This window comes from Amblyraja radiata, chromosome 11 (assembly GCF_010909765.2).
Source record: "Amblyraja radiata isolate CabotCenter1 chromosome 11, sAmbRad1.1.pri, whole genome shotgun sequence".
In the NCBI taxonomy this organism is placed as follows: Eukaryota; Metazoa; Chordata; class Chondrichthyes; order Rajiformes; family Rajidae; genus Amblyraja; species Amblyraja radiata.
In genome coordinates, this window is record NC_045966.1 from 47,826,594 (window position 1) to 47,898,682 (window position 72,089).

The 72,089-nt window shown below is 42.5% G+C and overlaps 2 protein-coding genes across 2 annotated transcripts; one reads left to right on the forward strand and one right to left on the reverse strand.

Moving 5' to 3' along the window:
- The first annotated feature begins 393 nt into the window (after window positions 1-393).
- On the forward strand, window positions 394-35,874 carry LOC116978408. The gene is made up of 15 exons (XM_033029528.1): window positions 394-745; window positions 2,720-2,989; window positions 5,315-5,656; window positions 9,331-9,579; window positions 15,625-15,969; window positions 18,197-18,469; window positions 18,574-18,912; window positions 20,924-21,190; window positions 23,303-23,410; window positions 25,332-25,430; window positions 28,279-28,356; window positions 29,075-29,149; window positions 31,904-31,960; window positions 35,232-35,275; window positions 35,660-35,874. The coding sequence occupies exons 1-15, from the start codon at window positions 394-396 to the stop codon at window positions 35,726-35,728; spliced, it is 2,967 nt and encodes a 988-aa protein (XP_032885419.1). The 3' UTR covers window positions 35,729-35,874.
- A 5,746-nt stretch (window positions 35,875-41,620) lies between these two features.
- Window positions 41,621-59,120, reverse strand: LOC116978605. The gene is made up of 8 exons (XM_033029871.1): window positions 58,876-59,120; window positions 54,880-55,209; window positions 53,307-53,579; window positions 50,345-50,455; window positions 47,549-47,653; window positions 42,335-42,442; window positions 42,209-42,252; window positions 41,621-42,115 (listed from the first exon to the last, which is right to left on the reverse strand). The coding sequence occupies exons 1-8, from the start codon at window positions 58,961-58,963 to the stop codon at window positions 42,056-42,058; spliced, it is 1,119 nt and encodes a 372-aa protein (XP_032885762.1). The 5' UTR covers window positions 58,964-59,120; the 3' UTR covers window positions 41,621-42,055.
- Window positions 59,121-72,089: the final 12,969 nt, after the last annotated feature.

Sequence of the window (72,089 nt, forward strand, 5' to 3'; positions counted from 1 at the left end):
CACCAGAGATAATTTACAGTGGCCAAATAACCTACAAACGCTCGCGTTCTGGGACATTGGAGGAAATCAAAGGCTATACGCAGGAAATAACCAATACTCTACATGGCCAGCACCTGAGGTTAGGATTGAACCCAGGTCTCTGGCCCTGTGAGGCAGCAGCTCCACCACCTGCACCACAATGCCACCCTGATGACTCTGTATATCACAAGTAGTGGCAGCAATGAAGGCAAGATGATCAGCTGATGATAAATAGTTGATTACCTAAAGAATTCCAATACTATTAGTTTAGTTCAATCAGTGAAAAGCATTTGTTTTATGCTAATCAGTCATTCTTTGTGGGTGTGGGGTTGTCGGGCTTCATTTGAAATATTAAATATTTTAATGTTAGATCTAATGTTGTTGACAGGTGGTCCAGACCATATTTACTTTTCAAATCGTGCTGCTGAAATTGATCTGAAAGGACCAGAGAGACCAGATAATAGTGAGCATGTGTTGAAATGGAAGCCACACTCAGGACAACATACCCAGAAACTGGCGACTATCAAAAGAAGTTGGGGCAACTGGAAATTAGAATTGAATCGGCCCAGGGAAAACAACGGCTTGTACAGGGACATACTACTTTTCCATGGTATCCAATATATAAAGATAAGACAACCTGCATTTAACTTTGCAGGATTGTTCACATTGATTCAAAAACAACCAGTGAAGCAAATCGTGAAACAATATGAAATATTTGGACTTAAAGGTAAGTAGGATGGTATCGGAGAGAGTTACAGTAATGTGATACAATGCAATTAAGTAATGTAGAGAGATTGTGTGGGAAGGAACTGCAGATACTGGTTTATAGCATATTTGTTATGTCCAAACATGGACATAGAGAGCTGGAGTAACTCAGCAGACAGGCAGCATCTCAGGAGAAAAGGAATAAGTGACGTTACGGGTCAAGACCCTTTTTCAGACTGATTCAGGGGAGAGGGAAATCTCGAGTTTCCCTCTCCCCTGGCTCTCAGTCTGTAGAAGGGCCTTGACCCAAAGCATCATCTATTCCTTTTCTCCAGAGATGGTGCCTGACCCATTGAGTTGCCCCAGCTTTTTGTGTCTATTTTCAATTATCAATGGTTGATATGATAATTACATCACCTGATGTTGAGTGAAAATCTCAATTTATCAACCATCGCAAAGATTTTTTTTGATCAGATAAAAAAACAGTTTGCCAGAACATCGGGATCTATCATATGCTGACAGCTGCCCTGTATGTAAAGTGGATATGACTATGTTACTGTTGTGAAAGATAACATGATGATAAAAATTCAGTACTTTGGGGGAAGTCAAGAGTCAAGTCAAGTCAAGAGAGTTTATTGTCATGTGTCCCAGATGGGACAATGAAATTATTGCTTGCTGCAGGACAACAGAATATTGTAAGCATAAACACAGAACAGTTCAGTGTATCTATATAGCATAGTCCATATATATATATATACATAAATAAACAGATAAAGTGCAATAGGCTGTTATAGTTCAGAGTTTGTTTGATGGCGAGTTTAATAGGCTGAAGGCTGTGGGGAACAAGCTGTTCCTGAACCTCGATGTTGCAGATTTCAGGCTCCTGTACCTTCTACCTGATGGCGGTGGAGAAATGTATAAATGTACCATTTCATATGGCCCCTGGTCCTAGATTCGCCCACTAGTGGAAACATCCTCCCCATATTCACTCTTTCAGTAGAATTGAATCAAATATGTCACAACCATAAAACTCTGATAACTCATAATGCCACTGAAGAGTAAAAGGAAGAGGCTGGGTAATAGCTAACACCAGAATGTGTTATACAGAATAACACCATACTGTCAAACTGTTTATCATTTTAACTCCCCATTCACTCCCACCCAAATTATTTGCCATCAGCCTTCTCCGCCTCAATAGAGAAATTGGAAGAACAATATTTCAACATCTCTGGTTCAGCTTGTGCAACCAAGCCAATTGTATGAACATTGAATTTTCCAATTTCATGCAAACCACAGCTCCCCTCCTCCCACTTGGTTCCATCTGCCCCCCCCCACCCCATCCACATCTGTTTAATCTATCCTCCACCAGCCTCAATCTCACCCCCCCCCCCCCCCCGCTACTGTGGCAGAAGTGTCCAAAAGCAAGGGCCATGGGTTTGAAATGGGAAAGATCATAAAGGATGTGAGGAAGAGGTTTTTCACCCAGAAAGTGATTGGAATCTGGAACACACTGTCTGAGAAGGAGGTGGAGGCAGATCCTCACATAACATTTCAGAAGATGCAGACAAGTGCTTCAATAGTTAATATAGGCTACAGACATCCACTGTAAAGTTGATCAATGGGATTCCTCCACATGGGTCCTTGATGGTTAGCAAGGGAATAATGGGCCAAAGGGCCTGCTTCTGTTCTCTAGGAGTCTGTAAATGGCATCCAAACCATGCAACCTAATTTTGAACCCCAATTCTCCAATAAGTTCAAGTGCAAGGCCATAAGCTCAGGTCTGCTTACCTGACCCTGGTGGGGCAAGACGGAGACTTTTCAGGTCAATTTAACATTCCATGTCATGGGTGTTCTTATGCCAAAGCTAGCCTGATTCTCATGCAGAAAGATACATGCTGATAATTGATACATCCTGTGGTCACTTTGAACCCAGTCATTGGACTGTACACACCACTGCTCACTTACCGATGGATCTCACCGATGTGTTTTTCCACAGTTGAATTTAGCCCACAGCGGCCTGTGGTGGGCAGTGACGTCACACTCAGCTGCACCATCTCCAGACTCTCAGATACAGTCAGTCTTCACTTGAGACCAATGGGCTCATCCCAGCAGAACACGAGCAACACTGATCAGATCCGCTTGGATAACACAGTCTATCTGATGATCCGACATGTTACAGTGGAGGATGGGAAGTTGTATGTGTGTGAAGTGCAGGAAAAAGGAAAAATCGTTTATACTACGAAAGCAGATTTTTCTGTGAATCGTGGTAAGTACTCATAACTTACATTAAATGTTAAAGAGTCTGAAGAAGGGTCACAATCCAAAACGTCATCTAACCTGTTGAGTTCCTTGAGCAATTTGTCTTGGGGTGGGAGATTGCAACCTTCACGTGGTCCACCCTGTTTCGACGAATGCAATCAGCCTGGTATGCACAATCAAATAAGATCAAATAGAACACCTTGTCCTACAACTTTTGCCTGTGCACGCCATACGTAAGAAGAAGAAGAAGCAATTTGTCTCATTGCTCAAGATTCCGGCGTCTGGAGTCTCTTGTATCTCTCTAAGCTTAGTTTTAAGTTTTAAAGATACATCATGGAAACTGGTCCTTCTGTGGTAGGGTTCCTCGATGATAGATGTCACCCTCTGGTGAGAGTTGATCATGGCGTACAAAATGATGTGAGGACCTGACAGGGGAACAGGGAGTAGGATATCTTTCACTCAATAGTGATTGCAATAAATTGTGAATAGATCTGAGGAGATTAGTGGAAGAAATAGAGGAGAGTTCTTCACCAGGAGTGATATGTGTGTGAAACTCATTTTCCCAGGGTTGTTGAAGGCAAGAGCTTTCCATCTCATTGGAAAGTACCTGGATGAGCAGATGGATCTAACTCATAATGCTTTAGAGCAGGACCTGGGCAATGGGATCAATAGAAGGAGCTTCTCTTTGCCGGTAGCAAGATGATGGGCTGAATGGCCTCCTTCAGTGCTCCAAGTCTCAGTTATTCAATGGAATAGAGAAAGTGTAAATAGAAAGAGAGAAAGGAGAGAAGGCAAAGTGTAAAGATTTGCAGAAGTTGAGATAGACATAATGATAAAACCCAGAACTTGTAGCCAACTGTGACCTGGATTGATGGAAACCCACGAAAATGATCACTTCACGTCAGACCCATCTTCAGGGCAGCACAGTGGTGCAGCAGTGGAGCTGTTGCCTCGCAGTACCAGATACCCAGGTTCAACCCTGTCTATGGGTGCAGTTTGTGCGGAGTTTGTACATTCTCACTGTGATCATATGGGTTTCCTCCGGGTGTTCTGGCTTCCTCCCACATCCCAAGATCATATGGTTTTGTAGGCTAAGAGGCCTTCGTAAAATTGCTCCAAATGTGTCGAGATGAATGAGAAAATGGATAATGTAGAACTAGTGTGAATGGATGATCGATGGTCAGTGTGGACCATTTTTTTCTGTAGCTGTAGCACTATTTTCTTCATTCTGTTTCTCTATAACATTACCTGATGTACTAATGTATGGCATGTTTGGCCTAGACACACAATTTTTTTCACTGTATTTCAGTACCTATGGTGATATGAAATAATAACAGATGCTGCTTAATCCGCTGAGTTCATCCAGCAATTAGCTTTTTACTCAAGTTTCCAGCATCTACAGTCTCTTCTGCACACGTTACATGGCTTAGATGACTTCTGGCAGCAACATTTTGCTAATACAAGTAAAATATTGGTTGGGACCTTAATTGAGGAATTATTTCTGATAAATGCAGATTCCAACTGCTTGTAGCAAACCTTATTTGAATCACCAGAAATGTTAGCCCAAATGGCAATGGCCACCAATTGGACTTTCTGGTGCTCGCTGAGTCCCAGATTACCCAACATATATCACACCAAAAAAAAAATCAGATATGATCAAAAACAGAAAATATTTTATTATCACTTACTCGAGGAACTTTTATTTGTTAATTTCACTTCTGTATATATTATATAAATGGTTCATAGCCTGAACTGAAAATCACTTGATGAAGTTCTTCAAAACATAAATATTTTTATAAAGTTCTGATCAATACTATATATATTTTTTATTTACTCTTTACTTGATAAAGTGGGAAATTGTCCAGAAATCAAACAGACAGCATTGATGGAGTTCCATCATCATATATGGTCATTTATTAGATATATCATAGAAGGTTGTTAGAGAGTCATAGTCATAGAATGAAACAGCATAGAAACTGGCCCTACAGCCCAACTTGCCCACACCTGCCAACATGTCCCAGTTACACTAGTCCCAGCTGCCCGTTTGGCCCGTATTCTTCCAAACCTGTCCTAAATATGTACCTGTTTAACTGTTTCGTAATTGTTGGGAAAGTGCCTTTCAACGACCCCCTCTGGCAGCTTGTTCCCCAACACCCTTTGTGTGAAAAAAGGTACCCCTTAGATTCCTATTAAATCTTTCCCCTTCACCTAAAACCTAGGTCATCTTGTCCTCGATTCGCCTTCTCTGGGCAAGAGACTCTGTGCATCTAAACATCTGTGGATCTGTGCATCCATTGTTCTAACATAGTATTATTATTCATGTGTATTGCAGAGATATACCTCAGCAGTATCACCCTATATCGTGGGGCCACAGATCACAGTGAACTCCACCTGAACTGTTATCTTCGAAATGAACACTTCACTTATGCTGAATGGACCTGGAGCTCACCTCTGCATCAAATTCAGGAGAAAGAAATAGCAACTGCATCAAGATATCAGCTAGTCCATCTTAACAGCACTTACTTTAAGAATCGAATGGCGACTACAAAGACCTGGTTTGATGGATATGATTTCACTGCAAAGATTGTCCCTGTATTGTTTGAAGATGCAGGAGTTTATAAGTGTTCCATGGATTCCATCAGGATTGTGACTTTTGAACTAATCACAATGAAAGGTAGGAGAATTCCTGTGCAATCAATTTCTGACCTTAAAACATTGGAATTAACATTCATCAAAAAAAAGTAATGCGTCAGAGCTGCCTTCAAAGGCAATGCTGTGGCTTCCTCATTTAACTGTGCTCTGTTTCAGTAATAAAGGATATTGATGGGCAGACTTCTCATTTGAGTAGGGTGTTTCCAAACAGTTCTGAGCTCAGGAAGCAGAGCAGAAAGGGTTAGAGCCACCACTGTTTCAGCAAGCGGAAAATGCTGTTAGAAAATGTGTGCATGCTCCTGTGACAGGAAGTGTGTGGATGAGTCCTCTCAGGGAACCAAAGAAACTGCATATGCTTCTGATCACTTGCAGCCAGGAGGCTGAAAAGGTTGAACACATAGAGGAGATCTATCTATCTGTCTGTCTGTCTGTCTGTCTGTCTGTCTGTCTGTCTGTCTGTCTGTCTGTCTGTCTGTCTGTCTGTCTATCTATCTATCTATCTATCTATCTATCTATCCAGAAAAACTGGACTGGTCAACGCTTACAAAGGAAGACATCCTAGCCTATTATACCCATACAGATAAATCCTTAAGCAATATTCATCTACCTAAAGATGCAATAATATGTAGCAATGTTAATTGTAAAGATATGAAGCATAGGAGAGATATCTGCTCCATGTATAATGATATAGTAAGCGCCTTATATGTAGGCAGTAAGCCCAACTGCAAGCATAAAAATAAGACACATAACATCAGACCTGGCTGGAATAAGTATGTAGCTGAGTATCATACTGAAGCCCGTGAAGCCACCAAATCATGGGCTATGGCAGGTAGACCCAGACAGGGGCCTGTGTTTGAGCACAAGAAGCTCACTAATGCAAGGTATAAGTATGCTGTTCGCTTCATCTGTAAAATGAGCACGCTATGAGGACTGATTCCATGGCTAAGAAGCTGCTAAGTAACCATGCTACAGATTTTTGGAAGGAAGTGAGAGCTCTTAGCAGTTGCAAAACATCTCTACTGGCGACAACATTATAGCACTTTATTCAACTGTGTCCAAGGTGACTTGTATAGGGTGGAAAATATTGAGAGTAATGACTCGATGGTGATTATGTCACATGAGGTGTATCATGCCATGAACAAGCTGTCCAACAACAAAGCAAGTGGCTTGGATCATATTTCTGCTGAACATCTTAAGTATGCGAGTATGAGGATAGCTCCTCTCCTAGCTATTTGTTTTACTGGCTTTATGATTCATGGCTTGTTACCAGACACAATGTTGTCTGTCCTGTTAGTGCCAGTCATTAAGGACAAAGCTGGTAAAGTAGGCAGCCTAAATAATTACAGGCCCATAGTTTTAGCCAGCATATTGTCAAAAGTCTTAGAAAGAGTTCTGCTGGATAGAATAAATGAGTTTGTTAACTCCACAGATAACCAGTTTGGCTTTAAAGCTAAACATGGCATTGATACACCTCATGTGACATAATCACCATCGACTCATTACTCTCAATATTTTCCACCCTATATATGGCACTGACATGCATATATGCCCTAAAGGAGATTGTAAACAAATATAGAGGCAAAAACTCTTCAATCCTTATGTGCTTTATTGATGCTTCCAAAGCCTTTGACCGTGTTAATCACAGAAAGCTGTTTGGTAAAATGAGTCAAAGAGGGGTGCCTGAATACATTGTTAGAATTCTGGCCTACTGGTATGCCCACCAGACTATGCAAATAAAAGGGGGCAATAGGGTCTCAGCCCCAATTTGGGGTTTGCAATGGTGTTAGACAAGGGGGAATTTTGTCCCCAGTCCTTTTTAATCTATATATTGATGATCTGTCTAAACAATTGAAAGCCTGTAACACTGGGTGCGTGATTGGTAATATTTTAGTGAACCATATTATGTATGCAGATGATCTTGTGGTCTTTAGTCCATCTAGCGCTGGTCTCCAGCAGCTCCTTACTAAATGTTCCGTGTATGGTGTGGAACATGACATTAAATATATTGCTAGTAAGAGTGCTGTTGTGGTCTGTAGAACCAAAGAGGATAAATGCCTAAAATATCCTGTTTTTAAATTGTCTGACAACAATCTTAGTGTCTGTAATAAGATAAAATATCTAGGGCATATTATTACAGAACAAATGGCAGATGATGAGGATATTTATAGGCAACGACGCATGCTGTATGTACAGGCAAATATCCTCTTGCGTAAATTTGGTGCGTGTGCAGATGTGGTGAAGATGTCGCTATTTAGAGCATATTGCACACCACTCTACACTGCACACCTGTCGTCGAACTATTTAAAGACAAGTATGCAGAGACTAAAGGTGGCATATAACGATGCCATGAGAACACTGCTAAGGAAACCTAGATGGTGTAGTGCCAGTAATATGTTTGTGGCTGCAGGAGTCAGTACTTTAGAAGCTATCCTAAGACACCACATGTATAAATTCATTTGCAGGATAAATGACTCTAAAAATGTGCTTATTGTGGCCTTGACAAACATAAGGGTTAGCACTACACGCTACGAATCCCAGTTGTGGAGACACTGGTATCGTTGTCTCATTGTAGGACATTGATCATCTTTTAATCTGGATTTTTAACTTAAGTATTGTGGGTTTTTGTTAAATATAAATTATGATGTTTTTATGTGATATACCATGATTTTATATATATTTATGATATTTGATATGCAATGCATTTTTAATGTAATGTTGCCCCTTGTCTGGACCTTGAGTCCGTAATAAAGTTTATTATTATTATTATTATTATTATTAGTGCATGCGATGATATTAACAGCAAATTTGTAGGATCTTTCACCTGGAATTGATTTTAAGATTGCAAGTTTATCAACGTAACTTCGAATTTTGAAAAAGTTGCTGGAAATACTGTTAGGCCGGTTTAGGCCCTATAAGCAGAAATAGAAACAGAATTAATCTATACAAAGGATCACAGAGCTGAAATTTTATTTCTGCTCCTCTTTCAAAGATGTTGTTTGGCCTAGAGAGAGCTTCGGTTATTTTCAGTTTTTATTTCAGATTTCCAACATTTTCAGCTTCTTGGATTTTGGTATAGATCGTTCACCTTGGACAGCAGAGAAAGATATCAGGACATATACATTTCTCGCCCCCAAAATATCCCTTTTAATAACTGGTATTGCCTTCCATTGAATGGTGCAATTTTTCTTTCTTCCATGTTATACAGGTCCACAACTGACTTTCTGGCATCTCCTTTATTCCATTCAAATCGCTAGAGCACACTTGAAAACCCTCCCGGAAATCTTCTCAAAAATGTGACACCTAGGCTGGGTGAGGCGGCCGATCTCATCATCATCAGGGCTTCTGCGGCTGATCAGTGGGTCTAATTTCCCCCCCCTGCGGCCAGGGCTCTGGAACTTTGGCCTGGCCATAGCTGGCAGATCTGTTCCCATAGTCAACTTCCAAGGCCAATTGGGCGGGCTAGAATCTCGCCCCTCTGGCGGCCTAAGCAGACCCTTCCGGTATCGTTTGACTCCTGTTGGGGATCGTGACCTCTGTTGGTCTGGCAAAATGGAAAATCCATAAAGGCTCTGGATCCAATTGTGCTGGAAAATCGGTAGTGGACTGTTTTTCAGATTATAGGCCCAGAATGGTGGTGATGTATCAAATGATAAAATTCATATTAAAAATCTAAAAATTATTTTCTTCTTTCCAAAGTTACAGCTGAAGAGACTGAGGGAGACACCATTACCTTGACCTGCTCTGTGTCTCATGTCACTGCATCAATGAAACTGGTGTGGATTAATGGCAATGACAGATATGTTGGAGAAAAGACTCTGACTGGGGATGAGAAATCAGTGAGGCTGACAATTCAGAAAGCTGATGAAGACCAATGGGACTGGAAGTGTGGTGTGTTTTATCTAGACAGGCCTCAGCTATTCATCCCATTTTATCTGGAGCCCAGTGGTAAGTGACTTGGTAAGGTGTTTGCTTTTTAACAGTATATTTCTATGATTGTACATGGGTTGCGTTCCTAGAAAACCATCCATGTCATGATAGGGCGGCACTGTGGCGCAGCGGTAGAGTTGCTGCCTTTCAGCGCCAGAGAACCTGATTTGATCCTGACTACAGATGCTGTCTGTATGGAGTTTGTGTTTTTTCCCTGTGACTGCATGGGTTTTCTCTGGGTGCTCTGGTTCCTTCTCACATTCCAAAGGTTTGCGGTTTAAATGGCTTCTGTAAATTGTAAATGTCCTTGGTGTGTAGGATAATAGTAAGATTAAACGAAGACTTACCAGTTTGAAGTTTGATCTGTATTTTATGAGGAGTTACGGTGAGGGATTACGTGAAGAAGCCCGCCAGGACGCATGCGTGTCATTCTTCAAAGCAGCGGTGTGAAATCACAGATAACTGTAATGACTAAACATAGTAAGATTAGAGAAGAGGCACCAGTTAAGTATATGATCAGGGTGGGAGCGGAGGGCACGTAATCCCTCATCGTAACTCCTCATAAAATACAGATCAAACTTCAAACTGGTAAGTTCGCGTTTAATCTTACTATTTTACTTCGGAGTCACGTGAGTGACTACGTGAAGATTTTGAAAGCTCTGTGATTTCATGCCGTGGAACGAGTCCATGCATCACGTCTGCCTTGACTGTGGGAGGAATTGTGTTAACATAATTTGGACATGAATTCGACATTGAAATCATAAAAATGTTTAACACAAGTTTATAACCCCTTTTATGGGTTTAAATTAATTTACAGAACTTAAATTGTTTCTGCAAACGTTCTAGGTTTCATTACTGGTTTATTACAAAATAATTGGAATGTTTCCCCTCCAGACCATCCTGCTGCCTTGAGGATTTGGTCCATTGGTACATCCAACTGTATGCTGCCGATGTAGCTGCAGCCCTGGTGGAAAAAGATTTTAAAAATTTAGTATCCACCCCAGCCTGTGTTAGCAACGGTTTCAGCCATCTTGAGATGGTCTGGATCGTCACTCCTGGTGTGGTTGCTAGTGGCTGACCAAAATGTGCCTTTTCATTGCCTTTTAGGATATTAGTTTTCTTCATGTATAACGACAGATGTCTTGTTGTACACAGACGGTCATCTGTTAGGTATGACCTAATTGTATTGAGGCCTGCTGATCCCTTTTCTGTTCTGCTTACTATCTCATTAATATGAAACTTAATATTTTCTGTTGAGAAAATCATGTTGTCCAGTCTAGTGTTTGCAGTGACTGTATCCTTTGTGCCGTGACCAATACCATTAGCATGACTGTTTAATGTCAGTCTGTGTAGGGACAGAACTGTTGCTGGAGACCAATTCCTGAGCATCTTCAGGATTATTCTCACATCCCATATTAGGGAGTATCTGGTACCCCTCATGGGTTTTGTACCAGTGGGTGAGTCCCAACAGTGTAATGGTCTGTCCCCTGCCATAGGTAAGTCGATAGGGCACTTCTGGCGCAGTTGATGGCACTATAACTGAGCCCCTCATCATAGTGGAGGCCTGCCAGATATTCCAGAACAGATTGGATGTTCATGTCTCTGATTCCGTGTTTGATACCACTGGGAACCATGGTTGTGTGTTGTTCATTAAATTTGCGTGACCTGGATTTAGTCTTCCTGGTAGGTAAGTGGCTGGTATCCAAATATCTCTCTGGATACACCATTGCCGATTTGTATAGCCAGATTGTCACATGACGTCGATTTGTTTCCACCCTGTGGTTAATGTATGCTACCACGGTGGTATGGTATTGGTGGCTCCGCACCCTAGTGTACTGGCATCAGTTTGTAGTACCATGGAAAGGTTACTGACAATGCTTGGATAGGAACAAGGCCAGGTGTTGTCTATCCACCATTTTAGTTCCATTTCAGCTTGATTGGTAGTTTCACAGATCTGTCAAAGTGACCTGCATAATTTAGAGTGCTTGTATTTTGCTCTCTGTATGTTTTGGTAATGTAGAGGTCCAAATTGTGTGGCTGGAAAGGCAGCCATCATTATGCCAATTACTTTAGCTACCAATCTGATGCATGGTTTGCTGATGTCAGTGAGGTTATTGCAAGCCTCTATTAAATCTGTAGCCTTTCCCTTAGGCAGAGTCACCGACATGTGAACTGAGTCAATGGTGAAACCCCAGGTAGTCCATAGTAGTGGAAGACGTTAGTTTAGATTTAACTGGATGAAAAATGAATCCCAGTTTTCCAAATAACTTTTTTTGTGGCTGTTACAGTTTGTTTGGCCAATTCCAAAGTTATGCCCATAATGAGTATGTCATCTAAATATGCCATGACCATGTGTATACGTTTCCGTAGAAACGCTTGGGCTGGTTTCAATTTTTTTGTGAACAGCCTGGGCTGATGATAACCCATTTGGCAATATTTTATACTGTCTGAGTTGTCCCATCCAGTTAAATTTTGAGTAATATCTGTGGTCACCTCGTATAGGCACTGAATGGTAAGCATCTTTTAAATCGGTGCTGGCCATTGAAGTAACCTTAGGGAATTAATTGTTAAGCAGTAACAAAGGTATCTATTTTGTCAGATCTATGATGATGCAATGACCATCATCTTTTTTGTTCTGATAAATATATTGGACACGAATTCTAATGGTTCGTGTTGAGTTTTCTCAATTACACCTTTTATGTGAAGCCGCTTCAGTTCAGCTTGCGCTTTTGATATCCCTTTATCAAAAAGCACGAATATTCGGTTCAGTATATGTTGAACTGGAGGGCTGTACTTGTGTATAAACTCTGTTGTATATCCCTGGATACTGCTTAATCATGCTTCATGCATTCAGAAAAGAGTGTAATCTCCACCCAGCTCCGTGCCCACTGTATATTGTAGGGGACCAGACCCACCTACCTCTATAGTTACCAGTGGCAGGTTTACTTTTCGTAGGTCTGGATTTTCGGTTTGGTTGGCATTGGAGGTCCCGCATCTACCGAGAAGGCCGGTCTGGGCAGTGGCCTAAAAGACTCATGTTTTTGAGTACCGGTTCTTCGAGCTTTCGCCAGTTTTGCTGGTGGGTGCGTGGGGTGCTAGGTTCCAGTAGGTTCTCTTGTTCCTGCACCCCCTGCACACTTTCTTCTGCGGAACCCTCTTCCAGGTCAGCCCAGAACTGACCCGCAGTGCTTCCCTCTGATGAGGTAGATGCACTGTGCAGCCCTCAAAGAGGTATTGCTGTGGGTTTATCATAGGGCCCACAGTGACCCGACTCCATGTCCCGGAGTCTGTCACGTTGGAGCAAAGCTCCATACACCGCTTCTTTCCGCTCCAGCGCTCTGGGGCCTGGCCGCCGGCGGTGATTCAAAGTCGGACTCCTCTGAGTCCACGACCTTGTTTGTTTTGTGTCTAGCCTTACTGCCCGGCCGTGTGGATCTGGCCGGTGCGGAGGCGGCATCAGGCACAGCTGATCCCACTACGGGTGATCCAAGTGCTGCCGGCTGCCGGCATGCTAGATGGAATCAGCTGTGCCAGATGTCCTCCACACCGGCCATATCCACTCCATGGAAGGACAGTAAGGACAAAGCTGGAGAAGGAGGACCGTGGAGCAGCCGGCAGCCGGCTGCTCCACGGTCCTCCTTCTCCAGCTTTGTCCTTACTGTCCTTCCATGGAGTGGATATGGCCGGTGTGGAGGACATCTGGCACAGCTGATTCCATCTAGCCCACCAGCTTTGTCGCAGCCCGTTGTTTCTGCACCTGCAATCAGCATGGAAATACAGAAAAGACCGCAGCTCTTACCTGCAGGTCCAAGTTAAATCATTGCTACGGGTGAGCGTCGTTCCACCCCGTCTGCTGCCGTTATTGACTGGTCAAAAGTCAACGGCCCCATTTGAATGGTCTCCCGCCCAGCCGTGGTGTTCTGGCCGGCGCGGGACCAAAGTCGGCACTGCTCTTCCCATTACGGGAGATAAACGTGTCTTCAGCTGCTGCTGCCGGCTGCCTGCGACACCGCTGTCTGCCCCAGCCAGCTTCACTAGCAGCACTTGTGGACACTCCTTAGTCCAGCTTTCCCTCCTGTACAGACCCAGCGCGGGGAAAACATTAGTTTTGCTCCCTCTCCCGCCCGGTGCGGGAGCGAGTCGGGAGAGAAAGTCGGGCACAGCTATTCCCATTACGGGAGATAAACGTGCCTTAAGCTGCTGCCGGCTGCCTGCGACTCCGCTGTCTGCCCCAGCCTCTTGCAGCAGCTTTTCTCCTTTTGTCCCCTGATTTTAAACGGGGGACAAAACACAAATACAACCCACTGTCTTTGTGGGTTGTTGGCTCCGATTTCCACCACCCGTTTGGGGTGAAGTTTGGCACTCGCTTCCGTTATGGGAGATAGTGGTGCCGACGTCCGTTGCTGGCTGCCTGCTGCTGTTCAGCGGCAGCTCGGCAGCCTTTCTTCAATCAAGAAAAAAGGTAAGGAAAATCATCTTACCTGTTGTTGCTGGTTGTCAACCTGCCGTTCGGGAGGAACGTCCTTCCTCCCGCTGTGATTTCCACAGCCCCACGGACCCATGTAGCGTAGGTCCTTGGGGCTGTTGTCCGAGTTTGTCGGACTGACTGCTCCGGAGTACTCCCTTGTCGGTTTCCCGGAGCTAAAGTCGCACAATCTCCCGATAAGGGAGACTGTCGTGCCACCGGCCATTGCTGGCTGCCTGCTGCTTGCAGACTCCTCCCCCGCCAGCTTTCAACAGCCTTCTGTAGAAAAAAGGTAAGTAAGAAAACGACGTTCCCTTACCTACTGTTGCAGGTTCAAAAAACACACTTGGCAAAATATATATTTTTTTATATAATGAGCTAAATGAATAGAATGGTATCTTGTAAAAGTTTAAATTTGAGAAATTCCATTCCATTATAAATCGTAATCATAATCATATTTTATTAGCCAAGTATGTTTTGCAACATATGAGGAATTTTATTTTCCATACCAATAAAAAGCAGCAGAACACACAAAATACATTTTAAAATAAAATCCACAGCAGTGACTCCTCCACATACCTCACTGTGATGGAAGGTGAAAAAAAGTTTAATCACTTCCCTTCTTTGTTCTCCCACGGCCGGGGGCCTTGAGCCTTCCATTTACGGGACGATCTTGGCTCCTGTAGCCAGTGGTATTTGGGCCCTCGCGTCGGGGTGATCAAGTTCATGCATTGAGGGGATCTCAGCCCTGGGTCGGGGCTGGTCAAAACCTTCTGCGTCACTTGGAGCTCCCAATCTACAATCTCTACCCGAGACTGCAAGCTCGTCGATGGTGAAATCCGCAGGCCGCAGTTGGAGCATCGATCGCAGGCAAGGGATCGGCTCCGCTGGTAACTCCACATCCCCGCGGTGGGCTCAAAGTCAGTCCCGAGCAAGGCCGCCAGCTCCATGATGTTAGGCTGCAGAGCGACCGGAGATACGATCCAGAAAACAATCGCATCTCTGGCAAGGGAAGAGATTGAAAAAAAGTTTCCCCCGACCCCCTCCCCACCCCCCCACATAAAACAAACCTGATAACATTAAAGGGCCTGTCCCACTTTCACAACCTAATTCACAACCTTTTTTACTCATGGACATTTTTCATCATGTTGAAAAAATTACAATTTTTCATCACGACCTACTTGATGCCACGAATACCTACGACTAGCATCACGACCTACGTACGACCTCCTACGACCTCGTGATGACCATGTTGTGTATGAGTCAAGGGCAAGCTCGGCAGAGGTCGTGGATTAGATCGTGAAAGTGGGACAGGCCCTTAACACATACTTTTAAAACACACTAAAAATAACAAAAAAAAAGACAGTCTGTTGGCGAGGCTGCAATCATGCGGCGCCCCCTATTGATGATAAACAGAGTTTCTGTGAGAAATGGACTGTCCCTTTTCCAGCAGGACAGTAGTGAACTCTGATGTGAATGTGCTTTGTCACTTCTGTACATACCTGCAAATTTACCAAAGACAAATTCTCTATCGTACTAATAATTACAGAGTTGAATTGAGGTCCAATTTTACAACTTCTATTCGCTTTTCCTTGCAGGAAGCGGGAATTCCATTTACTTTTTCCACCAGGAAGGCAAATTTGTATTGAAAGGACCAGACAGTCCTGGAAATGGCCCCATTGACTGGGAATGGAGACCACACTCAGGGCAACAAACCACAAAGCGATTGGCCACTTTTCACAGAGATGATCAGCGGTGGGCCGTCCAATTGAGTGATGAGTACAATCAAATACCAGGCATTTCCCAGAGGATGCATGCGGACTGGGGTACCCTTAATCTGAGGATCAGGAAGCCCATCTTTGAACATGCTGGACTTTTCACCTGGACTCAGACACAGCCCGGAGGGAAAATCCTGATTCAGTGGGAACTATTTGGAATCAAAGGTAAGTCCAGAAATGAATGAAGAAACAACACAAATATTTCAAATATGTAGTTTCCTCCTTGTCCCAATTGTTAAGTTAGAAAACCCACCACAGAATAAATGGGTTGTATTGTGCTTGATCCAACTGACTGCCTGACCTCGCCTACCTCCTTGTCCCAAGGTTACATGAATAATTTGTGGCGCTGCAGTTCTTGACCAGCTTTGAGCTCCTGGTTCCACAATCGGAAATGCAGCTTGTGAGTAGTAACCAACTTTCTGCATGATGCTTCCTGAGCCCACTTCCAACACCACCCTGACTCCCTTTTACAACTATTTTTTACTGCATTCAACTGCCTCAGACGATCCTAGGATTTCTAAAAGATTTGAAGTCAGTTTAAGGCACTCGCAGTGCCAGAGACCTGTGTTCAATCCTGACCTCTGGTGCTGTCTGCGTGGAGTTTGCACATTCTCCCTACATTCTCTTGGGTTTCCACTGGGTGCTCCAGTTTCCTCCCACATCCCAAAGATGTACGGGTTTGCAGATTAATTAGCCTCTGTAAATTGACCCTAAAGTGCAGCGAGGGATGAGAAAGAGGGATAACAGAACTAATGTGTTCAGGTGGTCGAAGGTCAAAGTGGACAGTGGGATGAAGGACCTGTTTTCATGCTACATTTTTCATTCATTTCAATCAAATAATTGTAGATTTTTAAAAATAGTTTCACAAGATACAAATAATGATTTTATTTAAAAACACGTTAAATGACAAGGTGATATAAAATATCAACATACTATGAAATATGGAAAAATAAAATAAAACCTTAGCCATGCCTGCCCTATAATAATGGTGGCCCACAATACAGATGGGTTGCACCATGCTGGATAGATGAAACTGAGAGGTCGGGTATGAAACGTGTTGGGCCCTTAAATTCTGTGACAATTCACTGAAACCTCCTGGACACAGACACAGAGAGAGTGGGCAGTTCCACCTGCTATCAACAAAGCATATTTCACACCATTAGGTTGTAGATGCAGAGACCTGCAATGTGCTGACGTTACATTACCACCAGCTGATGGTTCTAGGTGGACCCATTGACTTCCACCCAACCTCTCATTAACAATCAGTCCCTATCACCCCCCATCAGTCTGAAGAAGGGTTTCGGCCCGAAACGTTGCCTATTTCCTTCGCTCCATAGATGCTGCTGCACCCGCTGAGTTTTTCCAGCATTTTTGTCTACCCTCTCATTAACAAAGTCAGCCTGCTAAAAGTTATTTCATGAAAATATCGTAAGGTGGCTGCTTAGTTTGAGTTAAACAGATGGCCTGCAGTGGGACAATAACCTTTTTTGTTAAGCATATACAGTTACAGTACATGCAATGCAAAGGACTAATGTCTTTCCTTCACTTGAGTACAAAAAGAAAATCAGGATAGCTGTGGGGTGTGGTTGGTCTGAGTGCTCATGTGAGGTTTAAAGTCCCATGACATGAGGCAAATTAATAACAGGGATGAGAAACACTGGTTTGCAGTGTCAAGCTCTTGATTACCCTACCCGAGGAAAAAGTCTTTGTGCATCCACCTATCTAATCCACTCCTGATTTTATACACCTTTATAAGATTATCTCTCGGCCTCCAGATTTCCAAAGAATAAAGTCCTTGCCTGCCTAATCTCTGTAAATAACTCAGGTCCTTGCAATATCCTTGTAACTTGACGGGCCAGGATTTGTTGGCACAGAGAATGGTGGGTGAGAGTGGTGTGTAATCAGGTGAAGTGGAGTCCTGGCTGGCAGATTGGCATCCAGGGAGTTGGGTCAAGGGGCACTGGTTGGGATGGGATGAGAGTCACTGGGTGGTGGTGGAGTTCACTCAAGAGGGTGTGGTAGATCCTGGCGGTGGAAAGCATGAGGGAGAGCTAGTGAATTATATTACATGAAGGGGGTTGACTTGAGAGGGTGGGGTTTCCAGCCCACGAGCCCACAGACTGGGACAAGCCTAAACTGTGAAGGTGCATGAGTGGCCGACAGACAATCCGGGGAAAAGTTGACCCAATTCCATGGAGGAGCAGGTAGACGAAATGAGGGATGGGACCTAGGGGGACAGGTGGTCACTACCTGGAAATGTTGATGCCATCACTGAGCACGGCTGCTCGTCATTCGGCCGACTGTCTGTTTGCAAGAAAAATATAATTTTGCCCGCAGTCGTTCAGAAAGCTGGTGGGGAACTGAACCACACGTCATGTGTCTGTTTCCACAGTTGAGGCAGACTCACCGAAGCCAGTAATGGGCAGTGACATCACCCTCAGCTGTACCATCTCCAGACTCCCAGATACCGTTAGTCTTCACTGGAAACCAAGAGGCTCATCTCAGCAGAACTGGAGGAACAACACTGATCAGATCCGTCTGAATAACACCGTCTATCTGATGGTCCAACACGTTGGAGCAGGAAATCCCAATCTGTACACATGTGAAGCGCGGAGAAATTGCTCCATTGTTCTCACTGCAAACACGAATATTAAAGTGGATCATGGTGAGTCCAAAGCTGCCTTGCAGCAGGTATTAAATAGTTCCAGAACATCTGTATCTCAGCATCTGTAGAAATCTAATTCTTTGTTCCCCAACCCTCTCTTGCAGATTTACATAACAAGATGTACACAGTTTATCGTTCAGTCACAGATCACAATAAACTCGACCTGATTTGTGAAGCTTCTCCAGATCTCAGTGAAACTAAATGGACTTGGAGATCACAACATTTCCAGAATCAAGAGAAGGAAATAGCTTCAACTCGCAGGTCTGAGCCGATCCATATCAAGAGGAACTACTTTGAGGATCGACTGGAAATCATAAAGGGAAATTTAACCAGCAAGAATTTCAGTGTGAGGATTGTGCCTGTACGGTTTGAAGATGCCGGAGTTTATACATGTTCTTCGAGTTCATATGAATATGTGACCATTGAACTAATCACAGTTACAGGTTGGTCATAGAATGTTGCCACCACTTTCAATGATAAAGTAATTGTGATGCAGAATATGACTTCTGTTCAAAACTTTCCCAAATATTTAGGGTGGCACAATGGTGCAGCGGTAGAGCTGCAGCCTCAGAGAGTTGGGTTCAATCCTGTGCTCAGGTGCTGTCTGTGTGGAGCTTGCATGTTCTCCCTGTGATCATGTGGGTTTCCTCCCAGTGTTTCAGTTTAGTCCCACACCCCAAAGATGTGCTGGATTGTAGGTTAATTAGTCTCTGTAAATTGTTCCTGGTGTGTAGTGGTATAACTAGCGTGAACGGGTGATCAAATCAAAGGTATTCGCATTTTATTGAGTACAAAATTTGCCCTAATATGATATCACAAGGCTGCATGTTGAATGATAATATTAATAATAAGGTGGAAATTTTTGATTCCCACAGTTAGTAATGTGTTTGTCACAAAAGTAAATATTTTAAATCCCATAGCCCATTAATGCCCTGAATCTGAAGCACAAGTACGAAGTGTGAGGACATAAGGAACTGCAGGCGCTGGAATCATGAGCAAAGCATAAAGCACTGGAGGCACTTGGTGGGTCTGGCAGCATCTGTGGAGGGAATGGACTGACGACATTACAAGTAGTCTGAAAAAGGCTCCCACCTGAAACAGCATCTGTGCACTCCCTCCTCAGATGCTGCCTGACCTGCTGAGTGTGGGGGTCGGACTGTGGATGCAAGGTCTTCTTGGGGTGAGGGTCTGCTACCAGCTATTTGGGTGGGAACAAGTTTAGAGATGTGATGGGATGGAAAAGGGGTTTCCTCACTAAGTAAACAATGGAAACCTACCTGCACCTGGTTCACATCACTGATCTGACACATGATCAGGTAGGGGCCCTTCAAGATGTACACAAGCTAAGCCAGTTGGAAACTTGCCCCAGCAGAACCGAGTTGTGCCCTCAATGACTCCCAACACCAATGAAAATCGATGAAACCCATATCTGAGATCCTCCATGTGCTGATTCACGAGAGGAACCAGGAACACAAATTGTGCAGCTCATGAGCCATGCTGTCTATCCATGATTTATATTCACAACTTCACTTTCACCAACAATGGTTTATTAACACATGTCAACATGGCTTTAACCTAAACAATCTTTAAACATTAGCTTCGAGGTGACACTGGTAATTAATTTCATTCAAATCCTTTTATAACATGCCCAACATTTTATTGAACCCATAAGTTCCAGCTTCATTTTTGAACTTACTGATCTTGCCTCCCATATCCATTTTCAGGTCATTCATGTAGATTACATACAGCACATCATTGTAGGACTCATTAGTCACAGGCATCCAGGTGCAAAACAACCCTCTATCATCATCTTCTGTCTCCTGTTGCCATATATGATGGACACTGCTGTTGGCTGTTTGCAAATAAACCTTCCCCTCCTCTGCCCCATCTTCACTGGTCCTCGGTGACATCATACAGAGGTCCAACCAGTGCCCATGTATTGGCACACTCAACCCACTCTCCACTTTTCTCATCAAAGGCTTGATTATAGTGGGAGTGTCTGAAATTTCCATGGTATCTCCCATCTCTTCATTTATCTGAGAGCGGTATTGATATTGGTTTATTATTGTCACGTGTACCAAGATACAGTGAAAAACTTTTGCTTGTGCGCTATCCAGGCAAATCATACCATGTCATCATGCTATACATGAGTGGTTATAGTCAGTGGAATTTCCCAGTTAAGGTTAATTTGTCCCTAGAGGGGGAAAGAGTGTTGTGGCCAGCACCGTGAACAAGGACATTGGAGGCAGCGGCTGCGGCAGTTGATTGAGCAATGCTTTTGAAAAATGTAAAAGATTGAGAAAACTCAATTGTGCAACATAATTTTACATAATGTCAGTGGTATTTTTGACTTGGCCTTGCACATATCAGGTATTTAGAGAAAAATATAACAGTACACTTGGGTAGAAGCTATGGCCATTGATTAAAATCACAATTATTTTCTTGCTTAAACAGTCACAGCTGAGCCGTCTGATGCAGTGACTGAGGGAGACACTGTTACCCTGACCTGCTCTGTGTCTCACGTCACCAAATCAATGAGACTGGTTTGGATCAATGATGATGACAAAACTGTGGAAGAGGAAACATTTAAGGAGCAACATGAAGGGAAATCTTTACAGCTGATTATTCCAAACGCCAATGGAGCCAGAAGGAAGTGGAAATGTATTGTGTTTCATCAAAATACACCAAAGACTTTAATTCCGTATTACCTGCAGGTGAAGAGTAAGTGTCTCAGCTTTGTGACCACCTCAGATTTTTTTAAATTCTAATATCCTGCGTCATTTCACGTTCAACTGCAATTCTTTCATTTCAGCCAATATAGTCACATGTCAACACATTAAATCTTCCCTTGGTCATTGTTATAAGTCAATGCCATCTCTGACAATGATGAAATAATGAAAGCATTGCTTAGATGCTGGATTGCATCCTTTTTGTAATGTATGTTGCATATGAAGTCACATTATTTTCCATTTTAATATCAAATGAAAATTATTAAGTATACATTTGCATTTGGGCAGCAGAGTGGCATGGCTGATAGAGTTGCTACCTCACAAAACCAGAGACTTGAAATAGATGCTGACCTCTGGTGCTGTCTGTGTGGAATTTACACGTTCTCCCTGTGACCATATCAGTGTCCTCCCAGTTCTCTCATTTATTCCCACTTCTTCAGATCTACTCCAGCACATTGTGCCTATATTTGCTCTAGGTTGGTGTTATTACTCCTTACTCCTGGATAACAGCAGTCTCCCTCTGGCTGAGGACAACAGGGCTCTGACTGCAGTCGGCTGAGAGTCCACTGAGGAATGAAGACTTTGGTTGTCCACTGCCTGTACCTCAGTGCCAGTACAACCCTCCTCCTGTAGCCGCTGCACCAAGGGAGAGGCCACCCCCACACCCACTCCCACTGTGGTGTCCCCAACCCTTGGATTGGAAACCTGTGCTCATGGCTCTGCAGAAAGTCATGTGAGAGGTTGACACTCCTCAAGATGTGACACTCCTCAACATGTCATTCAGGAGCCTGTACATGTACACTCTTCATTCACAATCTTTATTAAAGGCTTTGGAGCTCGTACTCCAAGGGTCTGGCATAGTCACTTCCCTGTTCATTGATCCAACCCAAACCCTACCATCTTCTGCTGTTAGATGGACACAAAGTGCTGGTGTACCTCAGCGGGTCAGGTAACATCTTTGCAGACAAAAGGATTGGTGACAGTTCAGATTGGAACCCTTCTTCAGATCTTTTTCTTCAGAGATGCTGCTTGATCTACTGAGTTGCTCCAACACTTGTGTCCATCATCTGCTGTTGTCATGTAGTGGTGATCTTTAAGTGCTGTAGCCCTTGATGCTAATTGGTGCTTGAATAGATCACCAGGTTTGTAGTAGTGAAGCATTCATTAACACCACTAAAAGTAAAGAAGGGTCATGTGCGTGAAACCAATAAAGACATTTTCACGAGGATGTTAATGAAATTGTGAATTCCAGGTGCACTAACACCATTGGGAGCTAGTTAAATGCACTGCACAGTTTTCGTACTTAAAAGTCAAAAATCTGCACATTTTAGAAATATGAAATATGAACAGAAGATGGTGAAACCACACAGCATGTCAGGCAGCATCTGTGGAAAGAGAAGTTAAAGTTTCAGGTCAATGACACTTCCTTAGAAGTGTCCTGGCTCAACACATCGCCTATCAATGTTCTCCAGAGATGCTGCCTAACCCGCTGAGTTACTCCAGCACTTTGTGTCTTTTTTGTAAAGCAGCATCTGCAGTTGCTTGTGCCTATGCTTCCTTAAAACTTGTAAGAGGTTCATTGATCTGAAACTTTATCTCATTTTTTTCTTTGCAATGGGTGCTGCTTGATCTAATGACTGTTCCCAGCATTTGTAGTTTTCATGCTCCTGCCTACAGAGGATTGAAATTCTAGGCTATTAGCCACCCTGTTGTCAGCAGTTCTAATGCAGCTATTATTTCAGTGTAAACCCGGACTATGGCTGGCATTTGCCCATTGTACAGTGGGAAGCATCACTGCCAAATTGGATCCTTCACCAACCAGCCATCCACACACATCATCTGCCTGAGGAGAGGCACTTACTTGACACCAAGAATTAGAACTTTGTATGATTGATGTCATGATGCTAATGGATGAGCACAGAGGGAAGTTGTGACTCTCTGATCTTCCTGAGTGAGGTCCGTTAAACTGGATCAAGGATTAAATCCAGGACCTCTGGTCTCTGCAGGCTAATTGTAAACTAGTCAGTGTTATTGGTGAGTCAGCATTTTTGAATGATGCCAATTTAATCTACAAATGTGAAACCTGTGCTTTTTGTTTTGACAGAGAAATCTACTTTTAATCACTACCCTGTTGTAATTACGGGGATTGTGGCTCTTCTCCTCATCATCGTCCTGGTAGTGGTGCTGTGTCTAAAAAAGTGTAAGCTTACAGGTAAATTACTTGAAGAAATACCTAATGCAGCACATGATTCGAAAAACTATCAATAGCAATTTTATTTTCATTGATTAGATAGTACATTGTTACATGCAATGGGTATTGTTCTGGCTACTTATTTTGTCATGAGGAAACTGTTGAAAGACTTCCGAGACATAAGAGCAGAATTAGGCCATTTGGCCCATCGAGTCTGCTTTGCCATTCGAACATGACTGATCTATTTGTCCCTCTCAACCCCTTCTCCTGCCTTTTCCCCGTAACCTTGGATGCCCCTACTAATCAAGCACCTATCAATCTCCACTTTTCTGCTGTGGTCTGACCATGGGATAACTGTGTAGCCATCCCGTTGAGTAAACAAATACCAATTGAATGTGCCTGAGGTGCTTGTTGATACCCATTTGATGATGTGATGCAAGAATGATGGTCACAAATCTGCCCACAACAAGCCCTTGTGATCCGAGGGATGAATATTTACCAGGGCACAAGGAGTATCTCCACTGCTCTTTTGTAATTTGTTCCATAGAAACTCTTGTAACCAATTCAGGAGACAGAAGGGAGTTGCTTCAACAACTGATCACGGTGATGATGTCTGATTAGGTGACACCTCCAATGCTGCAGCAATCTCACAACACGCCAAGGAGCTGTCTGTTATAATGATGTGCTTATGTTTTCTCCAACCTACAGGGTAGCATCTGCAAATTTCCTTAAGTTGCTTCACGTGTAGGTGATTGGACAGATGATATAAACAGAACATCATTTCATCAGAATAACCATCAACAACGCAACATAGACATGTCCACAGGTTTACGAACCTGTGGTTCGTAAACAAACCATTACACTCATACCAGTTTCCTTTTTAGAGAAGAAGTGCCTCTGATTCTTGTGTATCCATTGATGATAATGCTTTCATAATGCCTCAGTTAGATTCAACTATGCTACTCATGGTATGGAAATCTAACACAACATTCCACACAAGCTCAGTCTCCCATTGCTTACAAATGCGTATTCCTAAAATCTTGCAAGGGAGAAACGTAACATATCATGTTCTGTGTGAAGAAAAGGCGATTGAGTTCACCATTAAATTAAATCATACCTTGAACTAATTTGGAATGCTGAACCTATTGGTGAGACCATCAATTATTGCCCACGCCCAGCAATGCTAATGAGTGCCGCAACAGATCAATCCAGAAGAAAGGCAACAAACAATTAGGTTAATGTGGAGCCAGATTGGCTAAGGTTGCTCTTTCTTCCTGGAAGGATATCAGTAAACCAGTTGAATTTTTCACCAAACTGATAGTTTGACCATTACTGTTGCCACCTTCTACATCAGAATACAAGTACAGGTACCTCACATTTTATGTTTTTGAAAAGTAACATGTAATTCACAAATGCATAAATTAAACATATAAACTTAAACATTTAAACAGGCATACATTTGAGTGTGCTATTTCAAAAATACACTACGCAAACTAAGTATTGGTATTTATTAAACAACTGCATTATTTCAAAAATGCATAAATCAAACATGCGTAAAATGCAAGGTGCCGTTATATTTTCAAAGCTAAACCCAAATTTGCTATGTGTGATTGGAACTTGCGCTTTCTGGACTATGAGACCATGCCTCAGATAATCTGTTTCATGTCCAGTTAGCCATGACCATGGCATAATCCCTTAACCAGACAAGGTTATATGCTCATAATGTGGAATGAGGTTGAATTTAAGAAAATATTATTTACCTGAAGACAGTTGAATGACAAACATACCACATTTAAAAAAATCTTATCACTGCAAAACCATGAATAGTGCATAGTCATAATTGTTGTTATATTGGAAAGGATTTCAGCTAGTTGGTAATCAGAGTTTGTGTTGTTCAATGAACGATATTAAAAGGAAAGCTAAGTACATTCTGTTTGGGCAGGTTTGGCGAATCAAAGACAGAAACCTCCACAATCAAACAGAAACATAGAAGATGAATTTCACCTTTATTCAAATACCAATGAAATCCATCAAACTCAAGGTAATATTGTAATAGATGTATTAAATGGATTTTGCAAGCATTGGTTTCCATTTTCTCAAGCTATTCCGTCTCCCCTATCAATTAACTGCTGTGTATTTATCCTGTTACAACTCAGCTGTAAACAGCAAAAGACATTTGTTGATCTTTAAATGCTTTTTCCATTTTTAATGATCATTCTTCATCACAGACATGTGACTGAAAATATTTCCAATGTTTAAAATGCAGGATGGTCCTAAAACACAATATTCAAAAAGCACAATTTCAGAAACCTATTCAAAGACAAGAGGGAATGTACCATCCATATCTTAAGCCAAGGGTCATCTACCCACTGGCCCCTCCTGCACGTCACTGCCCACTGATCATAAAGGCTCATGATAAGTATACATGGATCAATCCTTAATTTGAATGTATGGTTATTTGCAGGTGGCAGACTTGTCAGTTGCCAATCAATCAAACAGTCCAGTTAGCCATTGCTGTTCCAACATCATTCCTGCTAGGATCCCTTTCCAGTCTACCTTGGCCATCTCCCATCTCATGCCTTCATAGTCCCCTTTGTTCAACTGCATCACTGACACTTCCGATTTAATGTTCTCCTTCTCAAATTGCTGATTAAAACTAATCATATTATGATCATTACCACCAAGCGGTTCCTTTACCTCAAGTTCTCTTATCATATCTAGTTCCTTGGACAACACTAAATCCAGAATTGCCTTTTCTCTGGTCGGCTCCATTACAAACTGCTCTAAGAATCTATCTCGGAGTTAACCAGGAGTTGGGCTAGCCATTTCCTCATTGCTGTCACAAGGTGGTTCTGACCATCTTTTGATGTTGCCTGTACATCAGCCTGGGCATTCCTACAAAAGTTCCAATTACTGGTGCCTGGCATTTGGTAAAGTGTCAGATAATAAAGGTTCTACAGCAGCTCTTAATAAACTAAAGCCAGAAAGAAACCTTGCACTGTTGAGTCAAGTCAAAATTACCCATTGCAAAACTTGTTGAGGTTTATTCATTAACTTATGACTGGAAACTTGGATTGAAACTTAAAACATTATAAAAGGACTGGACAAGCTAGATGCAGGACAAATTTTCCCAATGTTGGGCAAGTCCAGAACCAGGGGCCACAGTCTTAGAATAAAGGGGAGGTCATTTACGACTGAGGTGAGAAAAAACCTTTTCACCCAGAGAGTTGTGAATTTATGGAATTCCCTGCCACAGAGGGCAGTGGAGGCCAAGTCACTGGATGGATTTAAGAGAGAGTTAGATAGAGCTTTAGGGAATAGTGGAGTCAAGGGATATGGGGAAAAGGTAGGGACGGGTTATTGATAGGGGACGATCAGCCATGATCACAATGAATGGCGGTGCTGGCTCGAAGGGCCGAATGGCCTCCTCCTGCACCTATTTTCTATGTTTCTATGTTTCTGTTATAATCCCACCACTGAATCTCCAACAGATAGCCTTAAAAAAACGATTAGAGCCAGATTGGTGGATTTACTGCCAAATAGCTTATTCATTGATAGTGAATTCGTTATTAACAACTTGTAATCACAACTAAATCCACTAATTGCATTGCATTTAGACAATAACTAGACTAAGTGAGACCCGTTGGGTCCCTGTCACACAGGAGGCTTGGTCCGCCAACGCAATATTCCACCACTCACCCATAGCCCCCAACTACAGGGGTGCAGCTCATTTTCCCTCATCCCCCAGTACACCCTCCCCCACCTTTTCACCCTCCCTCTTCTTTACCCTCTCCTCCTCCCCTCCCCAATCCCCCCACCACTCTCTCCCCTCCGGGCCTAACGCAACACTCCCGCCCTCCCCATAACAACGTACCATCCATACCCTTTATCCCGAGCCCCCACGCCGCACCCCCCTAGCCCCCCACAATACCCCGCACCTCCCCCACTGCCCTCCTCTCCCTCTATCCCAATCCCTACCTCCCCACACTGCCCGAAAACGATTCCCCTAACCCCACTCTCCCTCCTCACCCTCTTCTTTTCCCTCTCCTCCTACCCTCCCCAATCCCTCCCTCACCTCTCCTTTCCCCTACCCTCAGTCACTCCCTCCCTTCCTCCATAACTCCTCACCTCTCCCTACTCTCCCTCTACCCCTCTTCTCCCCCACTCTCACTCCCCAGGATCTCGACGTTGCCGCTCCTCTCCCTTCTTGCGTTCCCCAGAGGAGCATCAGCCGTCGGCACCCTTGGATCGGCCCGGAAGCACCAGCAGCTATGGCCGCACCGGTGTGTGGGTGGGGGGGGGGGGGGGGGAAGAGCCATTGGGGAGAGGGTTGTATCAAGGGGGAGGGGGCAGGAGCCAGTGAGGCAGACCAGAGGGGAAGGGGCTGGAGCTGCAGGGCAGTGCAATGGCGGTACATTTGGGACTGACAGTGGGCGCTGGATACTCTCCTCCACCGGGATCAGATTCACCGCTTTCTGTTTGGCGACATCGCCACCGCCGCTTCCGGTCCTTCCGCCGGCCACCCACAGCGTCGCTCAGATCCAGTAAAAATGCGATGGCGCAGGAAAGGGCGACCGTCCCGGTGAGTGACAGGAGAAGAGACCAATCCGCGCAGTGCTGACTGGCAGGAGAGGAAATCGATCTGCGCACGTGCGGTTTTTACAATTTTTAAATCTTGCTAACTTTTACAATATACACCCGATCGGAACAAAACTTGTTGCACTCGCAGCACAGGAGAATGGTGAGTGAGCTGGTGAAAAATTGTTGCGCTATCCTGATTATCTTTGATCTCAATAGGAAAAGGACACTTTTTTGTAAAATTGGCTGATGAAGCCTTTATAGAACAAAGCCCTTTAAAATGCTGAAGCAGAAAAATATTTATTTTCCAGGTAGTAACAAGACACTCATACCTGAGACCAGTCATAAAGCTGAATATATGGCTGTGAACAGGAAGTCAAAGAAAGAAGGTAAATGGATGAATCGTATTCTATATCCCTATCTCCATATGTATTGTCAAACAAAATGCTGTCAGGTTTCGTAGAGACAATTTGATTTTAATTATTTGGCCTGAAAGTCCTAAAGATCAGTAAAGTTTAATTTTGTGTGAGTTTCACATCCTTTCGTAAAATATAATTTGCAATGGTGATCCATAATACAACCCTCTGTTTCTGGTGAGTTTAATCATTCTGTACTTCATTTTACAATTAAAATGCGTGTTTTGCAGTAATGAAATATAGAGGGGACACATTACATTACCAATCACTCCAACGGTACTCTCTGGTGCTTAGTGTAACCTCAGATCCTACAGCTAATATAGATACCATTTTCAATGATAGTCTCATTGTCACAGAAATTGTATGATCAAGCACCATACATTGAGAAAGCATAACCTACTAATAACAGATTATGCATGTTTTAATCCCATTGATTTGTTGTACATCTCAATGGACAGTATAATTGACAGTTGCATAGTTAATCCAAAACATTCACCCACTCAAATGATGATCCACTACCATTCAACATACTTCACCAGCATGTAAGTGCTTCTAAAACCACTTGAGAAGGATTAACACTAAAGATTATTTCTGGTATGATTACCCCCTATTAGACAGTATTGCATTTGCCAGAACTGAGCACACTCTTCTGACCCAATTAATGGTTCAATTAGAAATATATATTTTCCAGGAGTTATGAAGACACCATATCCTGAGACAGATGACTTTGCTGAATATTCAAATGTCAATAGGAAGCCAACACAAGGTAAGAACATTTCTGTGGAGGGATGATTAGTCATAGAAAGTCAGATTTCAGCAAGTGAAAAGTTTGCTTCAAGTTAAATGCTTTGGTTTGAAATCTCTGCAAATACATAATGAAAAACGGAGACACTAATCCTCAAATTGCTGCATGTAAAACGGGGCTCGCTGGAGTATCCCTATGAGTTCTGGGATATTCTTCTGCACATATGCACTGTGTGGCATGTGTAAGAATTTGCCTTTTGTGTGAATTTGAGATTGTGTGCAGCATCACAAATTAAGTAAAATCACAGTGCACTGGCTCCTCACTTAGCTCTTGCAGCAGAATCTTGATGTATTAGCTCTCTTGGTCCTATTGAGCTTTCATAATACTCAAGGCTATGTACCACCCTCTAATTTAACATAAGATATCTGTTCAGACTGCACATTATTGTGGCTTTGTGGGAACGTACACACTGTGATTTACCCCCGTGCTAGGATCCAGGAACTTGGTCTGAACCTCTGGCCTTTGCTGACACTCAAGGTGTAGAGGCTCCCTGTGAGTGTTGGTGTTATGCTGGCTGCAATGAGCTGTTCGTCTCCTATGCACTGAGATATGAGGAGCTCAAACCTGCCCTCTGGCATAACAGCAGTGTTGACAACTACCCGGAATCCATGATGTCTCGTCACCACCTGTTGGATGTGGTGGAAGGTTTTGCTTCCCCTCTCTAATGGTAACCGTTGAGCTTGTTAAAGGGGAGAGATCTCTGGGCTGTGGAGAGCTGTGCAACCAAACAAAGAGAGGGAGAGTTAACAGTTTACATCATGTCCAGCAGGAGGCGATGAGAGAGAGAGAGAGAGAGAGAGGAACAGAAAGATCTGAGCAGTTACTGAGCACACGTGGCCATGCCCAGTATTTGCTCAGCCTCACCATACTGAGCAGAGTGCCACCCAGACGCCCACTTCAGGGTAGGGAGAAGCTGCACAGTTGTACAATGTCAGCTCTCACAGATGGCTGTTGCTCATTGCCTCGGTGATTCACTCCACATGGAGCCACGCAATGATGAGGTTGCTTTAACCACTTCAATGCTACAGGCGTACCGGCAGAGACGTGAGCTTGCAACCAGGTTCCTGGCATAGCTTCACACAGTAATGGACTGGGGAAGGACTCACATTGGATGCCCAGTACAGCAGTGCTATCAGTAATTCATCTCTCTGTAAATAATGCATCATGACGCATTTAAGCACCGCTTCATTATGCGCTCATTCCTGGGAGCGTTGTCCACACTAAGCCTAGTACCAGTGCACAAGTTGAAAGCTTACTTTGGAAAACAGCATGGAAACAGCCCCTTCGGCCCACTGAGCCCATGCCGTCCATCGATCACCCATTCACTCTAGTTCTATGTTATCCCATTTTCTAATCCAATCCCTATACACGAGGTGCAATTTTAAAGAGATGATTTAACCTACAAACACACACACCTTTGAGATGTGGGAGAAAACCAGAGCACTTGAAAGAAACCCATGTGGTCACGGGGAGTACGTGAAAACTCCACACAGAGAGTACTAGAGGTCAGGATTGAACCCTGTGTGGCAGCAGCTCCACCAGCTGCGCCTCCATGCCACCCCTGTGTAAGTGTGTTATCTTGTTGGGCGGGGTGTGGTTAAGGTATTTCTCACAGCAAGGATAATTAAATCAGGCTCTGTATCACTCTAAGATAAAAGGGACTTGCCGTTTCTACTAATGCAGTTCACTTGGAAATTCTTAACCATCCTCACCCTGACACCACTTGCCTTTTGTGGCTCCTACATTGGCCTGACTTAAAAATAATATCAATCACCAAAATAAAGTAAGTCTGTAAAAAGTGATTCATGCTTGGCTTTGAGATTGTCGATTACACAGCTCCCCAACATTTACTGTCCAGCCTCAGACAGAAAGAGGAAACATTAGGTTATTCGGGAGGCATCAAATTTTGTGTAAAGACAGGTATTTGAGAGATAGGGGAGGTCGGAGCCAAGAGAATAACAGTGGATGACAAAACAGGAGTCAGACATTTTATAATTTATAGCATTTAATAAATCAGAAACCATGCAGTCTGGGATGTTACACAGCAGAGTTAATCTGGCAACACTTTTGCCTTGGAAACAGAAAGCTGTGGTTTCAAGTTCCAATCAAGAACTTGAATGTGTAACTCAGATCAGTACTTCAAGGGGGCTGCAAAAGTACATTTAGTTTAAATCATCTTGAGAGTTGAAGTTGAAGATATTTTGAGGGAGAGTAGGGAGCTGGCTTGATGAATGGTTCAATGGTTCTTTTATTATCAGCAAGGTTTAGTGAAATTATTTTTTTGCATACAGATCTGTAAGATTATCCCTGGTTAAGTCCAGAAGACATAGAAACAGCCCACTATCCCTGGTTAAGTCCAGAAGACATAGAAACAGCCCACTGTGTCCGTAAGCAAAGTCACCAAATGTTGTTGCCATTATCAAAGTCCAAGCTGCAGCTGGCCATTATGGCCTATTGTAGACATTGCCTCCATCTGGATCGCCAGTGAACTATCATCCTTCTCCTCACCCACCCATTTTCAGCCTTTCCCATAACTCCTAGGGAAATTGTTCCCTAAACTGCTGGCAACAAAACCAATTAATTGCGTGTTTTATTCACATCAATAATACTATTTACTTAACAATATTGATATCACCTCAAAATTAACCCATTACTTACTTTGTCTGGGCCTCTAAGTATAGAAGCAAATTATTTGTTTCCATCTTATCTCTGCAGACACTGAGGAAGACATTCATTATGGATCCATCTCCTTCAAGCTGAAAGCATCAGATGGTAAATAGATTTTGTTTGAACATATGTTTTCATTTTTAATATTTTGCCGAGGGTAAAATAGACACAGCTGGGAACACAAAGGAGTTGCTAACTGAGTGAATGCTTGTCATTTGCACTGTCCCATACTCAGCTCATTGACTTCAGTATTACTGAAAACAGGCTTGTCGCTTAGCAGTGTAAACGTCTAGTGTTTTTAAACCACCCAACCTCCACTAATGCACACAAACTGTGTTCAGATTTGCTCAACTAGTTCCAGTCCTCCCATAACATGTTCTGACAATAAATGTTAAAATCTGCTTATCGGGAAAATCTAGATAAAGAGATTTACTACAACCCAGTGGGGAAAGCATCTTGTTGAACTAACATTTAATAAAAAATGAACTGCAGATTCTGGTTTAAACCAAAGATAGATATAAAATACTGGAGCAACTCAGTGAGTCAGGCAGCATCTCTGCAGAAAATGGAAAGGAGCGATTCGGAACGGGACCCTTCCTCAGACTATCTTGTTGGATTCATTTTTTGATGAGTGGTGTCTATCTTGAAACAACATGAACTGATAATATTGGGTGCACCCGAAATACTGTACATTGCTGAACACTCAACATTCACCCATTAATAGTGCAGGACAAAGTAGCCCACTTGATTGCCACCCCATTGTCCAACACATTAATTACCTCCATCATTGGCACACAATGACTGCAGAGTGTACTGTCCACAAAATGAACTGCAGATGCCTTAGGCTTCACAACAGTATCTCCACAACCTGCACCCTCAACAAACAAGTCGGATTAAAGCAGCATGGTGTCTGGAAACACCACCATTTACAGGTTCCCCTCCTAGTTCCTTATCATCCTGACTTAGAATATTATGCTGGTCCTACATAATTATGGGATCCTGGAAATCAACAATAGCACAAGGAAACCAGCTTCACCAGGGGGATTGTTCTCCAAGAGGCTGCTCAGCATCATCTCATCTCAAGGAAATTTTGGAGGAGCAATAAACGCTGGATGTGCCAGCAATGCCCAGATCATCAACAAAGAATATTCTACAAAAAGGGAGAGTTCGAAGGTTTGAAGCTCTTCACATTGATCAGTGGGATAATGACATTGCAAGATCATGATGCAACCATACAGATCTTGCTCAAATGTGTTTAGAAATACAGTGTGGAAACATCCACTGAGCCCACACCGACCAGCAATCATCCCTACACTAGTTCTACAACCTATTTTCTGATCCTACACACTAGGGGCAATTTACAGAAGCCAATTAACCGACAAACCTGCACGTTTGTGGAATGTGGGTGGAAATGGGACCACACGGAGAAAACCCATGCAGTCACAGGGAGAAAGTGCAAACCACACACAGACAGCACCGAAGGTCAGGATCAATCCCAGGTCTCTGGTGCTGTGAGGCGGTATATCTATTGCTGTTCTACTGCTGCACCACTATTTCTCTGTGTCCAAAATTGCATAAAGCTGTCTTAAATAGACTTTTGTTCAGTTTCACAAATTTCCACATAAACATCAGTGTGAAATACAGCATGTATTCAGTGAACTGGAAGAGGGTGAAATCCAATATCCAGGCAAAAAGGCTGAAGTTGGGCTTTGATCCATGCAATGTGGTTAACCCTGATTGCTTTTGCAAGATGCATTTCCCACAAGAACAATGATCAGTTTAGTTTAGTTTAGTTTAGAGATACAGCGCAGAAACAGGCCCTTCGACCCACCGGGTCCACGCTGATCCGCACACCAACGCTATCTTTCACACACAGGGATATTTTTTACATTTTACCAAGCCAATTAACCTACAAACCTGTACGTCTTTGGAGTGTGGGAGGAAACCATAGATCTTGGAGAAAACCCTAGCAGGCCACGGGGAGAACGTATAAACTCCGTGTAGACAGCACCCGTAATCGGGATCGAATCCGGATCACTTTCCTCTTTGGGCAAATAAATCTTTGGGTTATCTTTTGGTAACCACTTGAATTTTCATAGTTTTGACTCACATGCACTTATATCCTCGATAATAAAATAGGCTGATGTCAGAGTGATGATCAGTGACATGTGACTACTATTGCTTTCATGCTGACTCCACATCTCAGTGGAAGTAATAGTGAGAACCATACAGCATGTGAACAGGCCCTACAGCAATGAAGCCCATACTGACTGTCCAGTACACACAATAATCACACACTAATTCTCCACCAATACCCTTTTATTCTCCACACATTCCCATCACTTTCTTCCCAGATTCAACTGGCATCCATTGGGGGAGTCCAGAACCAAGGGTCACAGTTTAAGAATAAGGGGTAGGCCATTTAGGACTGAGATGAGGAAAAACTTTTTCACCCAGAGAGTTGTGAATCTGTGGAATTATCTGCCACAGAAGGCAGTGGAGGCCAATTCACTGGATGTTCTCATGAGAGAGTTAGATTTAACTCTTTGGGCTAAGGGAATCAAGGGATACGGGGAAAAAGCCGGAATGAGGTACTGATTTTGGATGATCAGCCATGATCAAATTGAATGGCGGTGCTGGCTCTATGTTTCTACATACCTGGGGGAAATATACCGTACCCAATTATCCTACCAACCTGCACATATATGACACGTGGGGAAAAAACGGAGGACCTTAAGGAAACCATGCGGTCATAGAGAGGCCATGCAAATTCATCCTAGCCAGAGCTGGAGGCCAGGGTTAAAACTGCATCACTGGCACAGTGAGGCAGTAACTCTATCTGCTGCACCATTGCGTCACGTTCATTTCCTGCACTTATTTACCAGGAGATTCATCTGAAAACACTCATATCCACAGCTCCTGGCTGAGCCAGAAACGTTTTGTGCTGGCTCCCAAGTATCACAAAGGAGTTTAGTTCACAAATGGCCATCCCTGCAGCTTACTTTGTAAATGCAGTGCCTAGAACACACACTGCAACTGGGTTTTCTGGGCATTAATATCTTGCTGATCTGATCCTTTGGTAGAAAGAGGTAAGGATCTTTGTGTAGGAAGGAACTGCAGATGTTGGTTTACACTGAAGATAGACACAAAATGCTGGAGTAACTCAGCGGGATAGGCTGAGTCTCGATCTGAAACATCACCCATTCCTTCTCCCCAGAGATGCTACTTGTCCCGCATCAATTGTGTTTATTTAAGAATATTTGTGTTTTTGTGTTCAGGACAATGTGTTTAGGACATTTGTATTCCATTTCTCAGTTCTTTTGTCAATGCATCTGCTGGTGCCATCCTTTAATTGTAATGTTTGCAATTATCACAGGGCGCAGGCATGGTACACAACCCCCTAATCAACCTTCAAATAATGTAAGTACATTGATTACCCTTGGAGATCTCTCATGTCTAACAATTTTGTTTTCTGCAACAAATTGCCAGAGGGTGGTGAATCTGTGGAATTCATTGCCCCAGACAGAGGCTGAGTTATTGGGTATTTTTAAAGCGGAGAATGATAGGTTCTTGATTAGTAAGGACATCAAAGTTTATGGATAGAAGACAGGAGAATGGGGTTGAGAGGACAAAACAGATCAGTCATTATCGAATGGCGGAGCAGACTTGATGGGCCGAATGACCTAATTTTGCTGCTGTATCTTATGATTTCATGATCATAGGAAATTGATAAAGATGTTTTCTGATGTTAAGTGAAGCAATAGCAAATCATTCCCATATCATTGTAACTTTTTTCTCTTTCAGAACCCGGTTTCTTCAGATGAAGACGGTTCATCTGTCATCTATGCACAGATGGCGCAAACAAAAATTTGAATAATCTCCAGAGATTAGAAAAGAAAATGGACTAGATATGTGGAAGGAAGGAGTTTTCAGAATTGAAATCTTAACTTTAGAACTGTTGCGTAGCTTTCATCCTTTGTACATGCCCTGAATTAACAAAATCACAGCATCAGGCTTTTTAAGTAATAATGGGTTTGAAGAAGGAATAGATTTAAAAAAATATATAGTTTGAACATTTGATCGGTGGGCGGCGCGACTCTCGTCAGCAGCGGCCTCTGCAGTCCGTCTGTGTTTTTATTAATTTTTGTCTTGTTTTTATGTAGTTTTTATTATTTTTTTTGTTGGGGTATGTGTGTGTGGGGGTGGGGGTGGGGGGGGGGGTAACTTTAAAATCTTTCCCTGCACGGGAGACCCGACCTTTTCTTTGTCGGGTCTCCGTTGTCGTTGGGGCTGCAACGTGGAGCAGCCTCCAGCAGGAACGACCTGGGGTTCCAGCTGCGGAGCTGCCGACTACTCACCGTCCGAGTCCGGAGCGGGTGGAGCTGTGGTGGAGCGCTGCTGCGACCCGACCCCCGGAGATTCGGAGGCTGCAACTGCGGGTTTGGCGGACGGCGGCACCGGGAGCCCGCGGGTCCCTGCTGGGAGACCGCTTTTCGGGGCTTCCGCAACGGCGACTTCTCCCGCCCTAGTTGCGGGGATGAAGAGCACCTGGAGCGGGGCCTTACACCATCGCCCCGCGCGGCTTGGAATGGCCGCGGGACTTTGCGAGCGCGCGCCGGGGGCTCTAACAACTAGACCCGGTGTGCGACCTTGCATCACCCGGCGTGCTTTAATGGCCGCGGGACAATCGCCATCGCCAGCCGGGGGCTTTGACTCTGACTCTGACATCGGGGGGGAGAGTGCAGTGGAGAGATAGGTTTTTTTGCCTTCCATCACAGCGATGTGATGGATGTTTGTGTAAACTGTGTTGTGTCTCGGGTCTTTTTTGTTTTGTAATGTATGGCTGCAGAAACGACATTTCGTTTGGACCTCAAGGGGTCCAAATGACAAATAAATTGAATTGTATTGTATAATTGTATTGTATGCTATGTAAAATAGACGCAGATACATTGTGAAAAATAATTTGAACTTTTCAGATAGGTTTCCTGCCAATTTAACTACCATTTCAGAATTTAAATAACTAACAATGATAATTTAAATAAAGCATTGAAATCCAGGTGAAGTATGGAAGTAGGAATCATTTTTTAAATATAATTTCAATAATTCTTCTTAGCTTCTGCAGATGCCATGAAAAGTGGATGCAGATACATGGTACAAAATAAATTGGTCATTTTAGATAATTTTGCTGATGCAATGTAAAATGGAAGCAGGTAAAATGTGCAAAGTAAATTGAATGTTAGATCATTTTGCTGACAATTCTAAATTGCAATAACTAACAGTGACAATTTAAAAGGTACACAAAATTGCTGGGGAAACTCAGCGGGTGCAGCAGCATCTATGGAGCGAAGGAAATAAGCGACGTTTCGGGCCGAAACCCTTCTTCAGACTGATGGGGGGTGGGAGAAAGAAGGAAAAGGGGAGGAGGGGGAGGAGCCCGAGGGCGGGCGGATGGGAGGGTGGGAGGAGACAGCTAGAGGGTTAAGGAAGGGGAGGAGACAGCAAGGGCTAGCACCACCCTCAGTGACAATTTAAATATGGTATTGAAATCCAGGTGAAGTGAGGGAGTGATGGGCTCTGTCAGGAGTGATGTGTTTAGCATTAGATATCAAGCAAGACCTATTCTCTCAAGCAGATATAAAACATATGGCAATATTTCAAGAGATGGCAGGGGAATTGTCCATGGTGTCCTGGCCAATATTTCTCCATAAATCAGTATAATTTATTGATTTAGTTATTGATATATCGCAATGGAAATTGATTGCAGCGTTTCCCAAATTACAATAGGGAATTCTCCTATAAGTGATTCATTGAATGCAATGAGCATTGGGAAATTTCAAAAGGGATTATATTGCTACAAATCCATAATTCCTTATTATGCTGTAGAAGGAACTATTTGGCCCATCAAGTCTACGCTGATACACAGAGCAATCCCGTCCCACCACTAATTTACCCTATTCTTCTGACAATGCTATCAATCCCCCCCTCCCCCCACCACCACCACTCAGCTTCACCCAGATTCCATCACCCACCTACACATTGTGGCAATCACAATGGCCAGTTAATATACCAACCTACACATCCTTGAGATGTAAAAAAACTGGAGCACCTGAAAGAAGTTCACACAGTTCCAGAGGGAATGTGCGAACTCCACATGGACTGGAGATCAGGATTGAACCCAGGTCACGAGAGCTGTGTGGCAGCCCCACTATTCACTATTCTGCTCGAACACTCTTTTTGGTAATGCATTGTTTAATTTATTTTGTTTTTATGACCCCAAAATGTGTAACTTGATGTTACACCAAATGCGTCCGTTTCCATTGTTTACCAATGGGCCTTCCATCTTATCTTGCTATCCTTCAGTATCTCCCCCTGAAACACTCATTTCAACAGAGTCTTTCAATCAATCAAACTATACAAATTTTGCATAACTTCTCTACTTTTCACTTCTATTTCCTACAAAGAAACTATGGCCTTTGATTTGTTTAACTTATAGCTTATTTATCCCAAATCATTAGTTTTTGTGATTGTGTTTTTCTACTCTAAACAGCCCTTTGGTCCTTGGCCCATTTATGTTCTTCTCTTGCAGATGCTTTGTACTGCCTTATTTATCTTCCCTAAACCATATAGAGTCAAAGAGTCGTACAGCTTGGAAACAGGCTCTTTGATCCAACTTGTCCATACCGACCACCATGTCGCAGCTAAACTAGTACCACCTGCCTGCATTTTCTCATATCACTCTAAACCTGTCCTATCCATGTACCTGTCTAAATATTTCTGAAATGTTGCGATAGTACCTGCCTCAACTACTTCCTCTGGCAACTCATTCCATACACCTACCACCCTTTGTGTGAAAAAGTTACCCCTCAGGTTCCTATTAAATCTTTCCCCGCTCACTTTACACCTATATCCCCTGGTTCTCGATTCCCCTACTCTGGGCAAGAGACTCTGTGCATCTTGCCGATCTATTCCTATCATGATTTTGTACACCACGATAAGATCACTCCTCATTCTCCTGCGCCCCAAGGAATAGAGTCCTAGCCTGCTCAACCTCTCCCTGTAGCTCAGGCCCTCAAGCCCTGGCAACGTCCTCACAAATCTTCTCTACATCTTTTACAGCTTGACAACATCTTTCCTATAACATGGTGCCCAAATCTGAACACAATACCCCAAATGAGGCCTCACTCTAAATGCCTTATAAAACTACAACATGACCTCCCAACCTCTATACTCAATGCTCTGACTGATGAACGTCAATGTGCCAAAAGCCTTTTTGACCACCCTATCTACCTGTGATATCACTTTCAATGAACTATGTACCTGTACTCCTAGATTCCTTCGCTCTACAACACTCCCCAGAGCCCTACTGTTCACTGTGTATGTTGTGCCCACGATAGTCCTCCAAAATGCACCACCTCACATTTCTCTGTATTAAATTCCATCAACCATTCTTCAGCCTACCTGCCCAACGTTCAAGATCATGCTGCAATTTTTGACAACCATCTCCACTACCTACAACACTACCCACTTTTGTGTCATCTTCAACCTACAATACGTCAAAATCTATTTGCCACTTGTATAGAATGTAAAGAGATGTTTTTCTTTCTCTTCTGTAGCTCTGTGGAAACTATTAAGTGAGCATCTGAGCTCAATCCAGTTAACCACAAGCGAACTTTTATTGTGGCGGTTCCAGTCACCAAACAGTGCCTGCACGATTTGTGTCCTGGATTATGAAAGAAAACAGTGCACAGTTCAATTCCTCCACACTCACTGAGTCTTGTGTCACAGTTTCTTATGCAATTTTTTGTTGAAAAATAGCAGATTGCATGAAGCTGTACTGACAAGCAGATATATCTTCATAAAATAGCATTTAACTGATAGAGCTGAACCCTAATTGAATGTAAAATGCTCAGTATTTGCACCTGAAGGACTCTGTCAGGTGCACTCTATTGGTTTTGCAATGTTTCAGAAATCATTTCTAAATGTCCTTCCTTTCAAAATGGTCTAGTTAGCTCCCTCTTCTAGGTGTGGAAGATCTTGCTCCAGTTGTGAGACCATGGCAGAACCCATTCAACAGTCCAATGATATGTTCAGCCTCATCAGCATCCAATATTCCAGAACAAAGATACCCTGTGCAGCAATGGAAGGCATTAGAGATACTTGAACTTTAAATTGAACACATCGCACCGGGTTTTGTTGGTCAGGAGTAAGTTCTATAAATGGGCTGAATAATGTCTGAAAGTTTTCTGGGTTTGAATAGCCTACGTCAGTCCAGGAGTTGGTAGCTGGTGTGTTCTGTGCTGATGAGTGGTTATAATCTGAATATTCTGGATAAGAGAAGTTTCATCGAAGTAGGAGAAATGTAGCAGAATGAATTGTCCGATCAGTTGTATTCTTCCGACATAAATTACAATGGTGCCATCTTACCAGCAGGGGAGCGTGAGGAGCAAAATAGAGATAGTTGCACACTGATGGTGACCACAGTTACTCTGTGTTCTTTAAAATGAAGATTAATATGTGGAACTCCTAGCGTTCTGTTTGCTTAATAGTAAACTTCTGATGAACCCTGAAAACTTAGTTCACAAGGACAGATCAAGGGGTGACATAACATAGAAACATAGAAAATAGGTGCAGGAGTAGGCCATTCGGCCCTTCGAGCCTGCACCGCCATTCAATATGATCATGGCTGATCATCCAACTCAGTATTCTGTACCTAAGGGATCAAGACCAAGGATACCTAAATGGCAAAGGTCCCTAAAGGATCAAGACCAAAAATATCCTGTACCTAAAGGATCAAGACCAAAAATAACCAAGGATCCCAATGGCAAAGGTCTCCCTCTATGTTGTGAAGGAGACACAATGGCAGCACAGCTGGTGGAGCTGCTGCCTCACAGTGCCAGAGATCCAGGTTCGATCCCCACCTCGGGTGCTGTCTGTGTGGAGTTTGCACGTTCTTCCTGTTACCACATGGCTTTCCTCTGGGTTCTCCGGGTTTCTCCCACATCTCAAGGAGTCGATGAGAAAGTGAGATAACATAGAACTAATGTGAACTGGTGATCAATGGTCGGCAAGGATTCAGCAGGCCGAAGGGGCCGTTTCCATGCTGTACCTTTAAACTAAAAATGGTTGCGTACCAATGAGTAGCTTTGCCTCAATGTTTTTTGAGGGGGAGCGAGCAAGTGAAGCTGAGAGAGGGTGATAAACCTGATGAGGTCAGGATTGCTGGGGATCTTTATTTATTTATTTATTTATTTTTAATTTATTTTTTTATTAGAAGTAGACATATTATAAAATAGTTACATTTTATAGTAAAAAAACTTTTCATATACATCAGTCATACATTATTAAAAATTTCCATTATCAATTACTTCTGCTTCTAGTGTTTTTATTTTTTATAGAAAGAGGGAAAAAGAGAGGGTAGAAAGTTACAAATAAAAAAGAAAGCAAAATGTTGGTGTTAATGACGGGACCTCATCAACATATGGTAGCTGCATCTCCCTTCCGTCAGCTAACAGAATGGACCATCTAGGATTGTCCCAATGAATCATGAGACAGAGGGGGAGGATGTCTGCAAATGTGAGGGGGAATGGCGTGGATGATTGGGAGGAGAGACAACGGCATGAATAATCATCAGACATTGTGGGAAGCTAGAAAATGAATAGCTGGCATTCTGGGAGAGATATTTGAACATTTTAGCCTCGGTGAAGGTACTGGAAACTTTGTATGGTGCCTGGAGTTGGACTTTTATTTCAAAAGCCTGAAGTACTGACATTAATTTCAGATCAGCCTTTTATCTATTTGAATAGAGGAACAGGTTTGAAGAACAGGCTGCTTCTGTTCTTATATTCCTTTGCCATCCATGGTACAGATGAATTGTTCATTAATTTATTGATCCTTAATAACTGAGTGAGTCACCTTGATTCTGAATTTATATATTCTTGCTAGGCTTAGATATTCCATGAGACGAGGCTTACTTATTCAAATGTAAACCAGAATCAATAGGTATAAACCCAGTTCTATAACCATCCATTCTACAGAAAAAACTGTGCTTGTTTCTTCCAACCTTTTTCTCCATATCATCCATATCGAAACTGGGAAATTTCTCCACCAATGCTGCCTGGCCTGCTGAGTATTTCCATCATTTTCTGTTTTTTATGTCACATTCCCAGCATCTGCAGGTTTACTTTTCCAAACTAGGATGTTCTACTGAATTACTGTGCCATATATTACTGACGTTTCCTCTCCACCTGAAGCCCATTGACCCTGTGCAAAGTTGAAAATGAGGTGTTAGATATTGCAGTAAATTCTCTTTCCTTAATCTGAAACATTATTGAGATCTTTTATCATTTTACTTACTGCATCTGAAGGTTGCTGGTTGGACTGTTCACTTTGGTTATTACCTTCGAAGTAATTAGAGATTAGGGTTAGTACAGCTAATTAAAAAATAGGCATGTTGCTTGTACAATATAACTTGCAAATTACCTGGTCTCCTTTGAAAACTGACCGCAGCATAATGAATTTCTTCTTCAATGTACAGTTCTGAGTTCAGGACTGTCTGACTATCTCCTGGTTCCTTTTGATTTTCATTGACTGTGAAGGTGAATTAAATCAGTTTGACACATGAATATGTATTTGAGAAATCCATCATGCTTTTCTCTCAGCTGCTACTTCACTTAATGAGTGTTAAGAAGTAAGACTTTCTGATATATGTTTTGTCCAAGTAGTTATCTTGTGAGAGATTTATCTCACTTAGGCACAGGAGAAAGAGCTGAGTAGGGAGTTTAGCCAAGAGTGTGCTATTAATTTAGCAGATGAGCCACAAAAATCTTGGTGAGTGGATAAGTACAGCTGCTAACCCATCACTCCCAGTGAATAACACTTATTGGAAAAAAAAGACATAAAATGCTGGAGTAACTCAGCGGGTTAGGTAGAATCCTCTGCAGAACATGGATAGGTGGCATTTCTGGAGGGTCCCGACCCAAAACATCATCTATCCATGTTCTCCAGAGGTGCTGCCTGACCCACTGAGTTTGTGCCATATGTGCCACCATGTGGCTTTTTTGTAAGCCAGCATGTGCAGTTCCATGTCTCTAATACTTATTGGAAGATGCTCTACAGACTAGACCAAAAGCAAAATACTGCTGACACTGGAAATCTGAAATAGAACTGAAAATACTAGAATTGCTGATTGGAATGGGCATCAGCTGCTGTGGTTGCCCATGTTTCAGATTGATGCCTTTCGACAGAAGGGATGGGTAAGCAGGATGATGCAATTTAAATTGTGATGCAATGTATTAGCTGATTTGTTGCATTACTTTAGAGAATGAGACAATTGAGGAGGAACACTGGAACAAAAGCATGAATACACGTTTTGACAACAGCTAGATTGAGGCAAAGGTGAAGACGGGCAACCTTACAGGGGTGTATGTAGAAGAAAGGTGATTGTTCAGCTTTGGAAGCAACGCGTACACATAAACGTGAATAAAAAAAGTAACTGGAGATGCTGTTTTACAAAAATAAAAGTGCTGAAGTGACTCGGGAGGTTAGGCACATCTCTGGAGGACATGGATAGGTGATGTTTTGAGTCAGGACCCTTCTGCAGAAGGGGAGAGAAAGCTGGGAAAGGGGTGATGGTGGGACGTCTGGCAAGTGAGAGGTTGATACAGGCGAGGGGGGGGGGGTTAGTTGGTAGATGGGTTTGCAAAGACCATAGATGAAAAGAAGACAAAAGGGTGCAGGAAAGTGAAATATGAAGCCAGAGGAAGAGATATAGGTGGAAGATGACAAGGGGAAGGGGAAGGGGAAAGTGAGATAGTGGTAGAAATGGAGTGCACAGGGAAGAGTGGGGAGAAAAACAGAGAGGGAGTGGTAGTTTGGTACCAACCTGTTGTTCATTTTGGCAGGAAATAAATAACAAAAAGAAGCATGTTATCTCCGTGGTGAGGGATTGCAAAGGTGCAGAAGGATCTAAGTGTCCTTGTGGATAATTTGTAATGGTTAATATGCATGTATATCATGCATTTAAGAAAGTTAATGTTATTATTAGGGTCTGAAGCAGGATCCTCAACTGAAACATTGCCTATCCATTAACTCCACAGCTGTTGCCTGACCAACTGAGTTATTTCAGTATTTTGTGTTTTGCTGAAGATTCCTTGGAACTGTGTTATTATTTATTGTGAGGGGAATTGAATACAAATATAGGGAGACTTTGGTTATATCAGACATAGGTCATGACACATCTAGTGTAATATGTATGGTATTGGTTTCATTAGTGATAGAAGAATATTATCACATGCAAAACAGATCTGAGAAGTTTGCCACATTAATAACTTGAATAGGCAGGTTGTCTTATGAATAAAGATCAGGCAGGCTAGGCTTATATCTGTACGAGAATAAAAAATAAATAGGGGCATAACTGAAATGTTAGACACGGTGAGGACTTGAATGATGGATGTGAAAAGCATGATTCATCTTGACAGTTGTCACCCATTAAGATTAAGGTGTTGAAGAGGTTCACATAGAAACATAGAAAATAGGTGCAGGTGTAGGCCATTCGGCCCTTCGAGCCTGCGCCGCCACGTGTTGTATAAACACTCCATTTAATACTTAAACAATACAGCTCAATAATTAGTACAAAAAGGCAAGGTGCGTTAACATGTGAACTGTGAAGTGAGGGCTAGCTCTGTCGTCTGCTGCACCCCATCAGCTGACCACGGAGGTTGGCGTTGATTGGTCGGCCCAGATCACGCCAGTTCACGTGAGATTTTGAGCTCGCCGAACAAAGGTTCGAGACCAAAGTAACTCGGCCACATGATGGCGCCACAGTGTCACCCATTTAAGACAGAGTAAAGATGGAGATTTTTTTTCTTTTGATGCTGCTGAGTCTTTAAATGGTCTTCTTCAAAGATTAGTGGTAGAGGAGGAGACTACAATCAGACCAGACACAAATTTATGAAACCGACTTGAAGTGCTGAGTGGCCAGTTCCTTTTCCAATTTCTTACATATCTATAATTTCTGTCATAAAAGTCCACAAAATTTACAGAGGAAAATTTGTTTTTTGTGAGACTAAATCTAAAGAGTTGGAAACTGTAAATGTACTAAATTGTGAAAGCTAACGGCTAATGATTTCCACACAAAATGCCTAATGAAATATAAATTTATTAATATTTACTTCAATTTTTCAAGGCTTAACATATGATAGTAGTTACGGAATGAGTGATAAATGTAATGAAGTTCATCGATAAAATGACTGAGAAATTAATCAGTCCAATACAATTATATTGCCTTTCAAATGTGCTTGATAAAGTGCCACTTGATAATCCAAGAGATAAAAATGGAAGTAATACTGAGTATATGAAATTAAGATTTTCTTTTTAGTTTTTTCCTTCTCCTTTTCTCCCAGTTACAGAATGGTGAGATGCAAAAACAGGATGTAAATTAAGAAATGAAGCATCTCTACAAATTGCAGACACTCTACTGGTGCATTACAACATAGGGGCAGAAGCTTAATTTTAGAGCTGAATTCTCTTGAGGGGATTCAATACAAATATATCGAGACTATGCATCAGTCATATCAGGCATAAGTTATGCCACATCTGGAGTAACATGTACAGTATTAGTCTCATTAGTTATAGAAGAATGTTACTATGAGAGAAACGGTTCTGAGAAGTTTTCCAACTTAATAACTGGATTAGGTAAATTGTTTTATCAATATAGGTCAGACAGGCTTGTATTACATCAGCAGGAGAATAAAAGATTAAAAGGGGGCATAACTGAAACATGTAAGACCCAGAGAGGCCTTGAATGATGGATGTGGAGAACATGGTTCACCTTGCGAGGTAATCTAGAACTGTACTGATTGTGAATGATCAGCCATGACCTCAATGAATGGCGGTGCTGATTCGAAGGGCCGAATAGCCTACTCCTGTACCTATTGTCTATTGTTTTAAAAATAAGGCACCACCTATTTAAGACAAAGGTGGAGATTTTTGTTTTGTTTTGAGGGTCCTATGTATTTGGAAGTTCTTCTTCCACGATTGGTGAAAGAGGAGGAGACTGCAATTAGACCAGACACAATTTTATGAAACCACAGAGCTGGCTTGAAGTGCTGAGTGGCCAGATCCTGTTCCAATTTCTTGTGTAGCTAGATTCATAGAAACCACATAGTTATACAAAGGAGATGTTGTTTTGTGAGACTAAAGTTAGAGTTGGAAGCTGTAAATGCACCAAGTTGTGAAATCTATGACAAATGATTTCCACAGAAAATGACTAATGGTATAATGATATTTACTTGCATTTTCAAAGGCTTAATATACTGTATGGTAACACTGATGTGTTACTAATTACTGATGTGCCTGAGTAATACGTTTAATTGTTCGTTGACAAAATAACAGATAAATTTAATCAGTGCAATACATCTATATTGCCCTTCAAATATGCTTTATAAAGCACCACTTGGTAACACAATAGATAAAACCAGAAGTAATATTGGGTTATGAAATTAAATGGTGATAAGCAAAAACATGGGTGTAAATTTGTATGACAGTGAAGCAAAATCTGGGTGTAAAGTACCTATACAAATTCCACACACTCTCCTGATGGAGTACAACGTCAGGCCAAGTTGCTGAATACTACAGCTGAATTCTTCAATGCTTGTGGAGAATAATCCTCACAAAGTACTGCTGTGGGGGACAAATTAAGAATCTCTAATGTGAGATAAATATCTTGTGATGTTAAGAATGTCTGTACCAAGATTGGCAGCTCAAGTTAAAATTCAGATCAGCCATTTATCTATGTGAATGGAGTTGCAGACATGGGGTATCATAGACTTCTTTTGTTCTTATTATTCCTTTGTGACTCATGGCACTGATGGTAATTCCTATAACCCATTGATCCATAGTATCTGGGATTAAGCATGATTTGGGAGTTGTATTCCCTTGCTACGTTTAGATATTCCACAAGATAGGACGGTACAGTGGCGCAGCGGTAGAGTTGCTGCCTTACAGAGCTTGCAGCGCCAGAGACCCGGGTTTGATCCCAACTACGAGTGTTATCTGTACAGAGTTTGTACGTTTTCCCTGTGACCAAGAGGGTTTTTATCGAGATCTTCGGTTTTCTCCCATACGCCAAAGACGTGCAGGATTGCAGGTTAATTGACGGTGTAAGTGTAAATTGTTCCTAGTGTGTGTAGGATAGTATTAATATGTGAGGATCGCTGGTTGGTGCGGACTCGATGGGCCGAAGGGCCTGTTTCCACGCTGTATCTCTAAACTAAATTAAAAAAATTAAACTGGATTTAAATCTTTTTAACGTAATCCTAAATCAATTCATATAAATCTCTGCATATCCATCAGGTTCTGCAATTGTTCATTCTATAGCAAAGGTTGTCTTTGCTTTTTTTTTCACTCTAAGTATATGGTTGTAATTTACTAAATCTGAAGGCTGCAGGGTGGATCTCTCATCAAGGATAGAATAAAAGGATAGGAAAAAGAAGCAGTAGTAGGACATTCAACCCTACAGACCTGTTTTCATTGAACCCTATCAATGTTGATCATCCATTTCACTTCTGTGTTTCCACCTTCACCCTTGATCCCTTATCAAGCAATTTAAGCAATTTATTAAAATTAAATATTAGGATTAATATTTATGAAGGAAACTGTTCAAAACATTGATTGTGCAACAGAACTTGCAATTACCTGGTCTCTTTTTGAATCTGACAGCAGCATAATGAATTTCTTCACTGCACCGTTCAGTGTTTGGGTTTGTCTGACTGCTTTCTGGGTTCCTTTGATCTTCATTGACTGTGAAATGAATTGAATTAGTTTAATTGTTGAAAACATGTTTGAGAAATTCAGCATTTTTTTCTCTCTGCAACTGTTTCATGTTGTCAGTTTAAGCATTTATCCTGTAGTAAGTACAGGATAAATATCTTTAACTTACATGGACACTGGAAAAGGGATGAGGACGAAATTAACATGAGGTTTTATGCTGAGCTGATGCAATTAAATTGCTTGATAAGGGATCAAGGGTGAAGGTGGAAACCGGTGGGCGGCGCGACTTTCGTCAGCAGCGGCCTCTGCAGTCCGTCTGCGTTTTTATTATTTTATGTCTTATGTTTTTATGTAGTTTTTGTTATTTTTGTTGGGGTATGTGTGTGGGGGGGGTGGGGGGTGGTGTGGGGGGGGGGGGGGTGGGGGTAACTTTTAAATCTCTCCCTGCACGGGAAACCCGACCTTTTCTTTGTCGGGTCTCCGTTGTCGTTGGGGCTGCAACGAGGAGCGGCCTCCAACAGGAAGACCGGGGGCTGTGGTGCCAACTACTCACCTCACCGTCGCGGAGCTGGCCGAGTCCAGAGCGGGTGGAGCTGTGGTGGACGCTGCTGCGACCCGACCCCCGGAGATTCGGTGGCTGCAACTGCGGGTTTGGCGGGCGGCACCGGGAGCCCGCGGGTCCCTGGAGGGAGACCGCTTTTCAGGGCTTCCGCAACGGCGACTTCTCCCGCCCGAGTTGCGGGGTTGAAGAGCACCTGAGCGGGGCCTTACAGCACCGCCCCGCGCGGCTTGGAATGGCTGCGGGACTGCGAGCGCGCGCCGGGGGCTCTAACACCAAGACCCGGTGCGCGGCCTTGCATCACCCGGCGTGGCTTTAATGGCTGCGGGACAATTCGCCATCGCCCGCCGGGGGCTTTGACTTTGACTTTGACTCTGACATCGGGGGGGAGAGTGCAGTGGAGAGATAAGTTTTTTTGGCCTTCCATCACAGCAATGTGATGGATGTTTATGTAAATTATGTTGTGTCTTGGGTCTATTTGTTTGTAATGTATGGCTGCAGAAACGACATTTCGTTTGGACCTCAAGGGGTCCAAATGACAATAAATTGAATTGTATTGTATTGTATTGTATTGTATTGTATTGTATTGAATTGTATTGTAAGACCAATAGAATCTTGGTGAATGGATAAAGCTAGGTACTAACCCTCCACTCCTGGCAACTAATGCTCTGCTGGAAATAACCAAATGCAAAATATTCTAGATGCTGACAAAACAAAACAGACAATACTATAATTATGTACCAGTGATAACTGTGGGAAGAGAAACGGAATCAAATTTCAGGTTGATAACTTTTCATTAGAAACTATTCTTAAAATTGATCCTTGGGCTAAAAGGTCAACTAGTTGTCCTTCCACTGATGCTGACTGGCATGATGAGCAATTCCAGCCTTTTCTGTTATATCTCTGCAGAGTAAAATCATGTTTAATTCACGCCGATATGAGTCTTAATAGTCTCACAGAATTAGAGAACATTTACAATGCAAGAGAACAGTTGACTCATTATGTCTGTGCAAGTGAAAAATTAACTGACCAACCTCTAATGTCACTAATAACTTTTAATGATAGGCCCACAGCTCTTCAGGCCAGGCCTCTTCAATAATTGTGAAGAATGTTCCTACCTTAGCCCTCCTCTCAGATTTGACTTTCAAAGCTGCCACTATCTACATGAAAATAAATTCCCTCATTTCCTCTCGAAACCGCCTATTACTTTAAGTCTCAGCCCTTTTCGATGATGTTTTGATTCATCAGCTAGGAGAAATAGAGCTATTCTACTTACTCTATGTAAATCCCCCAAACCCCATCTACAACTCAATTAAATTCTATCTTAGCCTTCTCTGTTACTAAGAAAACAACTCCAGCTTTCCCAAGCTTTCCTCTGAGTTGCAAGTTTTATAGTCGTTCGTAAATCTCTTCTGTACCATCTCCAGTGCAACTGCATCTATCCCGTAATGTAGTGATCAGAACTCTGATCAGTATTCAACTGTGTTAAATCAGTGCATTTCTTTATGTATGCATTTCTTTCAGGATATGGATATATATTGCCAGCATTTATTGCCCCCCCTCTCAAATTGTCCATGAGAAGATGGTGGGAAGCTCTCCTTTTCATCTGCACACTGACTTTTAGCACACTGTTCCCTGCACATTGTTTGCACCTCAACCTCTCATTTCAGACCATTGAGTTTCCCAGTGCAGTTGCTTAAAACTTTCACATGAGCACTAAGCTTTGTGCATATGTTTTAGTTTAGTTTAGTTTAGTTTAGTTTAGTTTAGAGATACGTATGGAAACAGGCCCACTGAGTCCACACTGAGCATTGATCACATGTTTATACGTTCTACGTTATTTCACTTTCTCATCCACTCCCTATACATTAAGGGCTTAAGATCAATTAGCCTACAAATCCACACATTTTTGGAATGTGGGGTGAAATTGGAGCACCTGTAGGAAATTCATTGGGTCACAGAGTACATGCAAATTCCACACGAACAGCACCAGAGGTCAGGATTGAGCCAGGGTCTCTGGCACTGTGAGGTAACAGCTCTACCAGCCACACCACTGTGCTGCCCGTTTTTTCTCAGTGGGAACTTGTAATGCTGCCTTGTCCTCATGACACAGCTCACAATTGTCTGGCATTTAAATCAGTGCAGGTACCAGTTTCTCCTACCTGGTTTATGGATCCTGCTGTGGTAGATAATTGTTGCTCCAACAAGGCAAAGAAGAAGCACAAGGACCATGGGTATGACTATGTGGCTCAAATAAGTCCTCTTAACTGATGCTGGAAAGAAAAATAAGGAAATGAGGAGAATAAAAAAACAGAAAAAAGTAAATGAGTAGTTGATCGTTGATGCAGACAATTAACTTCTTTTTGTGTGATATCCTTATTATAAAACTGATCTTGGATGTGTATTTATTTGTGTGATGTTTGTGTGCGATTCACATCTCCTCGAAAACACGACGTGTTAATGGTGACATTTTTACATATTCCAATATAGATTTATGCTGTGAAGTCAAAAATCGCCTTATCTGATTATTTCTTGAGTTATTTATGAAAATCTTCACAAATGTGCAGAAACTTGGGAAAAAAATAACTGCTTTTTCCCTGTCCTTACAGCTGTGACATCACAATGGGATTGTCACCCTGCTTGCAACATTGTTGCGATCTAAATACACTGAGTTCTGCAAGCCCTAGCAAGTGCAAATACATTTTCTAAAGTCACAGTACACTGAGTTCTGCTAGCTAGCAAGTGCAAATGCATTTTTTTTTAAGTTTAAAAATGAGGGAGGGTGCATAAGGCAAAAAGAGCAGCCCCTGCGCAGTTGTCGCCTATGGGTGAATGAGGAATGGGTTGGATTGGTTGACCAGGCCTCCCGTGTGACAGGACCCAAGGGTCTCACTTGGTCTAGTTTCTCTATAAAATCATTAAATATTTAGTTTTGAGAAAAAAATATACAACATAACAAGGATAAGTGGACAGTCTTTTCACACCCTAAACAGAACAGCTTACAGAAAGAGACTTCAGATACTGTTGGTGGCTAAGGAAGAAATTGGGAGAATCCTAGAAGAGATATTTGCATCATCTTTACCCATAGGGAGGTAAAGAAAGACTAGAGGGTAGGTAATGGTGTACCTTTATATAAGAAGGGGTGCAAGGGTAAGTTCAGGTGAGTCTGAAGAAGGGTCTTGACTCGAAGCATCACTCATTCTTTCTCTCCAGAGATGCTGAATTACTCCAGCATTTTTGCTACCTTTAAGTTCAGGTGAGCCTGATTTCAGTGATGGATAAGTTACTGGAGTGTTTATTCAGGGTCAGAATTTCCCACCATTTGAATAGTTAAGGGTTGTTTAGGGATTGTCAGCACAGCTGTGTGTGTCTCAAATTTGATATAATGTTTTAAAGAGGTCACCAAGAAGATTGACAGATGTGGAAATTGTTTATATGGACTTAAGCAAGACATTTGACAAGTTCCTGCAAGCTTGGCAAACCCTGAAGGTTAGACCACATGAGACCTAGGGTTAGTTAGCCAGATGGATTTAAAATTGGCGCGGTGAATGGAGTCAGAGGTTGGCGGTGGCGGGTTGTTATTCTGAATGGAGGCTCAGGACTATTGTGTGCCACAGCGATCTGTGCTGGGTCCACCGTTGTTTGTCATCACTTTGGTTGATATTGTAGTTAAAGTACTCAGTACATTTTCAGCTGACACCAAATTTGGTGGTATAGTGAACAGTGAGGAATCTTACAATTGTTGCTTTGTGTAGGAGGCTGAGGGATGACCTTATACAATAACTGTTTACAAAATCATGAGAGGAATAGATAAGGCAAATGATCACAGTCTTTTTCATGGGATGGGGGAGATTGAAGGAATAAGTTTAAGGTGAGAGGAGAAAGATTTAAGAGATGTGATGGGCATTTTCTTCATGCAGTGGGTGGTTCACAAATGCACCAAGCTACCAGAAGAAACTGTAGAGGTGAACACAATAACCACATTTAAAAGACATTTAGACAGATCCATGGATAGGAACTGTTTAAAAATACTTGGGCTGTGCACAGGCAAATGGGATTAGTTCAATTATAAAACATTGTCAGCATGCAAGTGGGTGCAAGAGCCTGTTCTCACACTGTACAACTCTGATTCCAAGTTGCTTCATGCCATATTTGAAAACTTGTTGGACATCCTAAACATGTATTGGTTGCTACAGATCAGCATCTTCAATTGAGCATTGCTATTTTAAGCTGTTGAGTCTCCCTGAAAGACATTGCACTTGGCAAGTGTGGAAGTAGAGCTATTGCCAATTCTCTGACCTCATTTATTTATAAATCAGAAACGGAGCCAAGGGTTTCAGAAACATCTTGGCCCCAATGCTACAAGTGCAATGTTGATACATTCTTGCTTGCACCAAATGTTCCCTTTTAGTTTCTCTCTTTAATATTAAACATCTAGTTAAGAAAATTAATCCTCATATTTTTACATTGTAAGAAAGGTTTTATAAATTGAAATGGCTGGCGCACTTAATTATTGATGAAGTGCACAGGCACATTGTATCAGTGATGTTAACTGTCTTTGGACAATAACATAATACCTATGTCAATGGCCTAAAGACCTCTCAGCCTCTGGCAGTTTAGTGATGTCAATAAAATACAAAAGATTAAGGAAAATTTGCAACCAGTTTCAAAATTAAATTTGACTAGTTATCTTTCTGCAGCTGAACACATGATACTGCAGTGTGGATGAGCAAGAAACAGGATAGCAATGGGCTTATAAGCAAGGCATGTGCAGTATAGATGAATGATGCCTATAATACATGATAGTAATAAAACAAATCAGTTCTTGCTAATTATAATAACTAGTTTAGTTTACTTTATTATTGTCATGTATACCAAGGTACAGTGAAAAGCTTTTGTTTGCGATTTATCCAGTCAAAGAAAATACTATACATCAATACAATCAAGACATCCACAGTACACAGATAAAGGATACAATATTTAGTGCAAAGATAAAATTGAAATAATAGGATTAGGTTTAGGTTTATTACTACCGCGTGTACCGAGGTACACTGAAAAGCTTTGTTTTGCATGCCATTGCATTATACCCCACTTTACACATTATTAAACAACTTCAACACTTACCAGTAACTTCAAGCTGGATTGTGGTAAAACTTCTCGGCATTTGCCGGTTAAACACAAGGCATGTCCACCCTCTGTTGCGATGCCCAATCTTCGGAATGAACAGTGATAGATTGTTGTTTCCTTCTCTCGTGGAGTTAAATGTCTGTTCTAGAGCAATGTTTTTCCCTTCATTTTCCATCCAAATGAGCCTTGTTGTTTCTCTAATCCGAGAAACTGAGCAGGTAAGGATTACATCGTCTCCTTCAGCCAGAGGGTGAGAGGGAAATACTGTCACTACAATCAAAGAAAGCCTTTGTTTCAGCGATGGATGATGTTAGGGTAGTTCAACCCAAATATTTTTCACTCGGTCACAACATTTTTACTTGTCATTAACTAATATCATAAAAGTAATGCATAACTATTCAAACCTGGAACCCATTCTACAGAATTCATTCTCTACAGAACAAGCTTGAACAGCTTTGTGCCACCAGTTCAAAGCCAGTACATTAGCAAATGGAAGCTCTCCCATTGAGGGGCTGTAGTGTTCAACAAACTATTCCCATGCAGGAATTCAACCCATGGCCATTTGATTACACAGGGCAATTCAGCTCAGCTCTGAAGAATTGTTCTTTATGCAGTCCTAATGGATCCTAAAGATAGCTTGGGATGAGAAATGTTATATGACCATCTTAGTTCATGTACCTGGATAGCTCATTACTTGAAATATTTATTTGTTCTTTCCACCACATGCTCCCACACTGCTGACTATTTCCAGCTTTTTCAGTTTTCTTTCCTTATTTTCACAGTCTGCAATTATTTCATGTTAAGGCCTGAGAGTTTCCCCTTTACAGAAGGCAACATTTTCTTCTGGACCTACTTTCAGTTCTCAGCATCTGACTGTACATGTGGATGGCTGAATGTCTATTGACCTGTAATCTTCCTAATCATACTCCAGTGGTATATTTGTTGAGTACAAATGGTTTGGTTCACACTCAACTCTGAATCTAAATCCATTAGTTTGAAGCAGCTGCCTAACACTCCTGCTTCCCCCTGTTATAATTAGATATTGATTCTGTGCTCCTGGATTATTTTCTCCATTCATTCGCAAGAATTTCATTGTCCTATATCTGGGACACATGACAATAAACTCTCTTGACTTGACAGATGCATGGATGGGAAAGGTTTAGAGGGATATGGGTCAAACACAGGCAAATAGGACTAGCAAAGATGGGTGTCTTGGTCGGCAAAGATAAGTTGTCCTCTCCTGAGGGGCCTGCTTCTGTACTGTATGACTCGATAACTCTGAAGGGGAAAGTGTAAAAGGAATAGGGGAGATCTAAAATCAGAAGGGAATATGGGTACATGTTTGTTCAAATGTATGAGCAAACTTGTCCAACATTCCAGAACCCCAGCGTTTGACAAGGTGTCTGCGGCTGGAATCCCATGAACCTCTTGCGGCATCTCAACCAGGAAAACAACAGGTGCCGTACATTTCCTTTTGGTTTTTCCAATAAATTTCCAGGTCTGCAACAGAGGCTGATGGAACTCTTACAGAACTCTTTCTTTGCCGCTGAATTAAAATTCCAGGACTTACCTTTGGTGGTTATCAGTTCAACTGTCGTCACTTTGGCTGTGTCCATGGTGCACGTGTAATTTCCCGCATCTTCAAACTTTACAGGAGTAATCTGCAGGGGGAAACTCATCCCATTGAAATGTGGCAGCCTGACTCGATTCCAAGACGATGAGATAATTGGATTCCTTTCTTTCGTGTTAGCAGAAGATATCTTCCTTTCCTGTGCTGCTTCATTGTATTGTTTCAAATACCACGCGGATTGATTGCAGCTGGGCAGACAATCACAGTTCAGAGACAGCGAATTACCATCAAAAATTGGCCCGTAAATTGTAGACTCCTTACCATAGGTAGCTGAAATAGACATTCAGAGGAGGAGTTAATGGAGCACAAAGAGGGAGGGAGAGGGAGAAGAAGAGGGGGAGGGAGGGGGGAGAGTGAGAAGGAGAGGGGGAGAAGAAGAGGGAGGAGGGAGGTGGGCAAGGAGGGAGGAGAGAGGGAGAAGGAGGGAGAGAATGGGAGAGAGTGAGGGGGCATCAGGGAAGGAGGTAGAGAGGGAGAGAGAGGGAGAGGGGATAAAGGAGGGAAAGAGAAGGAGGGGAGGATAGGGAAGGAGAGGGATGGAGGAGAGAAAGATGGGAGAGTGGGTGGGAGGAGGGGTGTTGGGGTAGATGGGGAGGGGGAGGGAGGGAGAGGGGAGGAGGGGTGTTGGGGTAGATGGGGAGGGGGAGGGAGAGGGAAGGGAGAGTGAGAGGAGATAGTGGGAAAGGGAGAGGAAGAGGGAGAGGGAGGAGGAGGGGGAGGGGGAGGGGGCGAGAAAACGAGCGACCAATGGAACAGATTCTTAAGCTCCATTTTCATATCTGCCTCCCCTGCCACCCCCAGCAGTGCATTCCAGGCACTGTTCACTCTGCACAAAAACCTTGCCCCACACATCTCTTGCAACCTTGCCCCTAACACCTTCAAGCTATGCCCTATAGTCCTTCATATTTTCACTTTGGGAAAATGGTTTATACCGTCTAATTATGCATCTCATCATTTTATATACTTCTATCAGGTCTCCCCTCAACCTCCAGCATTCCAGAGAAATGAATCCATCTCTTCAACCTCCCATTATAACTAATATATTATAATCCAGGCATCATTCTAGTGAACCTCCTCTGCACCCTCACCAAAGCCTCAACATCCTTCTGTGTAGAGTGGAGGGGGTGGGAGGGGTGGGCATTTGGGGGGGGGAGGACTAGAAACCCACACAATATTCCAAATGTGGCCTAACCAAAGTCCTATAAAGCTCCATCATGGCTTCTTGACTCTTATACTCAATGCCCCATCCAATGAAGCAACCATATGCCTTATTTACCTCTCTATCTTCCTGTGATGCCACTTGCAGGCAGTTGCAGTCTTGGAACCCGAGACCCCTCAGTACACCAGTGCTCTGATAGGTCTTACCATTAATTGACATGAATATTTACATCAGCCCCAGAACCAGCACCATCACCAACTTCTGCACCAGCATCAGACCCTTTGTCAAATATCCACATCAACAGCAGCAATAAATGAACATGCTGAGTAAGAATGCAGAGCGAGCAAAACTCTGTTAATTCATTGACCACATGGACCAAATACCCAGCAGCTTTTCTAATTCTGTAGCTTACTCCTTATTCTTAAACTGTGGCCCCTGGTTCTGGACTCCCCCAACATCGGGAACATGTTTCCTGCCTCTAGCGTGTCAAATCCCTTAACAATCATATTTCAATGAGATACCCTCTCATCTTTCGAAACTCCAGAGTGTACATGCCCAGCTGCTCCATTCTCTCAGCATATGACAGTCCCACCATCCCTGGAATTATCCTTGTAAACCTACGCTGCACTCCCTCAATAGCAAGAATGTCCTTCCTCAAATTAGGGGACCAAAACTGCACACAATACTCCAAGTGTGGTCTCACTGGGGCTCTGTACAACTGCAGAAGGACCTCTTTGCTCCTATATTCGATTCCTCTTGTTATAAAGGCCAACATGGCATTCGCTTTCTACACTACCTGCTGTACCTGCATGCTTACTTTCATAGACTAATGTACAAGGACCCCCAGATCCCGTTGTACTTCCCCTTTTCCCAACTTGACGCCGTTTAGATAGTAATCTGCCTTCCTGTTTTTGCTACCAAAGTGGATAACCTCACATTTTCCACATTAAACTGCATCTGCCATGCATCTGCCCACTCCCCCAACCTGTCCAAGTCACCCTGCATTCTCATAGCATCCTCCTCACAGTTCACACTGCCATCCAGCTTTGTGTCACCTGCAAATGTTACTTTGAATCCCTTCATCCAAATTATTGATGTATATTGTAAATAGCTGCGATCACAGCACCGAGCCTTGCGGTACCCCACTAGTCACTGCCTGCCATTCTGAAAGGGACCCGTTAATCCCTACTCTTTGTTTCCTGTCTGCCAACCACTTCTCAATCCATGTCAGCACTCCACCCCCAATACCATGTGCCCTAATCTTGCCCACTAATCTCCTATGTGGGACCTTATCAAATGCTTTCTGAAAGTCCAGGTACACTACATCCACTGGCTCTCCCTTGTCCATTTTCCTAGTTATATCTTCAAAAAATTCCAGAAGATTAGTCAAGCATGATTTCCCCTTCGTATATCCATGCTGACTCGACCGATCCTCTTACTGCTATCCAAATGTTCGGCTATCTCATCTTTTATAATTGACTCCAGCACCTTCCCCACCACCAATGTCAATCTAACTGGTCTATAATTCCCTGTTTTCTCTCTCCCGCCTTTCTTAAAATGTGGGATAACATTAGCTACCCTCCAATCCACAGGAACTGATCCTGAGTCTATAGAACATTGGAAAATTATCACCAATGCATCCACGATTTCAAGAGCCACTTCTTTAAGTACCCTGGGATGCAAACCATCAGGCCCTGGGGATTTATCAGCATTCAGTCCTATCAGTCTATCCAACACCATTTCCTGCCTAATGTGGATTTCCTTCAGTTCCTCCGTCACCCCAGATCCTCTGGCCACTCCTATATCAGGAAGATTGTTTGTGTCCTCCTTAGTGAAGACTAGTGAAAGTACCTGTTCAACTCACATGCCATTTCCTTGATCCCCATAATAAATTCACCTTATCCGGTTTTCAAGGGTCCAACTTTGGTCTTAACTAATTTTTTCCTCATCACATACCTAAAGAAGCATTTACTATCCTGCTTTATATTCAGGCTAGCTTACCTTCGTACCTCATCTTTTCTCCCCGTATTGTCTTTTTAGTTATCTTCTGTTGTTCTTTAAACATTACCCAATCCTCTTGCTTCCCGCTCATCTTTGCTTCGTTGTACTTCTTCGCTTTAATTTTTATACTGTCCCTGACGTCCCTTGTCAGCCATGGTCGTCCCTTTCTCCCCTTGGAATCTTTCTTCCTCCTAGGAATGAGCTAATCCTGCACCTTCTGTATTATTCCTAGAAATACCTGCCATTTTTGTTCCAGTTATCCCTGCTAGTGTATCTTTCTAGTCAACTTTGGCCAGCTCCTCCCTCATGGCCCCATAGTCCCCTTTATTGGTTGAGGTTTATTATTATCACATGTGAAAAACTATGTTTTGCATGCCAACCCAACAGATGAGATAATACAAAAGATAGATACAATCAAGTCAAACTCAGTACAACAGGTAGAGTAAAGGGGAAGATAATAATGCAGAATATAGTTCTCAGCAGTGTAGCACATCAGTTCCTTCAACAAATCCAATGTCTGCAATGGGGTAGAGGTGAATTGGATAGTACCCTAGCTTGGGTAAGTACCTTTCAGGATTCTGATATTGGAGTGGAAAAAGCTGTTCCTGATTCTACTGATGCGTGCTGTCAAGCTACAGTATACTGTTTGCCCAACGGGAGGAGGGAGAAGAAAGAATGAGTGGTACAATTCTTTGATCGTTGCGGCTGGTTTTGACCTGAATACAGTAATTTTCTGCAATAGCGTGATATTTACTCCAAGCAGATTTTGCACTTACACATACTGGTGTACAATTCAACATCAACAGTGAGAACTGTTCTTCTTTGATCTTGTATTTCACAAGCATATCGTTCCTTATCCTGCATTTGGACATCATGGACTATCAGATAGACTGTGTTATTCAGCTGAATCTGGTCTGTGTTGTTCCTTCCAGCCTGTTGAGAAGGTTTTTTCTCTGTCCAGTGAAGACTGACGGTATCAGGGAGCTTGGAGATAGTACAGTGCAGGGTAACATCACTGCCCCAAAACTGATACCGAGGATCCCGCTCAACTGCATGTTAAATAAAGATAAAGTAATGAAAGAAAATGAAATTAATTGGAATTGTTAACCTAGGATATTATTCTTCTCTATTTATTCCTTATTACTTTAATGTCATCACTATATGAAAATGACAAATACTATATGATGTAGGAATTTCTGAAAGCAGAAAGTATTTGCACAAGTTTGTAATGCCCCTGTCCCACTTAGGAAACCTGAACGGAAACCTCTAGTGACCTTGCCCACAACCCAAGGTTTCCATGAGGTTGTCGGGAGAGAGAAGGGGGAGAGAAGGGGGAGGAGAAGGGGAGGAGAAGGGGAGGAGAAGGGGAGGAGAAGGGGAGGAGAAGGGGAGAGAAGGGGGGGGAGAAGGAGTGGAGACAGTTTTAAGAAGTTTAATAAAGTTAGCGGGCATTTTACCTACCGGCAGGTCTTCCAGGTCCTGAAAACTCCAATGAGCCAATCAAAATGGCCGGTCAGCGAAGGAGATGGCCTTCGATTGCCTGTAAGTAAATAGCGACGTCACGCCACTGGCTTCGACCAAACGGCAACCTATTTTTAGTCGAGGCCAGTTTTGATTTTGTTGAAACAATCGAAGCAACCTAGATGAAGCCTCGACCACGCGGAAACCACTTTCGACCATTAGGGAGAGTGACCAAAACCTCCGGCGACCTCATGGAAACCTTGGGTCGCGGCAAGGTCACCAGAGGTTTCAGTTCAGGTTTCCTAAGTGGGACAGGGGCATTATATTGTTAACCCAGGAGACTTATATACTGGAGAGGCATGATTGGAAATGAGGTCAAGAAGGTGAAGCTAACGTAAAGTGTGAATAGGAGAGGCAGTAAATATATTTGGGAAGTGTTTAGATTGTAATACAAAGCCAAACTGGAGCAAAGATAAACGTAGGATGTTTGTAAAGCAGGATGTTTGTAAAGCAGGTTGAGGGGAATAAAACTGATCCTAAGAGAAGAGGAATCACTTTATTACACCCATTTACATGATAAATGGGAGAATGCTTTCTGAAGCAGAGGATGAAAAGTCTTTCCTGTTGGTTTTCACTAGAGGCAACTACAACAGAAATAAAACAAGGATCAAAGACTACGATGAAATGTTATTGGTGAATTATTTAAAAGTAAAATCCACATGACATGAATGGGACAAAATACTGTAAGTGTTGTGTCAGTGAAGCATTTTGGACCATCAGAGTGCTTCCTAGTATGTACACTCAAGGTCTGAATAAACGGGAAACTCACATCTGCTGTATGAGATTTTCTTTGTGTGCTGTCCTGAACTAAGCCGTCATTGATAGGGTGACTGGCCCATATGAAAGCCAGATTGAGGATACAGGTCAGACACACAGTTCCTTCCAACACTAGGCAATAACACAGGAGTAAAGGAAAAGGAAAGGGAATCACAATTCATCGGTTCCGACTGGGTGAGAAGGGGTGGAGGCTCTGGAAATTATAGAGAGCTGATCAAGAGTAATGGGGAAATGATTGTCACAAACAGGCATATAGTACAAAACAGGACCTTCAGAGTATAATTCTGCACCAATTATCAAACACTCTTCCATCAATCCTACACTAATCCTACACTAATCCCACCTCTCTCCCTGCGTTTCCATCAAATAATCCATTAAGATACACTTCATCTGGGCCAAATGCAGGCTAATTGGACTAGTTTAGATGGGGCATCTTGGTCCAATATGAACAAATTGTGCTGAAGGGCCTGTTTCCATGCTATATGACTCTATACCCTCCAGATTATACCACTCACCTACCAAACTATAAGCAATTTACTGTGGCCAATTAAACATCAACCAGCACATTTTTGTTCATGAAATTTTCTGCAGACAGTGGTCATTGACAAATCCACACCTGACTCCTGAAGAGTGTTTCTGATTTGTCGGGCAGGTTATTTTTGGGTTATTTTTCTTTATTATAGAGATAATTCTTCTGTCATCAGCTGTGTAGGTCTTCCTTGGCCTGTCAGTCCTTTTGCGATTAGTAAGCTCACCAGTGCTCTCTTTCTTCTTAATGTTGTTCCAAATAGTTGGTTTTGGTAAGCCTATGGTTTGGCTGATGTCTCTAACAGTTTTATTCTTGTTTCTCAGTCTCATAATGGCTTCTTTGACTTTCATTGGCACAACTTTAGTCCTTATTTTGATAAACAGGAATAAAAGTTTCCACTGGTGATGGAAAGACTGGAGGAAAGACTAGGTGCTGAGAGTTCTCTTATGCCTGCATTAAGGAAGCAATTAAACACACCTGAGTAATTATAAATGCCTGTGAAGCCATGCGTCCAAAACATTATGGTGTCCTGAAATGGGGGGACTATGTATAAACACAGCTGTAATTGCTACATGGTGAAACAAAAGTGTATAAAAATACCATTTAATAAAATCTGACAATGTGCACTTTAACCACATATGATTTTTTTAAATTACAAATCTCAAATTGTGGAGTACAGAGGCAAATAAATAAATGATGGATCTTTGTCCCAAACATTATGGAGGGCATTGTATATTGTCAATATCTGGGGCCCCAGCCCTGAGCCTTGCGGCACCCCACTACTCACTGTCTGCCGTTCTTGAAAGGACCCGTTAATTCCTACTCTTTGCATCTTATCTGCCATCCAGTTCTCTATCCATGTCAATACCCACCCCAATGCCATGTGCTCTAATCTTGCACACTAACCTGTTATGTGGGACCTTGTCCAGATACACCACATCCACTGGCTCTCCCTTATCCATTCTACTTGTTGCATCCTCAAAAAATTCCAGAAGATTAGTCAAGCATGATTTTCCCCTTCATAAATCCATGCTGACTTTGACCCATCCTGCCACTGTTTTCCAAATGCGCTGTTATAACATCTTTAACAATCAACTCAAGCATCTTCCCCATTACAGATGGAAGGTTAACTGGTCTATAATTCCCCATTTTTTCTCTCCTTCCTTTCTTAAAAAGTGGGGTTACATTGGCTACCTTCCAGTCCACAGGAACTGATCCAAAGTAGAGAGAACATTGGAAAATGATCATCAATGCATCCACGATTTCTAGGGCCACCTCCTTGAGTACTCTGGGATGCAAACCTGGGGATTTATCTGCCTTCATTCCCAACAGTTTACCTAACACCATTTCCTGACTAATGTGGATTCCCTTCAGTTCCTCCTTCCCTCTAGATCCTCAGTCCTCTAGTATTTCTGGAAGATTGTTTGTGTCTTCCTTAATGAAGACAGAACCAAAGTACTGCCAAAAGAACCAAAAACTGTTCTACCATTTCTTTGTTTTCCATTACTGTATAAATTCACCTGTCTCTACTTGTAAAGGTCCTACATTTGTCTTCACTAATATTTTCCCTTTTACATATCTTAAGAAGCTTTTAGAGTCAGTTTTTATATTCCCCGCAAGCTTTCTTTCATGCTCTTTTTTCCTCTTCTTAATTAACCCGTGTCCTCCTGTGTTGAGTTCTAAATTTCAAGTTCAAGTTCAAATTCAAGTGAGTTTATTGTCATGTGTCCCTGTATAGGACAATTAAATTCTTGCTTTGCTTCAGCACACGGAACATAGTAGGCATTTACTACAAAACAGATAAGTGTGTCCATATACTATAATATAAATATATACACACATGAATAAATAAACTTCATTTAATAATTTGAGAAGGCTTTTCAATATAATGTACTCTCATAATGAGGACAATGAAGATATTTCAGTTGTCACGCTGGATGCAGAGAAGGCATTTGATCAAGTAGAATGGCAGTATTTATACAAGGTACTCCAAAAATTCAATATGGGAGAGAATTTTATTAGATGGGTTAAACTACTTTACGATAGACCTACGGCAAGAATACTAACTAACAATACGCTATCTCCAAAATTTTACTTATCAAGGGGTAATAGGCAAGGGTGTGCCTTATCACCATTGCTATTTGCCCTTATGATTGAACCGTTGGCCGAAAGGATTAGAAATCACCCGAATATTCACGGATATAACACTAAGGACTCAAAGAATAAAATTTCACTATATGCTGATGATATCCCTTTTATATATTACTAATACACAAACGAGTATACCCACCTTATTAACACTAATTGGGGAATTCGGCTCTTTTTCAGGATATAGAATAAATTGGAATAAAAGCGAAATTATGTCTTTAAAACCACAGGATTCGAGACACTTACTAAAATTCCCCTTCAAAATTGCAACAGAAAAATTCAAGTATCTGGGTATTCAAATAATGAGAAGACACAAATCATTATTTAGTGCCAATTTTATCCCACTATTAAATAAACTGAATGATATGATTAAATTTTGGAAAACGCTTCCGCTCTCATTGATAGGTAGAATTAACGCTATAAAAATGACTTTCTTACCACAATTAATATATTTGTTTCAAGCGATCCCAATATATATTCCAAAATATTTTTTCAAAAAACTAGATTCCACTATCACTAATTTTATATGGGAGTACAGAACACATAGAATTCAACGAAAGCATTTGTGTAAATCTAAAGAAGTTGGGGGTTTATCATCACCTAACTTTATGTATTACTACTGGGCAGTGCATATTAAGAACCTAATGTACTGGCTGGATAGTTCCACTCAGCAGTTGGAGTGGATAAGAATGGAGAAAGAGGAGTGCTATCCGCACGATATAGGAACGATCCTGCTCTCACCGATAAAATTGAATAGTATAATATATAAGAAGAACCCAATTATTCACAATATAATAAGAATTTGGAAACAAATAAAAGTATCCTTGAAATTAAATAATTTATCAGTACTAACCCCACTATTGAACAACCCCGCATTCAAACCTTCTCTCATCGACAACACATATCAACAATGGGATAGACTGGGGATTAGGAAAGTAGGGGATATGTATGAATTGGGCAAACTGTTATCATTTCAACAATTAAAATTAAAATTTAAATTGAAGGATAATCAATATTTTAAATATATACAGGTATGTGACTTTATGAAGAAATATACACATAGATTTCAAACTATATTTTTAGACCCTTTAGAAGAAGCAATGAATATTAAGGCTGATTCACAAAAATTAATATCATACTTTTATAATAATATATTATATAGAGAATCACCCTCAACAGAAGCACTAAGGGAAGATTGGGAACAGGAGCTAATGATAAAGATCTCGAAGGATAGATGGGAAAAGTATTTGATGAATACACATAACTGTTCTATTAATGCAAGACATAATTTAATTCAATTCAAATTATTATATAGACTATATTATTCAAAAACGAGGTTGAATAAATTTTATCCAAACGTCTCTCCCAGATGCGATAAATGTTTGTTTCAAAACGCAAATAACCATATAACCATATAACAATTACAGCACGGAAACAGGCCATCTCGACCCTTCTAGTCCGTGCCGAACACATAATCTCCCCTAGTCCCATATACCTGCGCTCAGACCATAACCCTCCATTCCTTTCCCATCCATATAACTATCCAATTTATTTTTAAATGATAAAAACGAACCTGCCTCCACCACCTTCACTGGAAGCTCATTCCACACAGCTACCACTCTCTGAGTAAAGAAGTTCCCCCTCATGTTACCCCTAAACTTCAGTCCCTTAATTCTCAAGTCATGTCCCCTTGTTTGAACCTTCCCTACTCTCAGTGGGAAAAGCTTTTCCACGTCAACTCTGTCTATCCCTCTCATCATTTTAAAAACCTCTATCAAGTCCCCCCTTAACCTTCTGCGCTCCAAAGAATAAAGCCCTAACTTGTTCAACCTTTCTCTGTAACTTAGTTGCTGAACCCCAGGCAACATTCTAGTAAATCTCCTCTGTACTCTCTCTATTTTGTTGACATCCTTCCTATAATTAGGCGACCAAAATTGTACACCATACTCCAGAATTGGCCTCACCAATGCCTTGTACAATTTTAACATTACATCCCAACTTCTATACTCAATGCTCTGATTTATAAAGGCCAGCACACCAAAAGCTTTCTTTACCACCCTATCTACATGAGATTTCACTTTCAGGGAACTGTGCACAGTTATTCCCAGATCCCTCTGTTCACCTACATTCTTCAATTCCCTACCATTTACCATGTACGTCCTATTTTGATTTGTCCTGCCAAGATGTAGCACCTCACACTTATCAGCATTAAACTCCATCTGCCATCTTTCAGCCCACTCTTCCAACTGGCATAAATCTCTCTGTAGACTTTGAAACTCTACTTCATTACCCGCAACCCCACCTATCTTAGTATCATCTGCATACTTACTAATCCAATTTACCACACCATCGTCCAGATCATTGATGTACATGACAAACAACAGTGGACCCAACACAGATCCCTGTGGCACCCCACTCGTCACTGGCCTCCAACCTGACAAACAACCATCCACCATTACTCTCTGGCATCTCCCATTCAGCCACTGTTGAATCCATCTTGCTACTCCACCATTAATACCCAACCATTGAACCTTCTTAACCAACCTTCCATGAGGAACCTTGTCAAAGGCCTTACTGAAGTCCATATAGACAACATCCACTGCTTTACCCTCATCAATTTCCCGAGTAACATCTTCAAAAAATTCAAGAAGATTAGTCAAACATGACCTTCCAGGCACAAATCCATGTTGACTGTTCCTAATCAGACCCTGTTTATCCAGATGCTTATATATATTATCTCTAAGTATCTTTTCCATTAATTTGCCCACCACTGACGTCAAACTAACAGGTCTATAATTGCTAGGTTTACTCGTAGACCCCTTTTTAAACAATGGAACAACATGCGCAGTACGCCAATCCTCCGGCACTATTCCCGTTTCTAATGACATTTGAAATATTTCTGCCATAGCCCCTGCTATTTCTACACTAACTTCCCTCAATGTCCTAGGGAATATCCTGTCCGGACCTGGAGACTTATCCACTTTTATATTTCTCAAAAGTGTCAGTACTTCCTCTTCTTTGATCCTCATAGTTTCCATAGCTACTCTACTTGTTTCCCTTACCTCACATAATTCAATATCCTTCTCCTTGGTGAATACCGAAGAAAAGAAACTGTTCAATATCTCCCCCATCTCTTTTGGCTCTGCAGATAGTTGGCCACTCTGATAATATAACACATTCATTTGTAGGATGTACAAAGTTGAATAAATTTTGGGGTGATATATTTGATATATTTACAAAGCTCTTCAAGTCAAGAATAGAACCCAAAATGGAATGGATTATATTTGGAATAATAGGAGAAGATACCAATTTAAATAAAGACCAAAATGTTTTTTTTAATTATGGGTTAATAATTGGAAAGAAATTGATACTTAAATTTTGGAAAAATACAACCATACCAACTGTTAAAATGTGGATTAGGAATATGATGGACATAGCACGCCTTGAAGAAATGAGACTCCGACTAATAGATAAATATGACCAATTCTTAAGGAGTTGGTCTCCTTTCATCGACTTTTTGGAATCATGTGATGCAGCGGTACCATAAGGATTGCTGATTTCAGTTCATGACGAGGATAGATCTACATCTCCGAATATAGATTTGAAAAATTCTCTTTTAAGGGGCCTTCTCTTCTATTTCTACTTTCCACTTTTCTTTTTTATTTTATTTTTTTATTTTTTATATACACACTTCACGTTTTTCTACTCTCTACTATCTATTTTTCCACTTTTTCCCCTTTCTATTGTTTTCTTTTTCTTGTCTTGCTTACTTCCTTCTCATAACATAAAACTAGAGGTTGTACATAGAATGGATTACGGTATGACATAGTTGGCACCTAAAATTAGGTGCCACTGCATTGTTTTGTACTGTATAAACCTCTAATAAAATAAACAAATAAAAAAAATAAAAAAATAAAAAAATGAATAAATAAACTGATAAAGTGCAAATAACAGAAAATGGGTTATTAATAATCAGAGTTTTATCCGAGCCAGGTTTAATAGCCTGATGGCTGTGGGGAAGTAGTTATTCCTGAACCTGGTTGTTGCAGTCTTCAGGCTCCTGTACCTTCTACCTGAAGGTAGCAGGGAGATGAGTGTGTGGCCAGGATGATGTGGGTCTTTGATGATACTGCCAGCCTTTTTGAGGCAGCAACTGCGATAAATCCCCTCGATGGAAGGAAGGTCAGAGCCGATGATGGACTGGGCAGTGTTTACTACTTTTTGTAGTCTTTTCCTCTCCAGGGCGCTCAAATTGCCGAACCAAGCCACGATGCAACCTGTACAGCATGCTCTCTACTGTGCACCTGTAGAAGTTAGAGAGTCTTCCTTGATAAACCGACTCTCCGTAATCTTCTCAGGAAGTAGAGGCGCTGATGAGCTTTCTTGATAATTGCATTAGTGTTCTCGAACCAGGAGAGATCTTCAGAGATGTGCACGCCCAGGAATTTGAAGCTCTTGACCCTTTGAACCATCGACCTGTTGATATAAATGGGGCTGTGGGTCCCCCTCCTACTCCTTCCAAAATCCACAATCAGTTCCTTGGTTTTGCTGGTGTTGAGGGCCAGGTTATTGCGTTGGCACCATATGGACAGTCGCTCGATCTCTCTTCTATACTCTGACTCATCCCCATCAGTGATACGCCCCACAACAGTGGTGTCGTCAGCGAACTTGATGATGGAGTTCACACTGTGACTGGCTACGCAGTCATGAGTATAGAGTGACTACAGCAGGGGGAAGAGCACGCAGCTTTGAGGTGCTCCCGTGCTGATTGTTATCGAGGCTGACACATTTCTACCAATATGAACAGACTGTGGTCTGTGAATGAGGAATTCGAGGATCCAATTGCAGAGGGATGCGCAGAGACCCAGTTCTGCGAGTTTGGTAACCAGCTTGGAGGGGATGATTGTGTTAAATGCCGAGCTGTAGTCGATGAATAACAGCCTGACATATGAGTTTCTGTTGTCCAAGTGGTCCAGAGCAGAGTGGAGGGCCAGCAAGATCGCATCCACCGTTGATCAGTTGTGGCGGTAAGCGAACTGCAGTGGGTCCAGGTTTTTGTCGAGGTAGGAGTTGATTTGCTCCATGATCAACCTCTCAAAGCATTTCATCACCACCGGCGTTAGTGCCACTGGTCGATAGTCATTGAGGCACGTCACCTTACTCTTCTTGGGCACTGGTATAATTGATCTCCCAGTCCTCTGGTTTGCTGCTTGCTCTGGCCAATTTTCTGCCTTTTCTTTGGATTTGACACTATTCTTGAATTTCCTCATTAGCCATGGTTCAGCCTCCTTCCCTGTTTTATTTTTTCGACAGACAGGGATGAACGATTTATGTAGTTCATCCATGCGGTTTTTAAATCTTTGCCATTGCATCTCCACCGTCAACCCTTTAAGTATAATTTGCCCATCTATCTTAGCCAATTCCCGTTTCATACCTTCAAAGTTTCCTTTGTTTAAGTTCAGGACCCTAGTCTCTGGATTAACCATGTCACTCTCCGTTCTAAAGCAGAATTCCACCATATTATGGTCACTGTTGCCCAAGGGGCTTGCACAACAAGATTGCTGACTAATCCGTCCTCATTACACAATACCCAGTCTAGGATGGCCTGTCCTCTAGTCGGTTCTTCTACATATTGGTTTAAAAAAACCACCCCGTATACATTCCAGGAAATCCTCCTCCTCAGCGTTGCTACCAATTTGGTTGGCCCAATCTATATGTAGATTAAGGTCACCCATGGTAATTGCTGTAACTTTGTTACACCCATCCCTAATTTCCTGCTTGATGCTATCCCCAACCTCCCGACTGCTGTTTTGTGGTCTGTATACAATTCTTACAAGCGTTTTCTTCCCTTGGCTATTTCGCAGTTCTACCCGTACCGATTCTACAGCATCCAAGCTAATGTCTCTCCTTGCTATTGCATTAATCTCCTCTTTAATCAGCAATGCCACGTCACCTCCTCTTCCTTTCTGTCTATCCTTCCTGAATATTGAATATCCCTGCATGTTTAGCTCCCAGCTTTGGTAACTCTGGAGCCATGTCTCCTTAATTCCAACTATATCATATCCCTTAACCACTAACTGCACATTCTATTCATCCACCTTATTACGAATGCTCCTCGCATTAAGGCACAAAGCTTTCAGGTTTGGTTTTCTTATCTCCCTTCTACCTTTTGCTCCTGTCCTCCTTTTATGACCCTGTCTCCTTGCATTGGTTTCCATCCCCCTGCCCTGTTGGTTTAAACGAGCCCTTTCCTACATTCTCTTCCCCGTTAACTGCACGCATACGCATCCGTTTTTGACTCCACCCCCCCCCCCACTGTTTAGTTTAAACCCACCCGTGTAGCACTAGCAAACCTGCCAGCCAAAATGTCAGTTCCCCTCCAATTAAGGTGCAACCCCTCCCTTTTGTACAGGTCACCGCTGCCCCAGAAGAGATCCCGGTGATCTAGAAATCTAAATCCCTGCCCCCTGCAGCAACTCCTCAGCCACACATTCAGTGTCCTATCTCCCTGTTCCTACCCTCACTAGCACGAGGTACTGGAAGCAACCCAGAGTTAACCACCCTAGAAATCCTGCTTTTTATCCTACCACCTAGTTCTGATTACTCACGCTGTAGAACCTCCTTCCTCTTCTCACCCATGTCATTTGTGCCCACATGCATTACTACTTCTGGCTGTTCACCTTCCCTCTCGAAGATGTTCTTAAGTCGGTCTGAGACATCTTGGGCCCTGGTACCACGGAGGCAACACACCATCCTCGAGTCTCGCCTGTCGGCACAGAATCTCCTGTCCGCACCTCCAATAATGGTGTCACCCACCACTATGGCTCTGCCTGACGTCGGTCTCAGTCGCCGAGCCAGGATTCGAGTAACAGACCTGTCCGCCGCTTGGACTGGAAGCGTTGTCTTCCCCGACAGCTCCCAAGAGGGTGTACCTGTTTGCAAGAGGTACTTCCACCGAGGTCTCCTGCACTTGTTTCATCCCCTTCCTTTTCATCTCTAACCGCCGCACCTTTTGTACTCTTGGAGTGACGACCTGACTGTAGGTCCTGTCCAGGAAGCTTTCGTCTTCTCGGATGGACCACAGGTCATCTAGCTGCTGCTCCAGTTCTCTAACTCGGTTCTTGAGGAGCTGCATCTGGACACAGTTCCCACAGGTTTAGTGGTCAGTGACACCAGTGGTGCCCATGACTTCCCACATCCTGCATCAAACACACTGCAGTAATATTCCTGCCATCACCTCAATAAGTTTAAATATTTTAATTAAATTAAACACGCAACCGAATAAATGTAGCCTCCTCGCCTGAGCCTCCTCGCCAAAGACTCTTGAACCAAAGACTTACACTTTACCTCTCCAAGGCACTTTGCCTCAACAAGGCCGCTCCCAACAGGCTACTTATCGGCTCAGGCAGCATCGATGATAACATGAATAGACAACGTTTCGAAAATGTGAAGCGAGAGGAAGGATTATAGACGGAAGGGGACACCGCTTTCCACCTATATTCCTTCCTCTGCCATCACAATTCATGCCTCTTCTAACCTCATCTCCTTTTTGCCTTTTCATCTCGGGGCTTTGTCCAACCACGTGCCAATCAAAATCCTCCCACACCTCCATCCACCTATCACTTGCCAGGGTTTATCCCACCCCCACCTCTTTTCCAGCTTTCTCTTCCCTATTACAATCAATCCAAGAAACGGACCTGACCTGAAGAGTCACCTCTCCATGTTCTCCAGAGATGTTGTCTGACCCGTAAGTTGCTCCAGCACTTTGTTGGTAAACCAGCATCTGCAGTTCCTTGTATCTGCAACAACTGGTTGTGAATTACCATGTCTCAATGTACCCGATCATGTCAGACCATCAGGTTACATGAAAAATATTCAGATGGTTAGCCAGTCTGTGATAGTACAAAAGAAGAGGCGATTATGATGAATGCAGCAGATATGCACAGAATATACTGACCGACATCCACTACAAACCCACTGACTCCCATGGCTATCTGGATTACACTTCTTCCAACCCTATTTCCTATAAGGACTCCATCTCCTAATCCCAATTCCTCCGTCTACGCCGCATCTGCACCCAGGATGAGGTGTTCCAAACCAGGGCATCGGAGGTATCCTCATTCTTTAGGGAAAGGGGGTTCCCCTCTCCATCTATAGATGAGGCTCTCACCAGGCTCTCCTCTATACCCCGTAGCTCCGCTCTCACACCCCATCCCCCCACTCGTAACATAGACATGAGTCCCCCTTGTCCTCACCTTCCACCCTACCAGCCGCCACAGACAACAGATAATCCTCCGACATTTTCGCCGCCTCCAACGGGATCCCACCACTGGCCACATCTTCCCATCTACTCCCCTTTCGGCTTTCCGCAGAGACCGCTCCCTCCTTATATCCCTGGTGAATGTATCCCTTCCCACCCAAACTACCCCCTCCCCTGGTACTTTCCCTTGAAACTGCAGCAAATGCTACACTTGTCGCTTTACCTCCCCCTTGACTCCATCCAAGGATCCAAGCAGTCTTTCCAGGTGAGGCAGACGTTCACCTTCACCTCCTCCAACCTCATCTATAGCATCCGCTGCTCTAGATGTCAGCTGCTCTACATCGGTGAGACCAAGCATTGGCTTGGCGATCGCTTCGCCCAACACCTCCGCTCGGATCGCACTAACCAACCTGATCTCCCAGTGGCCCAGCAGTTCAACACCCCCTCCCATTCCGAATCCGACCTTTTTGTCCAGGGCCTCCTCCGTGGCCAGAGTGAGTCCCACCGCAAATTGGAAGAGCAGTACCTCAGATTTCGCTTGGACAGTTTACACCCCAGCGGTATGAACATTGACTTCTCCAATTTCAGGAAGTCCTTGCTTTCTCCCTCCTTTCCCTCCCCTTCCCAGCAGTCCCACAGCCCACTGTCTCCACCTCTTCCTTTCTTCTTCCCCCCTCCCCCCACCCCCCCCGCCACCCCCCTCCACATCAGTCTGAAGAAGGGTCTCTACCCAAAATGTCACCTATTCCTTCGCT

Coding starts and splice junctions, on each gene's coding strand:
- LOC116978605 (XM_033029871.1), bottom strand. CDS start 58,963: ATGCAGGATAAGGAACGATATGCTTGTGAAATACAAGATCAAAGAAGA. Junction 53,580..54,879: donor TGAACTGATAACCACCAAAG/GTAAGTCCTGGA, acceptor CTTTGATTGTAG/TGACAGTATTTCCCTCTCAC. Junction 47,654..50,344: donor CAGCAGGATCCATAAACCAG/GTAGGAGAAACT, acceptor TTCATTTCACAG/TCAATGAAGATCAAAGGAAC.
- LOC116978408 (XM_033029528.1), top strand. CDS start 394: ATGTTGTTGACAGGTGGTCCAGACCATATTTACTTTTCAAATCGTGCT. Junction 18,913..20,923: donor TGAACTAATCACAGTTACAG/GTTGGTCATAGA, acceptor TTGCTTAAACAG/TCACAGCTGAGCCGTCTGAT. Junction 29,150..31,903: donor CAATAGGAAGCCAACACAAG/GTAAGAACATTT, acceptor TTATCTCTGCAG/ACACTGAGGAAGACATTCAT.